General features: G+C 46.3%; 3 protein-coding genes and 2 long non-coding RNA genes across 10 annotated transcripts in view; 4 read left to right on the forward strand and 1 right to left on the reverse strand.

Moving 5' to 3' along the window:
• The window catches only part of LOC118212169 (erythrocyte band 7 integral membrane protein-like), an 18443-nt gene extending 10889 nt beyond the window's left edge, over window positions 1–7554 (forward strand). For both annotated transcript variants that reach the window (XM_035389814.1, XM_035389815.1), the window contains 4 exons: window positions 1377–1459; window positions 3033–3236; window positions 3672–3806; window positions 7155–7554. In XM_035389814.1, coding sequence (XP_035245705.1) covers window positions 1377–1459; window positions 3033–3236; window positions 3672–3806; window positions 7155–7343 — 611 coding nt within the window. In that variant the 3' untranslated portion in view covers window positions 7344–7554. The remainder of the gene's footprint in view (window positions 1–1376; window positions 1460–3032; window positions 3237–3671; window positions 3807–7154) is intronic.
• Window positions 7555–10823: 3269 nt separating this feature from the next.
• LOC118212168 (gelsolin-like) lies at window positions 10824–40800 on the reverse strand. Of its 2 annotated transcripts, XM_035389811.1 has the most exons (17): window positions 40527–40800; window positions 26963–27156; window positions 26390–26544; window positions 25983–26144; window positions 25332–25481; window positions 24185–24274; window positions 23786–23918; window positions 23264–23568; window positions 22597–22730; window positions 21944–22034; window positions 20360–20386; window positions 16098–16268; window positions 15415–15589; window positions 14278–14399; window positions 13063–13140; window positions 11739–11799; window positions 10824–11046 (listed from the first exon to the last, which is right to left on the reverse strand). In XM_035389811.1, the coding sequence occupies exons 2-17, from the start codon at window positions 27153–27155 to the stop codon at window positions 10877–10879; spliced, it is 2217 nt and encodes a 738-aa protein (XP_035245702.1). In that variant the 5' UTR covers window position 27156; window positions 40527–40800; the 3' UTR covers window positions 10824–10876. The 2 variants fall into 2 exon arrangements, with proteins under 2 accessions (XP_035245702.1, XP_035245703.1); XM_035389812.1 differs by lacking the exon at window positions 20360–20386 and having other exon boundaries at window positions 40527–40799.
• On the forward strand, window positions 11011–14271 carry LOC118212171. Its single transcript, XR_004762180.1, has 4 exons — window positions 11011–11127; window positions 11724–11931; window positions 12216–12311; window positions 14184–14271. It is a non-coding gene; the product is annotated as an uncharacterized LOC118212171 (long non-coding RNA).
• On the forward strand, window positions 27153–29143 carry LOC118212170. 2 transcript variants are annotated; one of them, XR_004762179.1, is made up of 3 exons: window positions 27153–27854; window positions 28557–28664; window positions 28777–29143. It is a non-coding gene; the product is annotated as an uncharacterized LOC118212170 (long non-coding RNA). The 2 variants fall into 2 exon arrangements; XR_004762178.1 differs by having other exon boundaries at window positions 28557–29143.
• A 1741-nt stretch (window positions 40801–42541) lies between the features above and the next one.
• On the forward strand, window positions 42542–57595 carry LOC118213003 (ras-related protein Rab-14-like). Of its 3 annotated transcripts, none has more exons than XM_035391587.1 (8): window positions 42542–42697; window positions 48500–48558; window positions 50028–50081; window positions 51203–51380; window positions 52990–53056; window positions 54044–54131; window positions 54668–54698; window positions 54837–57595. In XM_035391587.1, exons 2-8 carry the CDS (start codon window positions 48507–48509, stop codon window positions 55012–55014), a joined length of 648 nt encoding a protein of 215 aa, XP_035247478.1. In that variant the 5' UTR covers window positions 42542–42697; window positions 48500–48506; the 3' UTR covers window positions 55015–57595. The 3 variants fall into 3 exon arrangements, with proteins under 3 accessions (XP_035247478.1, XP_035247480.1, XP_035247479.1); XM_035391589.1 differs by lacking the exon at window positions 42542–42697 and adding an exon at window positions 42966–43120; XM_035391588.1 differs by lacking the exon at window positions 42542–42697 and adding an exon at window positions 43163–43250.
• The last annotated feature ends 2917 nt before the right edge of the window (window positions 57596–60512 follow it).

Consider the following 60512-nt stretch of genomic DNA (forward strand, 5'->3'; position numbering starts at 1 on the left):
AAGCTACGGTTGACCTTTTAATTTTGTGAACAAGTGATGTTTTGCTGAATCCAAAAGAACCATGAAAGCTTCTTCGGACAGCTGTCATGAAACAATATTTACGCCATTTGTTTTTTTTCCATTAAGACATTGCTGAACAGGCTTTGGATGAAACCGTACTCTTGTCTTGCCCTGTTCCTGCCAGCCTCCATTTCCCACAATGCACCACAAAGCCGTTAGCCTGTGTCCAACGTGCTCCTAAAATGGAAACAAACTGAAAACCGACCCCGTGAATCGCTAGCTGTCGCCGTCTACAAAGGGTGGCTTAATATAGCGCAGCTCTATATCGCTGTTATAAAACCAACGAAGTGTAAAGCAACCCTGTGCAGCTGTTGTGCAGGGAGTCTGCATTCCTGTGCTGGTATGGAGGTCTCAGTGAGGGCACCCATGGAATGAATCCCTGTGTAGTCCAGTCCCCTTGTTCACTGGGACAGTCAACGATGGCCTGCTTAAAGATGGTCAGGACAGAGAAAACTCAACATCGTTCCCAGAGCTCGCCTAAAATTTCACATCTGTAGGAATTTCACAATAGTTGTTTTTCATACACCCTTAAATGGACCTTGGGGTTTTTTTTAAATAGTATTTGGTTGAAAGAATAGGGTGCCATTTTGCCATTTCTGCGGTTGAGAATGTGCGGAACGTTCCGTGCTCTTGCTCGCCGAGGGAAAGCCGGCCTCTTGGCCGAGGTCCCAGAATGCCGGGTAAATTGGTCTTGGGGTGGGGGGGTGGGGGGGTGGGGGCGGCAGGGGGCTGCCTGGCTGCCTGCCTGCCAGGGAAAGTTTCTTTAAATGCAGGGCACTCGTTGTGGCCTATTGATCACCGTGATATCTGAAGCTGTTCGGATTTGCCGGGGAATCCTGTTGGTGAGAGCTTTCATACCAGCCGAGGTCTGGCTCAGAGCAGCAGGCGCAAAGGCTCCAGTCTGCTAGCCTGGGCATCAAAAGGAAGTGGTACCCGCTCCTCTCCTGGTATAAATCGGGCATCATGGGGATTAAATGCAGGTATTGGGCTAGGCCTCACTTGGGTGGTTTGTGTAGCTGTCATACCTGGACAGGCTCATAGGGAATACGCGTTTGACCTGATCTATTTCATATGGTTTGAATATTTTATATAAAATCCAAGATGGCCGCTGTGTCCTGTGACTTCATTGCACCACTGTTTCGACACATGACTATATGCACTACAGCTGTCTATTTCATGATTCTAACCAGTGTGATAATGTGTGTGTGCGTGTGTGTGCGTGCGTGTGTGTATGCATGCATGTGTGTGTGTGTGTGTGTGTGTGTGTGTGTGCGTGCGTGTGTGTGTGTGTGTGTGCATGTGTCCCTCTCTTACAGGTCTGTTCTTCATCCTTCCCTGCACTGACAGCTTCATCAATGTGGACATGCGCACCATCACCTTCGACATTCCTCCACAGGAAGTAAGTCCCACACAAGCGCCAACAACTCGCCTCTATGAGTGAAGCCTTTTACCCCAGTGGCTACAGAGTGAACTGCAACGCCTGGTTGCAAAAAGAACTTGAAACCCTGCCCACGTAATGTTAAGCCAATGGGGAAAGCCTGAAAAGTGGCCAATTTCAAGTCAATAAATTTTTTACACAAGAAATGATGGTTTAACTAGTTAATCCCATCCCTTGTAATGTCTCCCCTGGGTCTGATTTTTAAAAATAATTCCACCAAAATTCCCAAATCTGGGTTAATTTCAGTGTGTGCAATGTGGCTTGTTTTACTACCGTATGACCATATAAGGATTTCCCCATCCTCGCAGCCAGGCAGAGAGCTTCAGCGGCCGGTGTGATGCTGTGTCGTTTTATTCCGATTAGCTAGCTACATACGATCCCACCATTTTAAGTCCAAGGTCCAAAAATGCTGTGTGCTACGTTCAAATGTACTAATGAAATCAGATTTGTAAGCAGTTTTGAAGCTTCTTTAAGAAGACAAGCTAGGGGGATTTACTTAGCTAGGGGGAGCAAGCTTACTGTCTTGCTATCGATCTGTCTGTCTGTCTAGATAACTTGCTAGCTAGTTATCTCGTGATTTATTTTATCTATATTTCTATGTGAATATCTTAACACTAAACGTATCTTGCACAATTTACTTTTTTGAAATGTTATGACAGTATGGTTCTATGGTTGCAAGGCCACGCTTGTTGTCCAGACGTGGGCGTGTCTAATTACCATGTAAGGTAGTCGGGGTGGATTTTCCTGTAGTCGTGGACTGCAGTCTTTCGCTCCACTGCGCTTGCGTTGGTTGCAACGGGCAATGTGGCTGCGCCCTAGTTTGGGCTTCATGCGCCAGTGAGCACTAACCATAGCAGATCCGTGGGTGACGTCATGAAGCACTTTGTCCGTATTTTTATACGGTCTGTGGTCCCACATGAGTCATTTGCAGTCATTTCCCAGCATCCTGTGGGGCTCCGTGATGCAGAAACTTCCAGTCATCGCTCTGGCAATAATATTTTTTTGAGATTTGCACTGTTTTTTCACACGCTTTCAGTATTCTTAAAAGGATTTAACTGATTTCATGATTCATGAAAACGGGCGATAAAAAGGGACAACCTGAGTAAATAAGGGACAAGTTCTGAAAACAGCCAGCGATAATGTTTTTTATGTGACACACTCTGGCTGTGTCTTAGCACGTTTCAGTTCTGTGCCAAAGGCTCTGATTGGTGTGTTTCTCTGTATGCTGGCTCTGATTGGTGTGTTTCTCTGTATGCTGGCTCTGATTGGTGTGTTTCTCTGTATGCTGGCTCTGATTGGTGTGTTTCTCTGTACGGAGGCTCTAATTGGTGTGTTTCTCTGTACAGAGGCTCTGATTGGTGTGTTTCTCTGTATGCTGGCTCTGATTGGTGTGTTTCTCTGTACGGAGACTCTGATTGGTGTGTTTCTCTGTACGGAGGCTCTGATTGGTCTGTTCTTTTTGAACGATGGCTCTGATTGGTCTGTTTTCTCTGTACGGAAAGCTGCGCAGTCACGCTAACGCCGCCTCCCCCAGGTGCTGACCAAGGACTCGGTGACGGTGTGCGTGGACGGCGTGGTGTACTACCGCGTGCAGAACGCCACGCTGGCGGTGGCCAACATCACCAACGCCGACGCCGCCACGCGCCTGCTGGCCCAGACCACACTGCGCAACGTGCTGGGCACCAAGAACCTGGCCGAGATCCTGTCGGACCGCGAGGAGATCGCCCACAGCATGCAGGTGCGCTGCCATGGCGACGCCGTTTCCGCGGCGACCGTGCGCGTCGCGCTACGCTTTTAAGAGCAGCCCTTATCTGGAGCCGTTTACACAGCTCGCGTTCTTTTACATGCGATGCGTTTACTGAAGATTAAGTGCCTTTCTCAAGGGCACGAAGCAGTGGCCTGTCTGCGGCCTGGAGTTACCAGCCCGGTTCCCTAACCTCTACACTGCACTGTTACAAGCCCCTAACAGCTACACTACACTGTTATGAATCTGTCTATTTCTATTTATCGTCCTCTTTCTGTAGCTCTCTGTCGGTCTCTCCTCCTTGTTCTCCTCTCTCTGTTCTGGCTAAAACAGTTTTTGGCTGTTGTGCTGAGTGACCCACCTGTCGCTCAGCTGTCACAGTGCAGGACTGATGGACGGATGCCGTATTTCTCCTCCCCTTTTCTCTAGTCCACCCTGGATGACGCCACAGATGACTGGGGCATTAAGGTGGAGCGGGTGGAGATCAAGGATGTGAAGCTTCCTCTGCAGCTTCAGAGAGCCATGGCGGCTGAAGCAGAGGCGTCTCGCGAAGCTCGCGCTAAGGTACGTCCCCGCTCAAACCCCGCTCAAACCTTGGGCTTCAGCTCACAGGGCTAATGCATCGAGTGTCTCTGTTACTCAGAGATAATGTATCGAGTGTCTCTGTTACTCAGAGGTAATGCATCGAGTGTCTCTGTTACACAGAGATAATGTATCGAGTGTCTCTGTTACTCAGAGATAATGTATCGAGTGTCTGTTACTCAGAGATAATGCATCGAGTGTCTCTGTTACTCAGAGATAATGCATCGTGTGTCTCTGTTACTCAGAGATAATGCATCGAGTGTCTGTTACTCAGAGATAATGTATCGAGTGTCTCTGTTACTCAGAGATAATGTATCGAGTGTCTCTGTTACTCAGAGATAATGTATCGAGTGTCTCTGTTACTCAGAGATAATGTATGGAGTGTCTGTTACTCATAGATAATGTATCGAGTGTCTCTGTTACTCAGAGATAATGTATCGAGTGTCTCTGTTACTCAGAGATAATGTATCGAGTGTCTCTGTTACTCAGAGATAATGCATCGAGTGTCTCTGTTACTCAGAGATAATGTATCGAGTGTCTCTGTTACTCAGAGATAATGTATCGAGTGTCTCTGTTACTCAGAGATAATGTATTGAGTGTCTGTTACTCAGAGATAATGCATCGAGTGTCTCTATTACTCAGAGATAATGTATCGAGTGTCTGTTACTCAGAGATAATGCATCGAGTGTCTCTGTTACTCAGAGATAATGCATCGTGTGTCTCTGTTACTCAGAGATAATGCATCGAGTGTCTGTTACTCAGAGATAATGTATCGAGTGTCTCTGTTACTCAGAGATAATGTATCGAGTGTCTCTGTTACTCAGAGATAATGTATCGAGTGTCTCTGTTACTCAGAGATAATGTATGGAGTGTCTGTTACTCATAGATAATGTATCGAGTGTCTCTGTTACTCAGAGATAATGTATCGAGTGTCTCTGTTACTCAGAGATAATGTATCGAGTGTCTCTGTTACTCAGAGATAATGCATCGAGTGTCTCTGTTACTCAGAGATAATGCATCGAGTGTCTCTGTTACTCCGAGATAATGCATCGTGTGTCTCTGTTACTCAGAGATAATGTATCGAGTGTCTGTTACTCAGAGATAATGCATCGAGTGTCTGTTACTCAGAGATAATGCATCGAGTGTCTGTTACTCAGAGATAATGTATCATACCCTGTTGAAGCCACTGTAGCTAAGCAGGCGTGCACTTGGTCAGCACTCGGATGGGAGACCTCTGGGGAACTCCAAGTCGAGTTGCTGGATGAAGTTCAAGTTGCTGTGGAGTGAGAGGTTAACCCCAGGTCCTGAGTTACTGTGCACAGTATAGCTTCCGCGGTGCTATCTGAGAGAGCAGGGATGTAAACCCGGGAGTTCCTGCTCAAACTCCCATCAGACTGGCCAACTGGTCACCCTGTGGACCTGCGTCCTCTGAATTTCCTGTCTATTCTGACTCCCCCCGGTCCGCCCTGCAAAATAATTTTAGAAACGGTTCTCAGCTGACCTACGTGGTTAAATAAAGAATAGACGTAATTAAAGGGCTGTTTCAAATACAAACACTCATGTTTGACGCCGGTCTGCTTGTGACTCTTTAACTGGTATACACCCAGAGGGGTCAGAGGCAGCCCTGGGTCATAGGTCACTGGAGCTGGGGTCATAGTTCACTGCGGCACATGCTGGTTGGCAAGGGCGCAGCTGAGCGCACTTCCCTGCCCGCGCGTGTCTGTAACACAGCTCCCTTTCACTGCATCTCTGAGGAGCCTTTCTTTATCCAAGCGGCTCTCACACTCCATGTCCCGGATTTGGGAGGGCAGTTATCCAGCTAACCTGCAACAGGGCCCTGTACTGTGAGGACCAAGGTTTGTTCGAGAACCGGCCTAAAATTAGTTCATCGCTGTTAAAAGAACCGCTGTTCCGCGTTTCCGTAGCGATCGATGGCCATGGCCTTAAATGACCCATCCTGTTAGCGCGTTCATGGAGCAGGGCACAGAAGACCCATCTCTCTCAGGATTTAATTAGCGGCGATCACCCAGAATTCCAGCTGCTCCTCGCGCTCATTAGATACACAGTCATATTCATAAGCATTTTTCACCATGTTCTTCCAGCAGCTAGGCAAATATATTTAGTGTATTTGTTCCTAGCAGAAGCGATGAATGTGCAGTTTTGTAATCTGTTGTACAGAACATAATCAAGTCAGCAGTGTAACACACACATTATTTCATAATGTTTAGCAAAGGCAAACTGCTCAGCCAGCAGCCACATCACCATGCAAATCTGATGATGGCTGCAGCTAAGCAGGGCTGGGATTGGACATTACTGGAACTAAGCAGGGTTGGAACTGGATATTACTGGAACTAAGCAGGGCTAGGATTGGACATTACTGGAACTAAGCAGGGCTAGGATTGGATATTACTGGAACGAAGCAGGGCTGGGATTGGATATTACTGGAACTAAGCAGGGCTGGGATTGGACATTACTGGAACTAAGCAGGGTTGGGACTGGACATTACTGGAACTAAGCAGGGCTAGGATTGGATATTACTGGAACGAAGCAGGGCTGGGATTGGATATTACTGGAACTAAGCAGGGCTGGGATTGTATATTACTGGAACTAAGCAGGGCTGGGATTGGATGTTACTGGAACTAAGCAGGGCTGGGATTGGATATTACTGGAACTAAGCAGGGCTGGGATTGGACATTACTGGAACTAAGCAGGGCTGGGATTGGATATTACTGGAACTAAGCAGGGCTGGGATTGGATGTTACTGGAACTAAGCAGGGCTGGGATTGGATATTACTGGAACTAAGCAGGGCTAGGATTGGACATTACTGGAACTAAGCAGGGCTAGGATTGGATATTACTGGAACTAAGCAGGGCTGGGATTGGACATTACTGGAACTAAGCAGGGCTGGGATTGGACGTTACTGGAACTAAGCAGGGCTGGGATTGGATATTACTGGAACTAAGCAGGGCTGGGATTGGACTTTACTGGAACGACTGATAACTGATATTGGTACTAACCAATCCCAGGTGTCAACACCAATTGAATTTAATCAAATAAGAAATTGAGTTAATAATTACCAGGGGTCCCACGTGTCCTGGAAAACCAGTCATAGAAAATGTGAAAATTGCTGAAATGTCCTGGAAAACAATTAGTTGTAATGGAAAATATTTTAATGTGACTTTAATAGCTAACATCATTAACGGTGAAAGTCTGTAACCACCGAGGCAGTCAGAGGCTCATTCTCACTGTCCCCTCTTTCTCCTCTTTTCTTTTTTTACCCTCTCTCCGTCTGTGGGCTCCCTCCCTCTCCGCGCTGGCGCCCCCCGCAGGTGATCGCGGCGGAGGGCGAGATGAACGCCTCGCGGGCGCTGAAGGAGGCGTCCATGGTGATCGCGGAGTCGCCGTCCGCCCTGCAGCTGCGCTACCTGCAGACGCTCAACACCATCGCCGCCGAGAAGAACTCCACCATCATCTTCCCGCTGCCCATCGACATGATCCAGGGCTTCTTGAAGCAGTGAGCCGCGAAACCGCGAGCCGCGGGAGCACCACCTGCCCGCGGCCCGCGGCCCGGAGGCGGGGCTTCGCGGGGCCCCGGCCGTCGACGCGGGATCGGCGGGAGCGCGCCTCCTGTGTTTCGAAAGCATGCTCTGGGTAGTTACGGAAGCGTTTGTTTTTTCGGTTGGTTTGAGGTGTCTCGCTTACATTTTATTTGGAGGCTTTGAAAGCGCCGTTTGTTTCGTCATATGAATCTGCTGATCGGCACTGAGCGTGTGTGTGTGTGTGTGTGTGTGTGTGTGTGAGCTTGTGTGTGTGCGTGCGTGTGTGTGAGCATGAGTGTGTGTACGTGTGTGCGTGCGTGCGTGCCTGCGTGTGTGAGCATGAGTGTGTGTGCGAGCGTGCCTGCGTGTGTGAGTGCGTGTGTGAGCATGAGTGTGTGTGCGCCTGCGTGCGTGAGCGCGTGTGTGAGCATGAGTGTGTGTGCGCCTGCGTGCGTGAGCAAGGGTTTTCAAGTGTCTGGTAATGAACGGCTGGTGGCTTTGATCAGCCCTTTTGTTAAATTCAAACAGAGATGAGCGGATTGTGTGTAGAAGAGCAATCTAACAGTCGGATTGACCTGACAAAGCCTTAAGCCATTGCCATTCTGTTAACATTTGTTACATTTCATTTACAATTAATCATAAATTGGTATGCTATGCTTTTAAAGCTTTTCTGTGACGAGAACAGATTTTTTATGGTAATGTTTCATTTACAGTAGGTTCATGAACTTAATTATATGAAACCGGACTGCTCTATATTAACCCAGTTGGAGATTACTGGCAGGTGTGAACCCTGTTATCAAAACTTTAAACAAATGTATGACTACTATGCATTTTACTTATAAGCCTCAGCTATCAGCATCATCAGTCTATCATGGGTGCCATACCAAAGATTTCCATTTTTAAAAAAATGGATAAATTCATGTTATGGTTGGCTGTTGTCTTCAACTCATGAAATATTAACCATACTAAACTATACTGTCGTTACTAAACGCCTATTAACGTTGCTGTAAGCCATTATATACATAATGCATATCCATAGCTGTAATTTTCACCTTTTTCTGATGTTCTGAGTACTGTTAGACATGTTTGTAACTTTCCAAACTGAAAACTCAGCAATGTGCTACTTCTACTGTTTTTTTTCAGCTTCAGCAAATGTTCAATTTATTATCAATTAAAAAGTACGTGTGAGAGACATTTATGTGGTCTAGACCGTGCTTTGCTTGCAAACGCACCTTGAAAGCCTGTTTGTTACAGAATGAATGGAATCACGCCGCATTATCGACTGATGGCGTTTAGCACTTCTGGAATAAACAGCTACCAGCATTTCCCTGGTAATGTAGGAGATCCGTTTATTATTTGAAAGGAAACGATAACACAGAACTGTGGTGTTCCACGTTTTTTGTATTGGTTTATGAAGGAAGCTGTGACAAAACCACATTATCACTGGTAAGCAAAAGATACAGTCCCAATAAATACACAACAGCATTACACAGCTACACAAGCGCAGTGGACCGACCGTGGGCTACTTTAGCTGTCGGGCGAAATGGAGTGTCTGTATTAACATTTATCTGGTCTCATCAACGTGGCCAAAACGGAAACTTCACACAAATCACAAATATGGGACGATGCAAAATAGCCAGGCCCTTTATCATCCGTCCATCTGTTACCCACTTGAACTCGTGAGGGTCGCAGTGGGTGCTGAAGCATATCCAGAGCGTGCATCAGGTGATAGGCAGTCCCTTTATCGCTAGTGAGCAAAAAGCTGGTTTTGTATGGCAAGCCCTTTTAGCTTTAATTCATTTCTAGAGGATATCACAAATACAGTTATAACTAGTTAGAATGCAAATTCTTGATGTCAGAAATTCAATTGTAACTAGTTATAATTAAGGCGTTTTCCCCATGAATTTCAATAGGACCTTTCATTTTTGATATCAGTAATTGAATTTTAACTAGTTAAAATAGGAATTCTTGATATCAAGAATTGTATTTTAACTAGTTAAAATTGGATAGTCTAATTACAACTAGTTAAAATTCCATTATTGATATCAAGAATTCAAATTTTAACTAGTTAAAAATTGAATTTATGATATCAGAAATAGGTATTTTAACTAGTTGAAATTATATTGTTGATATCAGTAATTGATTTTCTGATATGAGAAATTGGAATTTTAACTAAGTCAAATTCCAACTTCCATTGAAATGAATTAGAAAAACGATTTAAATCTGACTAGTTTAAATAGAATTTCCGATATCAAGAATTGGCATTTTAACTTGTTAAAATTTAATTTCCGATATCAATAATATGCATTTTAACTAGTTAAAATTGAATTTCTGATATCAGAAATACACATTATAACTAGTTTCAATCGAATTTCTAATATCAACGATTCGCATTCTAACTAGTTAGAATTTGAATTTGCGACATCCCCTAGAAATGAATTAAAGCTAAAACAGCTTGCCATAGTTTTGCAGCGACTGCTTTGACTCTCCCAGTTCCAATGAAAAATACAAGCCCTGCAAACGTGACCGGAAATCCTGTTTTTAAAAAAGCCGGCACGTTTCCGTACACCAGAGCCAAATTCGGTCTTTGTCTTCAGTCAAGGCTGTATTTCCGTTAGAACATAAGAGCAAATTCTACCGAAAATGACGACCTTCGACTGAGCTGATAATTCTGTCAGCCATTCGAAACTACATTCTCAGCCGCGGCAGGCTTTATGTCGACTTTTGCACCTTAACAGAAACCACTAGACTACTTAACTCACGGACCTTCGCTGTCAACGCCGCAACTCAGTCAGTCGATTATACCGGTGAATAAATAATTGCTCGACATTGGACAACGATTCTTCTCGTTAAGTTCAGAAAATGCATTTTTATGACGCTAAATGCGGGAATACACCTATGAGTATCTATTTCATGATTTAATATTGATCACTTTTAAAACGGTGTTTGTGTATAAAAGGCTAAAATCCTGCTTAGCTAATGCACACGCGCAGGACGCATTTATGAGGATGAGCTTTACAAAGGAACAGTGTCTTTCATTCGCAATAAGACCTTCAGAATTGTCCTAACCACTGGTGTCAAAATCCAGTCCTGAGGGGCCGCAATGCTTGCTGGTTTTACGTGCGTCTCAGCTCCAGTGGTTCATTTAAGATGTTGATTGGCTAAATAATCCACACACCTCGTTCTCAAGGCCTAAGGACGCCACACATACCTGTAGAAACTGTGGCCCCCCCAGGACTGGAGTTTGACTGCCCTGACAGGCCTAGTCTACCAAGCCTCTTGAATAATGAATAATGCAATCTAAACTCGGCTTTTTTTTTCTTTTTTGTTTAAAGCTCAGCTTAAAAACAATAACAAAAAGCATTTTAAGCCCCTTGATATTTTGGAGAAGGGTGGGAGGGGGTGAAACGCTATCCCCTTTGAGTCTGTGACAGAAGCTCAGTGGGTGGGTGGGGGGGGGGGGGGGGGGGTGTGGCAGGGGGCGGGGCCAGGGTTTAGGGTGGGGTCAGAGTTCACATCTCCAGCTCGGCCATGGCGCGTTCCAGCGGGTCGCTGCTCCAGTACTCGTTGTCCCAGCCCAGGAACCAGCCGGTGAAGGTGGGTGGCTCGAACCTCTGCTTGATCTTCACGATGGGGGTCCTGCGGTCCCGATTGGCCGGGTCCGTCTCGATGTAGCGCACGGCTGGCGGGAGGGGCGGAAGACAGTCATCATCGCTCTGCTTTCCCCATTCAGCGGACTTTACCGTCGAGTACGCTCTGATTTGTAAGTACACAGCACCATCTACTGTGCTGGAGCGCAAATTACAAGCTATAGAGATCAGGGCTTGTCCAAATCAGCAGCCTTGCCTACTACTGAGTATGCAAGTTGCATACAACTTCTATACAACTGGTATACTCAATAGTAGACATGTGTGCTGATCTGCACACTGCCTAGTTCTTCCTTATTAGCTAACCCTGTGTGATGCAGAAATCAAACCCCTAATCATTTGTCTCCCAGTTACCCTGTTGAAAGGACGCTACCCATCCCAGCACCCTTCTGCGTCTATTACAAGCTGGATATTTATCTGGTGCCATAATTATTCTCCTTATATTTGTCCCCTGACCCCATCAGAATACAAATAGATTGTTAGTGTCAGTGTTACTGTCAACCTTGCCCTGTCATTTTTTGTGACTTGGTTTTTATATTTTTATTTATTTATTTTTTGGTGGGGGGAGATGAAAGTGTTTAAAGTGTTCAAGATGTACTATATACATCTCATAGCTCAATGCCTTTGGAAGTTGGTTCCAAACCCCGTGTCATGAAACGCTGGTCAATGGAGGAAAAGGAAACATCTTTTGCTGTTTTTTGTTTTTTTGGAGTTTGCTTCTGCTCACCTGATGTCATCGCCTCAGTCTTCTCCTCCTCCTGAGCCTCGTTTCCGATCCATACGAAGACCTGCAGGAAAGCCACCACTTCAGATCACCCCCAAAAACAGAAATCTCACCCCCTCCATCCCCAGCCACCGCTTCACTCTCAGATCACCCCCAAAAACAGAAACCTCACCCCCTCCATCCCCAGGATGGCCTCGTAAGTTTAAAATCTGCCTTTTAAAATGTGTGATTTCATTCAAATCTGTCCCTTGATTATTGTATATAAATATGCCACTTTCACTTTCATCTAAATGCTGGGTGATGGTAACCATGGAAATTTGCCCTCATTTAAACCCACCAATGAAATACCACGACAGAGTCAAATCAATATTCTACTTTTTCTTCTCTCTTTCATGATTTCACTTCCTCCGTCATATTAGCTACTTCCTGTTATCCATGCTAGTGCAAATGGTATAAAACTGTCTACTGCGTTATCTACAGCTAGGGAAAGATAAACAGAAAGGAGCGTGAGAGGTTCTGGGGGTTCAGTGGAGACCTGGGCGTGGTTTGGGTGCGCTCAAACCTACAGAACGCAAGGTCAGTGTCAATCATTTTTGGATATTCGGGATGGACACCTACGATGGAATTCTTCACTTCCATCATCTGGATGTGAGCTGACTGACTTTTCTTGAGAGGATAGTTCAGTGGTAACACTTTACAATAAGTGTCTATTCACTAACATTATTTAATACCTTAGTTATCACGAATAAGCCATTAAATACTGCATGAACAGAGCATGATTAACATTAAATAATCATTAACTGTATTTATTAATACATTTTCCTCTGTCCATGCTGAACACTAACAGTATAAAAACTGACTTTAACAAACCTTAACTAATCAATAGGAGCTATTATAGACAGTCATTGATTAGTTAAGGTTTGTCAGTGTTTTTGTACCCTAAATGTTCAGCACGGACAGACAGGAAAAAAGCATCAATAAATGGAGTTAATGATTATTTAGTCAACGTTAATCGTGCTCTGTTCATGCTGAAGTTAATGGCTTATTCATGATAATTAAGCACTGAATAATGCTAGTACTTAGACACTTATTGTAAAGCATAACCGTGTTTCTCATACGGAAATACACTGGTAGATTCCCTGCCATGCTGTACACAGAAAGCAGTGACCCCACATCCGATTAAGTGACCTTACATTGGTGTCTCCATTTTTATTGTTCATCACCCCATGTCTTTTGCTAAATAAAAAGTATACCCCCCTTTATGAATTTAATATAATTTAGAGGTGTTTTATTATTTAAGGCGGATGAAATGTGTCCTGTAATTCACCTGGTCCCAGGTGTCCAGGATCATGACATCATCAGTGGCCAGGTCCTCCTGGGTCATCTCCCCTGGAACCTCTTCAATCTGCCGCAGAGAGAGAATGCCCAACATGAGGTCATGTTTCTGACACTAAAATCTGCCACGGGGGTCCTACAACAACTTGGGGCCCTCAACCTGGGGCCCTCTAACTGGGGCCCTCAACCTGGGGTCCTCAACCTGGGGCCCCCAACCTGAGGTGCTCGACCTGGGGTCTTCAACCTTGGGCCTCCAACCTGGGGTTCCCAACCTAGGGTCCCCAACCTGAGGTCCTCAACCTGGGGTCCCCAACCTGGGGGTCCTCAACCTGGGACCCTCAACCTGGGGTCCTGATACCCCCACTGTGAGGAGACCCCCTGGAGAGAAATAATAGTCTACGGTTAAAATTTTGTTTAACTTTACATGATAGTGTATGCTTGTTTCTTTCATATACAATATACCCGTTTCTCAAAAAGTGTTGTTTACACAGCCATGTTAATACACTGTGTGACCAAAAGTATTTGGACATCTTAGTCTGGGGCTGTTGTCCATGGTTTGGGCTAGGCCCCTTAGTTCCAGTGAAGTCAAATCTTAACGCTACAGCATACAATCACATTCCAGATGATTCTGTGCTTCCCCAACAGTTTGGGGGAAGGCACTTTCCTGTTTCAGCATGACAATGCCTCTGGGTACACAGCGAGGTCCCCGTAGAAATGGCTTTGTGTGGAAGAACCTGACTGGCCTTCACAGAGTCCTGACCTCAACCCCATTCAACACGAGGCCTAATCACCCGATCAGTGCTCGACCTCACTAATGCTCTTCTGGCTGAATGGAAGCAAATCCCTGCAGCAATGCTCCAGCATCTAGTATAAAGCCTTCCCAGAAGAGTAGATGTTATTATAGCACCAAAGGGTGGACCAACTCCAAATGAATACCCATAATTTTGGATGATATGTTTGATGTCAGGTGTCCGCATACTTATGGCCATATAGTGTAATTATGATGATCTTATTTTCTCATATGTTGTATTTTGTTTTAAATACATGTCTGCTATAGATTCTCAGTATGTGCTGGCACATTTTAGACAGGTCATGTGCTACTGTGTTAAGCAGCCTCTCCACTGCATCCTGGACTGCTCATTGGGCAGAGAGCATCATCACAGCCGGCTCTTTGATTTGATTGGTCGGCAGACAGAGGGGGACTCACGATGAAGCGGCCAGTCTTGTTGGAGCAGGCAAACAGCCTGGGCGGGTGGGCCTCCATTCTGTCCTTCAGCCTGCTGGAGGTACGGTACTCAGCCTTCCCTCCGAGAGCCTCCCAAAACTCATCTTCAAAAACACACACACGCACAAGCATGCACGCACACACACAGTGTTCATTGCACAGATCCAGCACTGACTGTGTTGCACAGTCCTAGTCTGTTAGCAGCTAACAGAGGTGGACAGTCCAGGGGGTCAGAAAGTAAAAGTCCTGCCATGTGTTTCTTCCACCCATGAACTCAGCCCAGCTGATTTCACTAATTAGTTCTACCTCCCGGCTGAAGAATTGTGCTAATCAGCAGATCCAGGTGATTGAAACAAAATGCTGGGGAGGACTTTTACATTCTGAACCTGGAATTTCCACCTCTGGTGGCTTACACATTTTCCATCCATCAGTTAACACAGATTCCCTCTAACACAGGCTCCCAGACTCTCTCTAACACAGGCTCCCTCTAACACAGACTCCCTCTAATACAGATTCCCTCTAGCACAGGCTCCCTCTAACACAGGCAAACACAGATTCCCTCTAACACAGGCTCCCCCGAACACAGACAAACACAGATTCCCTCTAACACAGACTCTCTCTAACACAGGCTCCCTCTATCACAGACTCTCTCTAACACAGGCTCCCTCTAACACAGGCAAACACATATTCCCTCTAACACAGGCATTACATTTACATTACATTACAGGCATTTAGCAGACGCTCTTATCCAGAGCGACTTACACAACGTTTACATAGCATTTTACACTGTATCCATTTATACAGCTGGATATATACTGAAGCAATTTCGGTTAAGTACCTTGCTCAAGGGTACAACGGAAGTGTCCTACCCGGGAATCGAACCTACGACCTTTCGGTTACAAGCCCAGTTCCTTACCCACTGTGCTACACTCCGTCCGGCAAACACAGACTCTCTCTAACACAGGCTCCCTCTATCACAGACTCTCTCTAACACAGATTCCCTCTAACACAGGCAAACACAGATTCCCTCTAACACAGGCTCCCTCTAACACAGGCTCCCTCTGTCACAGATTCCCTCTAACACAGGCGAAGGAGTCAGCTCGGAGCGAGGGCCCTTACCTGCCTCTCCGCCCTCCCCCAGGGGGGAGGCCGACACCCCCAGGATTCCGCAGAGCTGCTGCGCCCCCTGCTTCTCCGTGTTGCTGGCCCCCTGCCCCACCCACAGGAAGCAGCCTCCGGGCGTCAACAGGACGAACGCGTCGTTGGAGTTCAGGTTCGAGGCGACGGCGTCAACCTGAGGAGGAGGAAGGCAGGAGACGCGCTCAAATGAGAAGGCAGTTTATGAGAAAAAATTTGAAAATGTGTGTTGTCAGCTTCCCAGAATTAGATTAAAGGGAGAAAATGTTGATCATTTTGGGAGAGGGAGACACAGCACCACTGCCACCAGAGCGGGTGACATCATGACCAGGGGTGTCCGGTCCTATCCGAAAAGAGCCGGCGTGGGTGCAGGATTCTGTTTCAGCCCAGCATTAGGACACCTTATTCTGTTTATCAAGGTCTTGATTGAAGACCATGATTAGATAATTAGCAGAATCAGGTGGTGTAGCGCTGGGCTAAAACAAAAAACCTGCATCCACACCCCTGCTATACACCATTCAAAGACATAAGAGGTTATATTAGATGACATCGTTTTTTATGATTTACTGGGGCTGCTAACGTTTTATATAGACTTATTTTATATATACTTGTCCCCCCTGCCCAGACCCATCACCCGTCCCGTCCCGTCCCGTCCCGGTACTCACCTCCACGGCCCGCGTGCACCCCGTCGAGTTGGAGCGCACCTGGAAGAGGCGCGTTTCGGCGGGGGCGGACTGGCCCCCGTCCCTGGAGGTTCCGCCCTGGTACACCACCATGGGCTGCCCACCGAACAGGCTCATGAGGTGGGCCGGCTCCTTCCCCTGGACCACCCTCACCTGGACGAGTCACACACACACACACACACCTGCTCACACACGGCACGGCATCTCCTGGCTGTTCTGCTTACGTGCAATCAAACACACTCAACACTGTACCCATCATCGATGCCATTTTCCACCGTCCGCAAAAAACACAGTCAGAAGCAGTTCTGTATCATAACCTTCTCGTTTTGCTTTAACTGATAACTAAAATGTTGTGAAAATGGAAAAAAAAAAAAAAACCCTCGGAAACTTGAGTGTGCGGTTATTGTGCGGTTGTGATTTCAAGTCAAGTTTAAATCGTGTTTAAACTTGCGCCAAAGGCAAAACTGCTATTCCAACTTTTCTCCACTGGGTGGCAGAAGCGTGCGGGGCTACGAGCTGGAATGCGGCGTTGGAGCCAAGTGTTCCGTATTCCAGTATCCCAGAATCCTCCCCGTCTGGCTGACTGACAGCGGGACGTCCTGTTGCTGGATGTAGGAGCTCCTCATCAGCAGCTCGAACAAAAGGGCCCTTTTTATTTCCACCCCCTTCCCCAAATCTGAGAGGGGACAGAACAGCCTTTCTTGCTTCTGGCTTGAAGTGAATGTTCTGTTGTCGCCATCGCTACGGGACCTGAACTGCGTCAGTGTGTAGCGATGGGGAGAGATAAGGCACACTTTATCTGATCAGCAGAACTGATATAGCCCGTTAACACTGGACTGTTTTGTGTCTTTATCACAACAGCATTTTTGTGCATATTTTTGTTTTGTGCCGGCTTGCAAAGTTCCATCTTTTGGAGGGATTGCCACAAGTGCTCTAAATAGCAACCAGATTCTTAACACTTAATGTTCTGTCTCTGCCTTTGCTGAGGCTCAAATGTAGTTTTATTAAGTTGTTTATGAATATGTATTTTTTTTAAATTTACTCTGATTGGCCGGTTCATTAGAAGTATTCGTGAAGGGACATTGGCTGAGGACAGAGTATTCATATATAAACCTGCAATGGAGACATCACTACATGCAGCATCTTACAAACTGAAACTGCCTAGTTTAAAACAGAAGGAACGGGAGGGCCTTTTAAAGCGCAGTTCTACCGTATGGATGAGCCCTGGGGTCTGGTATCAGATATAGTAGGGTTTCAGTCGGCCAGGATGACGATGTCCCGTTGAGCACCGGCGACCCCTGCTGGTCGATCGGGCACCCGCGAGTCGAACCCGATAAGCTGACATCATATGCGTCAGAGGAGATCGATAGCGGAAGTTACAGCAACGAGCTCTGGTAAAAATAATAAATACGACTGGGGGAGAACTTCCAAAACGGAGAAATAAAGGAGGTAAAAGCAAAAAGAAAGGGAGGGAGGTGAGAGTGGGTTAGCTTGTTAGCATATGGAACACCTATGGCACAGAACAATGCATGCTGGGAGCACGTCCACAGACGATGGAAGGAAAGATATGAGGGGCGACGTGTGAATGTGAATGGAGCCGAGAGGCTCTTCCCTGACTCACCACTGCCCCCTGGAGCACGGTGATATTAATGCAGTGTGGCTCACTGCAGGGCTGGTGCAGTCACACACTCAGTGTGTGGGCGTGGTCAAGCAGAGATGGTCCCAATAACCCAAGAGTCTTTACATATAACCAGAGCACACAGCCACACACAGGACGGTCCGGTGCGGCTCAAACCACACCCTGTTACTACAGTGTGCTCACACTTTCCAAACGGCATGTGCTAAGGAGCAGGTGTGCGGGGCTTGTTGGGGTGGCTGAGATTTCAAGCATGGAGCATGGGGGGGGGTTGTGATTGCAAAGGGTAGCAGTGGTTTAAAAAAAACAGTCTGTAGCCGAAAGGGACCATTTGCTGTATCGGGGCAGGGGGTATGTTTCAGGATATGCTGGTGTGTGTCTGTGTGGTGTTTAGGGGAACTGGGGGGTGTAATTGTAAGACTGGCAGCTCTGAACTCACGGTGGGACAGAGATATGTGGCACCCGTGAGTAACACACTTTCTGCAGGGCTTATCACAGACTGTGTCAGGACCCACAGACAGTGTGAGGACCCACAGGCAGTGTGAGGACCCACAGACCGTGTGAGGACCCACAGGCAGTGTGAGGACCCACAGGCAGTGTGAGGACCCAACTCAGCCTGGCTCTGTCAATCTGGCAACCCAATCCTGCCCCAGTCTGATTGGTCAGACAGACCTCCCCTCTCCAGATCAGCTGACGTGTGATGAGTGATCTGGCACAAAATGATTCATTTATACTGTTGTAGCAGTGCCAACCCATTTGAGTGGGAGTCAGATCGAGGAACAGCCTGACCATGTTGCGGTGTGAGCGTTTTATTTGGTGCTAGATAGTTTCAGAGACAGGTAAGTTTTTTCCTCCGAGTTTTAAAACCCATTCAGGAAGTGCACGTCCATCTATGTTCTTTGTTTATATTTTTACATTTAATAAAAAACTGAATGAATATGGGACAAATTGAGGAAAACTCAACTGAAAAACCGGGAAATGGCCAGAAGACTGGGCTGGTGTGGGCCAGAGGAAAGCTTCCTTTGGGGTGAGGTCACCTGTTTCCTAGTTTGGAGGCTGGAAGTTGTTAATTGCTGTTGGGACTCATATAAATAACCTTTGGCTTTTGCAAGTGTTTTGATACTGATCCGGGTGGATCACGTAACTCTTACTACATTGGCTGTTTACATGCACACCAATTCCCCGATTATTGGGAGTAATCAGTTCGTGCTAGTATTTAATACGTAATGAGATCACTGCAATAGCCGCATTTACATGATTCTTTCCATAATCGGCATATGCTCAACGGACGTGGCAGCCATACTTGTTTTCATCTGGGATATTCAACTTCCGCCTGACATGCGCAGTTTCAAAAAGCAGAAAGAAACGAAGTAAGATGTCTACGTGCACCAAAAAAATCAAAAGATTGGTAAAAAATATGCCAATTATGACCCTACACCGATAAAGATAATCAGTTTACATGACCGTTTCAATAATCAGAGTATTGCTTGCCACTATCAAAGTATCAGTGCGCATGTAAACGCACCCATTGTTAGTGTTGACTTGGCTAATGACACTGGCTTGCTAGTTAGCTTTTGCAAGAACATAGTGTCTCCTTAGACTTGGTGTGTGTTTTTAGCCTTGATTGGTGATAACGGATTAGCCTAACGCATTAATATTGTGGGAAGTTGCTTTATGTCGCGTTATTACATTTGCATGTCCTAGTTTTCATCTGGGCATCGTGTTCAATTGTGGTGAAGTGGACGATTGTGTATTGTTTGGGATCTGAGCTGTAAATCCGTTGTGATTTGGACTACAGTGCATGACTGTGTAGTTTGCTGGTCGCTTGAACAGTCTACATTATTTAATTGAGAATTAACCACACGGTAGCTACAGTGGCAATAAGATTTTAAGAGTATGGACTTTGTATTAATCGTTTTCGTTCTTAATAAGATTGTATGTTTGTAGGACGCATGTGGATTAATAGGAGACCATAATGGCACAGGTAAATTAGGTCTTTAAACATGGAAAACTTTCTCTTAAAAAAGTTTAATTCACGCCTGCATAACTCACTATATAAACTGTCAGCAAGAAAGTAAAAACAAAACTGCTGTTAGGGCCAACGCCGTACTTCCGGGGGACAAATTAGGGAAAAGCGGACGGAACCCTATCATAAACAGTTTTTGTGGAATGTCCTGTTTGTCTAACAGCCACCGCTCAGCCAGTCAGGAGCATGTGAGTATCTCCGATCCTGTGCCTTATGGTCGTCTTATCGGACCGACGGACGCCATCGCCGGACAGTCTCTCACACTCAAAACACCCAGCTAACACAAAACGTTCTCCCAATGTTGCTGCCATGTTGTGGCAGTGTTACAGCACTGACAAACCATTCCAGCAACATTGCCAGAACATTTTGCGTTAGCTGGGATGTATCCATCAATCTCTGACGCCGTATCTATCTCTCCTGATCTTTTGGGGAGGTGGGCAGATAACCCAAAGCCAGGAAGAGTTACGTACCCCTTCGTACAGCACACTGCCCCTAGTGGTTGGGAGGTGAAAACTACAGGATGTGCACACATGCCACAGCTGTGTTCAAACACATGCAGGTCTGGAGCACAGAGAGAGGTACCTGTGTGGTGATCGGACTACCCACAACCTGCAGGGACAGAGAAGCAGATGAAGAGGGGGCAGGACAGAGCGGGGGGTATTAAAACAGTCCTGGGGGGGACAGAGCGGGGGTATTAAAACAGTCCTGGGGGGGACAGAGCGGGGGTATTAAAACAGTCCTGGGGGGGACAGAGCGGGGGTATTAAAACAGTCCTGGGGGGACAGAGCGGGGGTATTAAAACAGTCCTGGGGGGGACAGAGCGGTGGTATTAAAACAATACTGGAGGGGGGAAGGGGGCAGAGCAGGGTTATTAAAATAGTTTTGGGGGACAGACTGTGACAAATCCACTTATTGGCACCCCGCCAGAACTTATCTAAACCTGGATTGACCCTTTAATTCATTATCCACGATCCACTGCAGTGGTTTACCATGTTAATTAAAATCTAAAATAATAAGGCTAGTTATTGCTGTTATTATATTCAATCTTAAAATCTTACAGTTAACAGAGTATTACCACCAATGTGCTGACCGCACATCTAACATATATAATTGGTAAATTATGGGAACATTTAAATGAAAAAATCCGAAAGAAAATGATTCTCTGGTACTCCCTTTGTCAGGGTGATGAAGGCCTACATACAGCAGTAACACATGCAGGCGCTCATTTTCCGCCATTTTGACAGCCATGTCAAATAAAGAGCTTATGGCTTTCAAAATAAGAGCGCCCAGTATTTCTTTCTGGCATTTTGAAAGAGCCCATTATAACTCCAATACAAAGCAGCACTCCAGTGCTTCCTTCACTATTAACAAAACCCTTTAACAAAAACCTTTACAACATATTGTTACATTTGTGGTGGAACTCATTCACAGAGCCACATTGGGTCACTGGATCCCAGTCTGGGAACTCCTGATCTAATAAGTCTCTAAACAAATAGGACTGCTTAGTTCTGGCGGGTGGATATGTCACAGCCCGCCTTAACTTTGGTTTCAGAACCCGGGGGCAGAACAGAAAGTCAGGAGAGCCATGGATGGCGGCAGGGTGGGTGGATGAAGAGACGCGATGGCCGGCGTCCCAGCAGAGGAGAGGTTACCAGCCAGCAAAAAAAAACATTAAACAGAGCTGCTACCTGGCTGCTTTAACCCTTCGAAGAGCGGGTTTTTTGGAAAGTTTTTCTTCAAATTCAAAGCCAGTGTTCTAGAACTCCACTGCTCTCAGTCACCAGCAGTGATTGTGACATCAGCGTTAGTTAGAATGTTCAGTTAAGAACATTCTAATCACATGTTTGTGATCTCATATATTAAAGGGTTAAAACCAGAAAGCGGTGAGGTAATGGTGTATTTGCTGCCCTTGGACGGATTGGTTCACAGCAGTTTAACGCTAATAAAGCTGATTCAAAAATAGATAGATAAAACTAAGGCTCAAATACAATGGCATTCGTGCGTGACAGTGACAACTGCAGGAGGGCTTGTAACGTTTTAGTACAGTGAGCTTTTGTCCATGAGATCACGCTGCAGAGATGGATCAAAAATAACACGTGATAAAGGAAGGAACAGAGATGTGGTCCTTTTGTACCCTTGGCCCACCCCCCACATTCGTAACATTACCTGCACTGGCCCCCCGCCGAGCTCCTCGTCCAGCTGAGCAGCCAGAATCGCACACGCCCCGATCTCATCCTGGCTCGAGTTCGCGCCTTGCCTGCGAGGGGTAAGAAAGTTTAGGGGGGGTGACATTTTCCTAATCAGAAGCAGTAGGGCCATAGACTGTAGAAAAACATGGACAAAGTCACTGTGACGTCCCCCGTTGACTCTGCATGGGCTTCTTGAAAAGGGTTTTGAAGCCTGGGAAGTGTAGTTTGTGAGCGCCGCCATGTCGTTCAAATTGGAGTCAGAGGCTGTGCAGAAGTGACATGAAGTCCAGTCCTCCACTAAGCACGTGAGATACTGTGACTCGGTAGTGATGCAAACTGTCCCTGATTCATCCCACAAAATATTACCAGCTTGTCCAAATAGCACAATAACTGAACAAATCGGCACATGGGAAGACACTAGATGAAGAAGAAACACATATTGTGACTACTTTTTCTGGTGGAAACGCACTGGCGCTAGTGAGCAACGTCTCTCAACAAGACCAGGAAGTGAGCTTCAAAAACGCAGCCCGGTTTTGGCTGCGTGAGTAGGGCGTGTGTCAGAACCTAAAACGGACACAGCCTTTGAGCCCTGACTGACCCCCGGATGCAGGCCCGGGCGTCGCCCCTTACCACATGTAGATGACGTGTCCCTGGCGGCCGCCGTGACGGTAGCTGTAGAGGATGATGTAGCTGTCGCCGCCGTAGAACTGCCCGTAGGTGGAGGGGTCCACGGGCACCTTGTCCGCCCCCTCGATGCGCCATATCTGCGGGGGACAGGCACGCACGCGCTGGTGAGCGTCCAAACTGAGAGAGGGACTCCGTGTCCTTCCGCTGTCGGCCGGGGGAAACCTTTCCTCCCGGGCTTTCCCCATGATGGCAGACTTCCTCTTTCGTTCACACAGCGATTACATCACCGGCTTTACCTTATATGGTCATATAAGGTGAATAGCCTCTATACGGCATCATATAAGGTGAATAGCCTCGATACGGCATCATATAAGGTGAATAGCCTTGATATGGCATCCAGAAAGAAAGGAAAAGAACCGGATTCATCACAGGAAGATTTAGGGCTGGTTTCACAGACTCAGATTAAGTTTGGTCCTGGACTGAACTGAGGTTTATATGGAGAATCTCCATTCAAACTAGAATGTAGTCTGGTCTAGGACTAGATTTAACCCGTGTCTGTGAAACTGGCCCATAGAGTGCAGCTGTTTTATTTATCCTGGAGACTGAATAGGAGTCTGGGAGGACAGAGCGCCCCCTGGTGGCCCCAGCACGTTCCCCCCCCCTCCCTCACCTGCTTCTTGCCGTTCCCGTCGTCCACCATCCCGTGCTGGGCGGCCATGGCGGGCGAGTCGTGAAGGGTGGCGGCGTCGAACGGCACCTTCTCGATCTTGGCGATGCTGTTGGACACGTAGGCCACGCCCAGGCCCTCCGTCTGGTCCATGTCCCGCCAGTTCTTGAAGAACTGCTTGAAGAGCGGGGTCTCGCCCATCTCGGGCAGGACCTGCACCAGCGTGTGTTTGGGATAGCCCATCTTCTTTATGAAGTCCTCGCCCGCCTTCAACGCCGCCTTCCTCTCCTCCATGTTGGCCTCCTTGCCTGCCAGGAAACGGGAAACAGGAAGTAGGAAGTAGTCATCTTAAGAGATTATGCGAAATGGGAGAACAACAGGAAATGTCGCCTAAAACGTGCTCACTGGGTAGCCCCTGACAGACAGGATGTGTATGGTTCAGTTTTTATGCATGGGCACAAGTGACAAAGATTTTATTCTTTTTGTTGAATTTTTAACCGTTTTTTTGTTTGTTCTCCTGCTGACCTTTCCAGACGAAGATCTTGCCATCGGAGCCGTGGTCCAGGATGAAGCAGTCGCTGGACTCCAGTGCACTCTGGGAGAAAGGGTTCTCCGCTGCCACCAGGGCGATGGCCATCTCTCCACTGGCGTTGGACACCTGAGGAGGAGGAGGAGGAAGAGGAGGAAAGTCAGGAGCAGAGAACACAGGAACTCAGGTACATTCACACAGATGGAAACCCAGAGACCCTAATAGATATCGAATGAATAAACCTCACAGGCTCTAAAATGGACTAAAATTATTGAACAAGGGAAAGCTTAGAAAAGTTTAAAGATAAAGTCTCTGTTTCGCTGTCCTTTGTACTATGCCTGTGTGATGGAATCCACCCTGGGCTCTTGGTTCACCTCTGACCTCTGACATCATACCTTGTATAGTTTAGCCATCTTCCTGTTGGAGGCATCGGCTTTGATGTCGTCGGATGCCCCCTCGGGCAGATCGGGCTTTGGTCCCAGCAGCTGAGGGGGGAGCGGAGCGGATGTTCAGACGCTAACGAGGACAGAACGCGCTAATAAACGGGCGCTAACGAGCGTGAGTAACTTTACACATCCGGCTCTGGCCTCAACACTGATAGATTACTGCAAATGGAAAACAGTGCTATCGTTCAATATTTACATATTCCAAAATATATGCAAAAATATGCAAATTAGTTGGGGGAGATCCAGCCGTTGGCACTGGCTCCAAAATCTGATTTTGACTCTCAGTGTTGACTGGGGCTGGCGCTCCTGTGCAACAACAAAGACTTGGCCAGGCTGTTGCCAGGAGACCGTTGTAGACCACAGGGCCCCGGCTCATTATACTACAGGGGCTCCGCCTCCACGGTCCAGTGCCTGCAGTCTGCCTGCGCATGGCCGAGCGCTCCAGCGCAGTCTGCCTGCGTCTGCCTGCGCATGGCCGAGCGCTCCAGCGCAGTGACCGCAGCCGCGACTGCACCTCACTGCATGCGCCTCTGGGGGGTACACGTGCGCCTCTGGGGGGGTCATTAATTGCTCCGTGGAGCTGTTTGGAGAGGCGTTTTACGAGCTCCCGGAGGATCTGACCTCCAGCATCTTCTCTCTCTCCACCCCCTCATCGCACACGTACACGCAGAGGAACTGACCTCCAGCATCTTCTCTCTCTCCACCCCCTCATCACACACATACAGAACTGACCTCCAGCATCTTCTCTCTCTCCACCCCTTCATCGCACACATACAGAACTGACCTCCAGCATCTTCTCTCTCTCCACCCCCTCATCCCACACATACAGAACTGACCTCCAGCATCTTCTCTCTCTCCACCCCCTCATCGCACACATACAGAACTGACCTCCAGCATCTTCTCTCTCTCCACCCCTTCATCGCACACATACAGAACTGACCTCCAGCATCTTCTCTCTCTCCACCCCCTCATCCCACACATACAGAACTGACCTCCAGCATCTTCTCTCTCTCCACCCCTTCATCGCACACATACAGAACTGACCTCCAGCATCTTCTCTCTCTCCACCCCCTCATCCCACACATACAGAACTGACCTCCAGCATCTTCTCTCTCTCCACCCCCTCATCGCACACGTACACGCGGGCCCGTCCGCTGCGCTCGTTGTCACGGATACCCTTGGCGACCTGCGTGGCTTTCAGCTTCTCGAAGCGGTTGCTCTTGGAGCCGCACCACTGGTAGATCTCCTGTGGGGGGCGGGGCAGACAACAGAGAGGTCAGTCAGACAACAGAAAAGTATGTTTGTGATGTGGGATCGGTGGATGGATTCCTGCAGTAGTACTAGCTTAAATAATACAGAATTCTTTTGATGTACAAGCTTCCTGTTTTTCATTGACAGTTTTAATTAAAAATTGGTGAGTCTCTGCTTAAGAGGCCATGATATGAGGACTTGCATTGGTATGTAAACTATTTATGTGGGAGCTGTCAGGTGTCATCAAAGAACCAATCACACGGTGTTACTGTGAGCAAGAAGCCTTTTGTTTGGCTCAAAAACAAGCTTGCGATTGACAGGACATGGTACATCCCCCAATTATGACTTAAAGGCTCAAAATCCCATATTGTAAGGAGGACAGCATATATACAACAATGGCATCACCGATTTCCCCTAAACCCAAAGCAATGCCTCTGCACCTCCAATCAACCGAATCCCTAGCTGACCAATCAGGAGCCTGCGTCATGTGACTCACATTTCCGAGGTCCAGGATGAAGCAGTCTCCCTGATTGAAGCTGTCCCAAGTGACCGGCACCTCCGTCGCCCTGACGACACGGCGACCTTTCACCTGCAGCACGCGCTGCATGACGACCTCGTTGGTGACCACGTGCTTGAATCCTGAAGCCACACCCCCTTGCTGCAAACAAAGGGTAAGAAAACTTTTTTTTTTTTTTAAAGCACATAAGCACATGACATCCCTCACCCCACCCACCTGTCAGGCACCAACCACTGCCAAATCACTACTTTTCACTCAATAGCCCCACCAACCCCATTGGCTACCGTTCTGCCATGGATTCTGTCGTGACCGTATAATATCACACACTTAAGTTAGGAAAACAGTCGGAGTGTACCAGCCGATCACGGTCCAGACTTCCAACCCACCATGTACTTGATCCCAGACTTGAAGTAGCCCAGGAAGGATTTGGACTCGTGTCCCTGGACCTCGCGGTACTGGATGGGTTTGCCGCCCAGGTAGTCGTCCATCTGGACAGTGAAGATGGCCGCCGCCCCGCTCTCGTCCTGCGTACAGAAATCACCTGCAGAACAGAAGAACGGAAGCGGTCACATGGTTAATCCAGGCGTACAAAAAGGGTTCTAAACACTGACGGTTTAACCTTTCATTGTAAACTCAGTGAAAGAGCTTCAGTTCTTTCTGTTGAGCAGAAAGGTCTGTACAAAAATGCCAAAAAGTAGAGTGTAAACAGCAGAATAAGGGCTGCACTTTTGAGGTCGATCAGGACTGTACCTCACGTTTAACATTTGACATCTTCCTGACTCCTTCCTCATTAAAATTTGATGTTTGCTGGATATAGTCAAGCTTTTAGATTTTTATTTTTCCTTTTGATTTTCTTAGAACTGGTTAAATTTTCCCATTGGCTGGGGAAAGCATGCAGGGCTGAAAGACAGAGGTAGGCCTGCCCCCCCCGCCCCCCCCCCCCCCTGCTGGTTCCTTACCCAGCCAGAAGTGCAGGTCATACTGCAGGTTTCCGGAGCGCTGCTTGATGGTGTTGAGGATGAGGTAGGCGTCGCCTGTGTAGAACCCCCCGTACAGGTTGGTCGGCACGGCGACCAGGTCCATCTTCTCGATCCTCCACACCTGGAGGCCCGGCTGCTGCCCCGCCCTCTCGAACTCCGGGTGGTACACCATGCTGCGCGGAAATGGGGCGACACAGCGGGTCAAACCAGGACACCGTCCCGTGCCAGGCATCCCCCTCTGAGAGACCCGTTGTGACAAATCTACTGTAAACTGGCACCTGAGTTTACGGTAAAATGGTTTAAAAAAACGAAATATTGATCTGCATTGAAAAGTATCCTGCATCAGTTCCTACACAGATTCATTCTTGTCTGTTGTTAGTGGTTAAACGGGAGTTCTCCTACCCACAGGAATGTGTCGGCCAGAAGCCCTGAGATGTGAGTTATTTGTGCTCTTCCTTCTGAATCCCTGAGATGTGAGTTATTTGTGCTCTTCCTTTTGAATCCCTGAGATGTGTGTTATTTGTGCTCTTCCTTTTGAATCCCTGAGATGTGAGTTATTTGTGCTCTCCGTTCTGAATCCCTGAGATGTGAGTTATTTGCTCCATTCTGAATCCCTGAGATGTGAGTTATTTGCTCCATTCTGAATCCCTGAGATTTCAGTTATTTGCGCTCTCTGTTCCAAAGGTCCCGGCCCAGCCGGTCCGGGGTTTCCGCCCCTGCACACAGGGGCACCGTCCTGAAACAGGAATGGGACGGCTGCAGCTGCCGCCCCCCCCACAGCTGCACTGAGCCGAGGCTGTTTTTCGGGTGGAGTGGGACTCCAACGGACCCATGGCACAGTTGTTCCCCTCTATGGAGTGTTTTTTGCCAAGTACACACACACACACACACACATATACTCACACTCACCCACACACGCAAACACACACACACACACACACACACACACACACACACACAAACATACACACACATACACACACACACACGGACTCACACACGCACACACACTCTTCAGACCACAGGACTCTGAGGCGCTGCATTAAGTGCATCTGAAGAGGCAGCCGTGCGGTACTCAGATTATCAGCCACTTCAGGACGTATGTGGCATTTCTAAGATGTGAGTAACGGGCTGTGTCCGAGCACAGCTTGCCTCACACATGTACGTACACACTCACACACACACATGCACGTACGTACACACACACACACACATGCACACACACACTCACACACACACATGCACGTACACGCACAGGCACACACACACACACATGCACGTACACGCACAGGCACACACACACACACACACGCACGCATACACAGACACAGAACTCTTTGCTGTGTAGGCTTAAAAAACTGTAAAATAAATGAGGAAGTTGAAACAAGAGAATTCATTCTTAATTCCCTCTCTTCAACTGTCTGTCCTGGTGTCAGGTTATGCTAAACGCACCGACGCTGCATCGTGCGGACTGCGCGTGTCAAAGGGAAAGTCCCTGAGTTAAACTTGTGCTCTGCTTTTTTGGCTGCGGCTGAACTGAAGATGTAACCCGCACTTAATTTCCGTTTTGCAGGAGCGGTTTCTGACACGTTCAGTGCGCGGAGCTTCCTGTACCAAACGAAACACGAACAAACAAACAACAGACAAACACAACCCCCTGCATCTGCGAGAGAAACATCTGGTAAGAAACGAGTACTTTTCCCCACGCTATTTTTTTTTTTTTTTGTCTTTCAAATCCTTACACAATTAGTGTGACGGTCCAGCGTCCAGATTGCTACACTGATGCGTTCCAGGATGAAGCCAGGTCCAAGTTCCGGACGCTGAACACCATTCCAAATTGGAGTGAAAGAGCATTCCGGAACAGGCCGATGTTCCGCGTGCACGTTTCCCCCAGGCAGAATGAGGTTAGGACTCCGTTACTGTTTCTAAAGTGAATCTTTCACTTCAGCATCTGGCGTCGTATGTTTTTGTTGTTGTTGTTCTTGTTAATGGACACCCATCACAGAACAGGATCCCCTTGTGATCCCAGTCCTCGGGGGGAGGTGGTTTTTTACAAAGCAAGCAGTCCCAAGTTTCTTTTATTTTTTTTCTCAGCCACTGTCTCCAGTGTTGGCACAAGGCCGCTGTGCCTTTTAAAACATATATTCCGAATACAACTCTCCAAAATGGTTTTTATTTTGCTTTGTGATTTCTCCAACGCCTACGCCATTGTTTTGGTCGCAAAACAATGCACACCAAGAAGACATAAAACACACACAGTTAATGAGTAGCTAACAAATGAGTCGTGTCTTAAACTACATTGTGCATGCTCAATTTATTCTGCTTCCAATTCCCTAGTTATACTGACCTCATGGTACAGATGCCTGAAATCGTGTTTCACCCCTTCTTGGGGGGAATTTGGAGTGTCCGATGGTGGTTCTTGGCCTCTCCAAACATTCAGGGGAGTACAGACATGTAAACTCTCCTCTGAAAGGCCACAAACAAGAAACTGTACCGACGTAGATATCACCAGGCTATACTTTAGTAATGTTATCTTGTTATCTTTTCCTACTGTGTTCAAAACGGATATGTCAAATGTAAGTTCCCCTATGAATACCGTAGCAAGAAATGAACGGCTCGCCTATACGTTATCTTTGCCAGTCTTCGTGTATCAGATCACTGAGGGCAAAAGTTATACATCCGCTTGCCCTATCTGCATTTCAGTAAAAGTGCAATCCTACTTTCTATAACGATCTTTCTGCTCTGCATTGGTTTATCACAGTATCATAATCAGGCTGCACCCTTCCCCATCCCTCCCTACCCCCCTGTAATCTCTAAATTGACTGTAAGTTTAGGGTTGTACCTAGGTAGCTGTTGACTTAGTTAATGCACTCGTCTTAACTTCTGCTTGTATTTTTGCATAGACTGCATTGTTGCTGTTCTTGTTTGTGTTAGTGTTAATCAGTTTAACCTACAGGGTCCAAGTTGAACTATGCGGTTGTTCCCTGCACTTGGAACGGTACTTCTCTCTAGGGTTTTTCGACACTGTTCCTGGTTATGGGTATACACTTTGTTGTACGTCGCTCTGGATAAGAGCGTCTGCCAAATGCCTGTAATGTAATGTAATAATGACCCACTCGCAATAATATCTGAGTCATATTAGTATTGAGTGATAATGGCTTAAAACAAACTTTTCGTTTGGTGCCCCGCTGATGTTGTAGATTAATTGAAAATGTCATCCACAAAAAGTAGCCTAATCTAATAGTCATGTGAACTTTTTATAATTTAATATCTCTTTTTTTTTTACCGGCCAAACAAGAACTAAAGATTCAGTAGCACTCGACTCATGCTCTCTGCTTAGTAACAAAGCAAGAATGTTGAAATTTTTTAATAAAAATAAAATGTATTACATTTTCCCGTTTGAACTGAATGCCTGTGCTGATCTACTTTTTCCATGAATGTGGAACCTTCGTTGCAGTTTGCATTTGTCGCTATAATGTGAAAGATGGTATCAGCATGAGCCAAAATGGCTGACCAAATAATGGTCCTGATATTGGCTCAGAAGTTTCCATATCTTTCACCCTGGGTTTGTATATTTGTGTTTTCTCACTGGTGACCTTTATGTTTGTACGATAACATATACAACAGTGCTAATGCTTATGATGGACTGATCTGATCCTACGCAGAAATTTTGGCTTTCATAACTATCATTTTGTTTTATCACTTCTACCCACACTGCCCCCCCCCTCCTTAATACATAAATCCTGTATGTGCTACAGCACTCAAACAGACTGGCTTAAACATTAACCTTCTGAAACAGGATTTAACGTGTGATTTATGACTGGAAATGCGTAGGCCCACACCCGTGTGATGTCACCATAAGCAACAAACTAAAGTCCAAACGCAGAGTGCACCTATCCAGTCCCTAATCACAGACGGTGCAGTGAGTAAGGTAAGGTCAGTGGTGCAGCAGTCCTCAGTAATGACACGTCTCCCGCCCACACACGGGCACGTCCTGTGGCAACGGCACACCCGGGCACAGAGAGAGAGAGAGAGAGAGAGAGAAGAAGAACAGCGGCTGTCACTCAAGTCCAGGTGACTGACCTTAACATGGATTTGCAGACCAATTATGGGACCACCCCAAATCGCCACCCCCCCCCCCCCCAACCCCCACTTCATATGCATATCCGAAATCCCCCCCCCCCCCCCCCCCCCCCCCCCCCCCCCCCCCCCGCACTCCCGCGTACCCTGATAGAGAAGACGCTGTTCCTCCCCAGAACTGCACACTTAAAAACACCAGCCAGAGGCGCCTACATGACAAATATCATCACCGTAGCAACAGGAAACCGCTGTGGCTCTTCTAGCTGTCAGATATTTCACAACAACCCGACACGGTTAGCTGCGTAGCGGTGAAAGGACGGGTAGCAGAGACGCCCAGCGCACCTCCATACACCGCCAACGTGGAGCACGGAACTACACCTGTCCACACGCAGCCCATGTTGTGCCCAATCTAAGCCCTGTGTAAAACAACGGGGCTCCAACAGGCAAAACAGGAACAGGAAGTGGTTCTCCACTGGATGTCTGTGCAGGCGGTCCAGTCCTACATCGTATTGCAAAATATCCACGCAGTTCGTGCTTTTGAAGAAGTTTCGCAATGATGAAATATGACAATATCAAAGATTTATTTTTATGTATTTATTATTTTAGGAAAGCTTTGTTTCATGTGCGCTGAGTATGTTGCACTTTTGATCATTCGTTGCATTAAAACTGAATTCAACTGAATTCAAATTGAACTTCAGCCTAATTACATACTGTACATACTTTTTTGTTTTTTTTAAATGACTGAAATCACTGACGATGACGAATGAGGACATTTATAGACTTCCTGTAGGGAAGATGTGAGAACAGCAGGGATGCGTTTCTATGGAAACATGAACCAGCAGAATAATCTTGCCTTTTTTATTTCAGATGTCCATATTTAAGGTTATTTTGTGTGTTTTTTTAAAGAAACTGTAAACAGACCCTCAGCACTGAATGCAGGCTGCTTGCCCTGTAGACAGCAGGCAGGGGTATAAATAGTCTACAGGTCACATGACTTCAGCAAATCGTCTCATTGGCAGACTGGAAAATATGGTACTGTTTCATAATCCCTGTGATTGGCCCAGATCACGCCACCCCCTCCTCCAGCCCCTAGCCAGCCCCCCCCCCACCCACCACAAGAGTGACTCAATTTCACCAGGATGTTCCACAGAGACCCCCCCACCCCCCATACTGAACCCCAGCTGCGCTCACTCAGTCTGGGACAGGCTCACCCGACCCCCCCCCCCCCCCAGCCCGAGTCATTGGATATGTGGGGGGCACAGAACCAATTGATTTGTGGAAAAATGCTTTCCCAGATGTTGCATTACTATAAACTACACGGACCAGGAATCAGACTAGCACATGCAACCAGTACACACACACACACACACAGACACATATATAAACACACACGCACACAAACAGCCACGTCCTGCAGGAATTCAGACCAGTCTAGCCTCCAGCGCTGTTTTATCGGAGGAGTTGTCACCTGAAATGCATGCTGGGAGTTCAGAGCTGGAACTGCTTCCCTATCTTCGGGGCTTCAGTAAGACCTCGGACGCTGCTGGGATAATCCCAACAGAACCAAGTACTCAGAACCAAGCGCTCGGACCCTGCCGAAATAACCACAACAGAATCAAGTACTCAAAACCAAGTGCTCTGACCCAGCTGGGGATAACCCCAACAGAACCAAGTGCTCTGACCCTGCCGGGAATAAGCCCAACAGAACTAAGCACTCGGACCCTGCCGGGAATAAGCCCAACAGAACCAAGCGCTCAGACTCTGCCGGGATAACCCCAACAGAACCAAGCGCTCGGATCCAAAAATCACAGGGGCTCCTCAGCCAGCACGGGACAGGCAGCGTGTAAAAACAGCCCCATGATTTATGCAGCGTCAATTAAACTCCTAACAGAGAATAGATTAATCTGACAGGTAAAAAAATCACACGGCTGGGGTGCAGCTAACAGACGGTGCGTGATTGTATTTAACGCAAAGGAGCCGTTTCCAAAAATAAGACTGCAGCTGTTTACATAAATGCCCACGCCCCCTGCGCACCCAGTCTGCAGTAATTGCTGTTTGCGAAGCCAGTCGCCTGAATAACAGGCTTGTCTCTCCGTGACCTGGGCATTCACCGTGCTTAACACGCCAGCTCTGCCCCGGTGACGCAATGCCCCGAAGGGGGCAAGATTTGGGCCAATTCAGCCACAGCGGACAGAGGTTGCTCTCTGAGACACACAGAGAAGTTTCTCATCTAAAAGTTGCGCATGCGAAAGGAAACCACGCTGGGCAGATCTGTGATGGCGTTGGGGGGCTTTACCGGCGGATACGGAAACGCAGAACATCGCCAGTCGCCCCCGCGCCTCGTTTTTAGCGTCTGAGCCCCGCAGCTGCAGACCGGCGCGAGCTTACCACACCTTCACCCAGAGCAGCTTAACACCATCACACCTTAACACACACACACCTTCACCCAGAGCAGCTTACCGCCACCACCGCCTTAACACACACACCTTCACCCAGAGCAGCTTAACACCATCACACCTTAACACACACACCTTCACCCAGAGCAGTTTAACACCATCACACCTTAACACACACACCTTCACCCAGAGCAGCTTAAAACCATCACACCTTAACACACACACCTTCACCCAGAGCAGCTTACCGCCACCACCGCCTTAACACACACACCTTCACCCAGAGAAGCTTAACACCATCACACCTTAACACACACACACCTTCACCCAGAGCAGCTTACCGCCACCACCGCCTTAACACACACACCTTCACCCAGAGCAGCTTAACACCATCATACCTTCACCCAGAGCAGCTTAACACCATCACACCTTAACACACACACCTTCACACAGAGCAGCTTAACACCATCACACCTTAACACACACACCTTCACCCAGAGCAGTTTAACACCATCACACCTTAACACACACACCTTCACCCAGAGCAGCTTAACACCATCACACCTTAACACACACACACCTTCACCCAGAGCAGCTTAACACCATCACACCTTAACACACACACCTTCACACAGAGCAGCTTAACACCATCACACCTTAACACACACACCTTCACCCAGAGCAGCTTAACACCATCAGACCTTAACACACACACCTTCACACAGAGCAGCTTAACACCATCACACCTTAACACACACACCTTCACCCAGAGCATCTTAAAACCATCACACCTTAACACACACACCTTCACACAGAGCAGCTTAACACCATCACACCTTAACACACACACCTTCACCCAGAGCAGTTTAACACCATCACACCTTAACACACACACCTTCACCCAGAGCAGCTTAAAACCATCACACCTTAACACACACACCTTCACCCAGAGCAGCTTAACACCATCACACCTTAACACACACACCTTCACCCAGAGCAGCTTAACACCATCACACCTTAACACACACACCTTCACCCAGAGCAGCTTAAAACCATCAGACCTTAACACACACACCTTCACCCAGAGCAGCTTAACACCATCACACCTTAACACACACACCTTCACCCAGAGGATCTTAAAACCATCAGACCTTAACACACACACCTTCACCCAGAGCAGCTTAACACCATCAGACCTTAACACACACACCTTCACCCAGAGCAGCTTAAAACCATCACACCTTAACACACACACCTTCACCCAGAGCAGCTTAAAACCATCACACCTTAACACACACACCTTCACCCAGAGCAGCTTAAAACCATCACACCTTAACACACACACCTTCACCCAGAGCAGCTTAAAACCATCACACCTTAACACACACACCTTCACCCAGAGCAGCTTAAAACCATCACACCTTAACACACACACCTTCACCCAGAGCAGCTTAAAACCATCACACCTTAACACACACACCTTCACCCAGAGCAGTTTAACACCATCACACCTTAACACACACACCTTCACCCAGAGCAGCTTAACAGACACCGTCTGCTACAAAGCCCTTTATTTAGCGGGGTAATTCAGCTTAAGTGCTTTGACGTGCATAAGGGTGCATTGGGAGTGGCCCCGACTGAGAATCAAACCTGCAACCTCTGGGACACAGCAGGTCTCTGCGCAGTTGCTCCTGTAGCAACAAGGTTTTTCCCACACCCCGTCTCCTTTAGTCTGAATTTTGCATAATTCTGCATGTATGCTTTGTCTTATCTTAACGATTCAGTGTACCAAATGGTTAAAAACAAACTGTGTAACATCTGGACGTAAAATATGTATTTAACCCATGTCTGATCTGGATGTGACATGTTTGCGAGATCGCTTTCTTAGTATGGCGTGATATGAAAACCCAGCAAACTTCCCCAGGAGGGGTCATTACGGTTTATTTATTAATTAAGTCCCAGACAGGTCTGGCCTTGTTAAGCCTCCCAGCAGGCATTGCAGCGAGGCGTGATGCTGGTGGACGCTACACCACCGTGGGACACCAGGGGGCAGCTGGGCGGGGCGGGGGTGGGGGGGGAATGACTCGTATTTTTCCACAGCTAAGCATCCCATCCCAAAAAAGAAGTTCCTCTTTGTCTTTGGAGGAACTCATCATCGCTGTCTTTTTCTGATTGTACCTCATGAGCAGCCATTTTAACCCCCCCCCCCTCTCCAATTTCAGCCCTGCATGCTTCTCCCAATCCTGCTCTGGGCTCAAACAAACCAAAGGAACACATTTAACAGGAAGCATTTGGCAGATTATTGTGTTGTAAAAAGAGGAGAGAGCGAATAGGCTTGGTTGTTTGGCCCATGGCTTAGGAAGAATTAAGGTTCAAAGTCCATGCTGAGCTAGTTCCCCGGGAGGAGGGTAAAGGCCTGAAATGTCCTCTGATAAAGACCTCAGTCACTTTTTTTATTCATGAACATGTAAAATCTTGACTTTTGACTTCAACACACTTAGTAGATCACTTGGCACACAAATGAGGAGCACAAATTAAGTTGGGAGCTGTTGGTTGTGTGTATCGGTGCATAACCTTCTACAAGTATATGCACAGAAGAGACAGCCACACAGGCATTGCTCCTCAGTCAATTAACAAATTAATATCCCAGCATGCACAGGGTCATGTATTAAAACGGCAGATATGCCTGCCTGCCTACAGGTACTGGCTGGAATGGGGGTAACTGTTGGAGCATATCTGGTGGCAGCTTCTGTGACTAAGTCACCTTGCTGATGCTTCATGAGGAACGGCATCTAAGGTGGGATTTCTTTACGGAATATTCCACACAGAGCCCAATGCTAAACACAAAGCCCAGCACTACACACAGAGCCCAGCGCTACACACAGAGCCAAGCGCTGCACACAGAGCCCAGCACTAAACACAGAGCCCAGCGCTACACACAGAGCCCAGTGCTACACACAGAGCCCAGCGCTACACATACAGAGCCCAGCGCTAAACACAGAGCCCAGCGCTCCACACAGAGCCCAGCGCTAAACACAGAGCCCAGCGCTACACAGAGAGCACTACACACAGAGCCCAGCGCTACACACAGAGCCCAGCGCTACACAGAGAGCACTACACACAGAGCCCAGCGCTACACACAGAGCCCAGCTCTAAATACAGAGCCCAGCGCTCCACACAGAGCCCAGTGCTACACACAGAGCCCAGCGCTACGCACACAGAGCCCAGCACTAAACACAGAGCCCAGCGCTACACGCAGAGTCCAGCGCTACACACAGAGCCCAGTGCTACACAGAGCCCAGCACTACACACAGAGCCCAGCGCTACACACAGAGCCCAGCGTAAAACACAGAGCCCAGCGCTACACACAGAGCCCAGCGCTAAACACAGAACGCTACACACGAAGCCCAGCGTTTGACACAGTGCTGGACACAGTTCTCAGTACTCAGTGCTTAACACAGCCCCAAGCACTCAAAGCAGTACTTAAAGCTGCTCAGTCCCGACATCCTTTTACTGAAAAATAGACTGATATTTTCTCCAATATTTTGAAAACCTTTCCTCTTCGCTGCAAAGGTTGTGGCAAGGATTCTTACCCATGAAACCATGCCCAAAGCACAAGAACGGTGTTTTAAAATGTATTATTTATTGTATTATGTTACTGTACATGATCTTTGCTTTCTTTTAATACTGTGACCTACCTACCACCCAGGGACAACAGATGGAGCTTAGCTTTTAGCTGAATCTGGTGCAATATATTTATTGTGTGCTGTCCCTCTCAAATAAAATAAAAGCACCACCCAAATACATTTTGATTCCTGTATACATAAGAATACAAAATAAAGTACATAATTTATCCTCACCAGGGAAATATATTTTTGAATATTACTTTAAATAACGAATACAGAAGCGTCGTACAGAATGACATCAGAGACAGCACTCTGGCCAATCAGGTGAAGCCGGCCTTACATTTCCTCTGCTAGCACGGATGTGTCAGTTGCATTGACTGGCATTCCACTAATCTAATCTGTCTGACAGCTTGGCAGTGAAGCTGCTGCTTAAATTTTCAGTTTGTACTGAAAAAAACAGCTAGACGGACAAGGGCAAATGTACATCTTCATTTATACCCCAAAGTGCTGACGCTTCTTACATTTGGACAAAATAGCCATCGAGGTTCAATTCTGAAAACAACTGTCAGTAAGTGTCTAAAAATTAGCCTAAGGGACAAAATGCAGAGTAACAGTAATGGCTCCCACGGAATGGTGAGATAAACGCTTAAAGCGCGCAGACAAGATTGCAGACGATGTCAAACGCGCCCTGACTCGCCCGGTCCAATAAAAGAGCCCTCGGTTTCGATTTCAGAGGTAGGGAGGGACATTAGACCTTTTAAACTGGCTAAATTTCCAAACTGGCCAATTATACCTGGCCACCTAATCATCCCCCTTAAAGGTGATTGGACATGCCTGCCTTTTAAAAATCCCTCCCAGTTTATCCCTGGTTCACCACAGCCGAAGATAACTGGAATTGCTTGTTACTATTTCTGATTACTGTAAATAAGGGTTTGGGGGAAATGAACAACAATGATCATAATCATAGCCAGAATCACACTCAGAACTTTTGAACTATCGTTTTTGCTAAAGAACTACAGTTGTGGCACTCCACTCACAAATATACTAAAAAACACAATTATCAGCGTGTAGCTACATATAGCAGTAATACGGTGTAGAGTACTTGTTGCTGGACAATTAAAAACATTTAAATTATTTTTTCTATTCCAAAGCCTCATTTTTTCGAAACCTTTGACAGGATGGCACAAAGTTAGTCAGAGCAGCAAATGTGTTTATTGGGCGTTGTAGTCTAGGCCCATTTTAAGGGGGTTTGTGGGATCAGTCCCTTCTAACAAATCCATCCCTTCTATATGACCCTGATACTTTTCTGTTTTTTATCTGCAAGTGTGCAAATGGGATGTAGTTTATTATTTGTATTTTTACATTTTCAATTTTCATATTTTAGGTATTTAGTCAACACTCAAGTCCTCTGTGGAGCAAGTCCACAGAGGGCGTGTTAGCAAACATGCAGGGATTCTGGTCACCCTATAAACTGCAATTCACTATTTTAGCCTTTTCATTACAGCACTACAAGGACTGAAAAAAATGTTAAATATTTAGTTTTGCATTCCTTTCCAAGGAAACTAAGTTTGAATTTAATTACACCCACCATTTGCTTCTTCTCTGGATGATACAAAAATGTGGGTCTAATCAGGATATCTCTTAAATTGCGTTTTTAAGTATTGTCCCGCAAACATACTACAAAGGATTCTTATGGCGGTTAAAGTGAGCGACGAACTGTGGATCTATAACAACCAAGTGGGCGGGCATTTTTTCCCTGGCTCACCGCGTGCATTGTTTAGCCTGCAGCAACACTTCTGCATTTGGTTTGACACACGTATAATGAGTTGAATGCCTCTTAACGGCAACCCGTCAACATCACGCGTGCTCTTCCTCAAACGCTGTCTGGAGATGGGCCTATATTTAGAAAATCAGCCCGTTTAGAGTTGTGTGTGTTTCCATGGTGATTATTATGTCAATATTAGTCGGGGAATGCCCAGCAATTACATTGGGAATGCTCAGTTACTCCACGGGGAATATGTTCACGCCACACCCAGTTTGCGTGAAAACTTAATAGGCCTGCCGATGTCCACACTGTTATTTAATGCAAATAGGTTGGTTTGTGTTGTTTCAAAATTTAATCTCAGAGGGGATGCCATAATCAATGCAAATAGATTTGGTGTTGCCCTCGCAGTCAGTTTAATTAACTGTAAATGTTTTATTTTTAGTCTTGTGTCGACTTGCTTGTGGCACGAGTCGCGTTTACCCTGCCCTTAAGTAAAACTTGTACGTGCTCAAAACGATGCTACAGTTACAGTATTTGCAGTTGCAGTAGCCCACTTAATAACTGAAATAGAAGCTTTGAACAGGACTACTTATTTACGTTTTCATATTATTCTACTTCATATTAAGCACAAGGCTTTAAAATACGCGTTAATAAACTCATTTATTCAATAATTATTATTTCTGATCCATGCTTAAGTGGCGTATAGATATGATTTGTGAATATTTAATTAAAATGAGCAATGCATTTTATCTGCACTGGAATTACTTGTGGTTCTTCAGCGTTGCTCTAAAGTGCAGGCTTCAACTTCCCAATGATGTGTCATTTCGGTGAAGCTTGGTGCTGGTTGACTTGGTAAATTATTCCGGATTGTCTGTTCCCTACGCGTTACGTCATAATATGCATTAAATATAAACTGGCATGAACAGACATTAAAGTCATTATGGTTTGTAAGTTTTGCGAACCACTAATCCTTTATGAAGTGGAAATGGCTACGTGGAAATGTTTCACATTTAGGCCCAATAAAAGTGTGTCCCCTTAACTGCTTATTCCCTTCCGTTTCGATTCTTTCCAGTCCTTGTAAGGCAACATTCTCGTATTCGCTTTCTTATCCAGGAACCACTTTTATGAAAGAACGTTATAGGCTGAACGGTAAATCAGTTCAGACGGCTGCACCACCGCTGCATGGGATCTATCGATAAGCCGCACGGACTGGCTGGATAACCACAGACCTCATACTGATGTACGGCTGAAGTAAAGAATATTTTGCTGGAAACAACAAATGTTAAAGCGAGCGTCGGGGTGTAGAAAACTGTTCGAAAAGTCAGAAACCAGCCTATCGTCCAATAGGCTGCAGGAGAAAACTTATAAAAGTGTGAAGTCGGACTCAAACTCGCTAATCTGTGTTAGCTAGAAGGAGGCTATGAATTCAAATACAATTTTCAATAAATATCCTTGCTAAATAGGAAAACAGCAGACAATACGATGAAGACGTGTATAAAGACATAAGGGATGTAACGGGTCGAGAAACCAATTACACTGGCACCTTTGATTGCTATCTTTACATTGGCACTGGCTGATTCTCCGAAATGAAAAGATAAAGAAACGTCGCAATAAACTGCACTGATACGATGCGTAAATACATTCGTATAGCGGACCTTTTTTCCAGACGCCACCCTTACCTGATGCTGAACGATTATAATATTTCGGGACCGATCCGCTGAAAATCTGTTCCTCCCGGAGTGATCTTTGTTGGGTGGTGTGTGTCGCTTCGGTAGGACGTTTTTATGCGCGTGGGCAGGGACAACTCCCTTCTGAGTCACAGACAGACAGACAGACTAACTGCGCTGCCCGGAGTGCGCTCGAGCCGCGGAGAGAGCAGGGGTAATGATGGATCCCTCCCTCTATGCGCGGCCGGTCTCGTGTCCCCCCTGCAGCCGGAGTGCCGGTATAGCAAGGTGCTCCACTTAGCACACCCTTCCGAAATGCAGACAGGGTCTGATGAATACACTACAAAATATGTTAGCTTTGTCTCCCGTTTGAATACTCACATTACCTTTTTTGTGCATTTATTATCTTATAGCCTATTTAAATTGTTAATCCGTGCGCAAAACGTTATTTAAAAAATGTTTGTAGGCTACAGTTAAAAATAGGCCTTACATACAGCTTTTGTCGTTAGTTGTTTGTTCACTCAATAATCTTCCATTCGTTTGATGAAAATGTAGGCTACTTGTGTGTTGTCTCTGACGCATAAGCAAAGTTCCCCTCATTCATCCTGGCGCAAAGTGGTTGTACATGACTGTTGTGCGACTTCGCAAGGGTGCCAGCGAGGTGTTGCCTCAGTAGCCTACATGAAAACAAAAGTTTGATTTAACTTATGTCCATTAAAACTAGGTTTCTGAAATAGTTAGTTGTTTTTTTTTTACTACATTTTACTAACGTGTTATGTCTAGACTATGTTATTCTAAAATACGATTTGAAAGAACCTTGTTCAGCATAAGAGTCAGTGACTGGAGCCCGCTTACAAATAGCATTTACATTCCATGTAGCTTTATTTTTATTGCATTGCCAACATATTTTGCACTTGAAACAATGTGTTCTTCATTAACATTATGCAAAACATCACTATAAGAAACCTAACTTGTCCTCAACTTAAATATTATGGTCTTAGGAAAGTTAAATTGTTAAAAAGAGCTTGGTTCTCTGTTTAAAAAAATACACTGTATTGTGTTTCTGTCCATGTGACTGGCTCATTATATTCTCTGAAACGACAGCCCACACGCAATGTCAAAATAACAGTGTTTCAAAGTAACAGTGCTTCACCATTGTCAGAATATTACATCACCAACCAAATAGGCCAACAAGCTGCACTACTACCATACGTCATAGTGAGAACGGTAATGCTTCCAAAACCACCAACAAACTTTGCTGTGACAACAGTGAGTTTGTTATCATAAGCCTATTTTAGGCTATTTTTTCCGTAATTTTTAAGGTTTAAAACTTAAGGCATTGCAAATAGTGTTATTGAAGTTATTGTTATCACAGTTATGGACTGAATATGAAAACACAAATAACTCGACAGTCATTTCGATAGTCGCGGATTGTCTACAGGTCTAGACTGCCGTTTGCTTTTCCAGTAGCATTTACTTACTTTATAGCGCCCTCTAGTGCCAATTACATTCCATCGCCATATAGATTCAGTTTATGAAACAGGATTAAGGATGTTTTTGAATTATTGGCTACATTTTTATACCGCACTCAAGGTTGTTTTTTTAAATCACACATTTATACCATATTTGACCTCTTTTCCGATGGGGCCATGTCTGAAAAGAAAAAAAATGACGATAGCCTACTACTGTGCTACTATTACCACAGTTATCATCGTCAGTAGTAATAGTACCAGTAGCAGTAGGCTAGTAGTATTAGTAATATTATTCTTGCCTGTTATTATGCAAACCAAACTAGTGTAGGCTACAAAACTGATTTACTGCTATTTCACAGCAGGTAGCCCAACGTGTATTTATTGTAAATGGAAATAAATCTCTGCTTTTCATAAGCAGATCAAATGTAGGCTATGTTTTGTAAGAGCGCAGTTTGATCACAGATTAATACATCGATGTGTCCCGGCTCTGCCCATCCTGTGCCCGCATTGTGCCCGAATAGGGCTGAATTTGCGGCATATTCTGCGTGTATTTGCCCTTTGTCCCATAAGCCCATTGCATACGACAGAGGAAACCCTGTGTATTGCCGGCCACCATCTTGGATAGGCAGTCCCTTCAACCCAGGATAACCTGCAGATCTCATCAGAGTCGGGATAGCACGTATAAAATCTACAAATACTCTGAAAACAACGGTAAGCAATGAGAAAATACATATAACCGTGCTGAGCTGTTTACGGTCGAGGATAACTTCCCGCGCAGAGATGGCCAACGGGGCAGCTGACTCTCAGTTATGTGGCTAGTTAGCTCGCTAGCTAGCCAGCTAAAGCTAACTTATTAGCTAACAATATGTGGCTATCGCTACCTTAGACTGCTGTTTCTGAAAATGCGCTAGCTAACGTTAGCTTTCTATCCATTGTCATTGTCAAGAAATTTAGAAATGAGAGGATGACACCACCCAAATCATTGATTGTCTTCATAATCTCAATTGACTGATTGGGTAAAATGTCTAGCAAATTATATGTGGGTGCAACTACTGGGATCAAACGGGAGATTATTCGCTTGCTTGCTAGTTGGTCGTTGGTTGCTTAGACAGCAGAATATCAAGGGGTTCTTCGGTAAGTTAACGTTCACTGCCGGGATGGACGGATAGCCAAACACCCGGAAGAGCTAGCCATTTAGCTAGCTACTTGTGATTTTTTGTTTGTAACACGAGCTAGTGAACGACAGGGCAAGATAACGTTACCTGTGAGTGGTAGTACTACTAGCTAGTTAACGGCTGTTCAACTAGTTGTTTATATCGTTGGCTGTTATTCTTGTGTATACTAGTACGTCGCTAATTAGCATTAGCACGTTGTATCTCCAGTGTCGGCTTGGCAAGTGCCTCTTCGTCGGCATTTGCAGGCGTTCACGCCGGATAGCTAGCCGAGTGTTACTAGCTTGCACTATATTTGTCGGTGTAAAGGCGTTACCTAACTAGCCTGTTTTAGGGCGATGCTGGGGAGCCCTAGGCATCAGGCCATACTGGTAGGTGCTTAAAAGATTATAGCACTAGCCTATGCCGTTTTTCCTGGTGGGTATCGGGGTCGCAGTCCACTGCCTAGCTAATCTGTCACACCTAGGCATAGCTAACTGAACGCCCCTGCTAGGGTGAGTTTTGCTCCGACACACGACCCGCTGAATACACTGCTAGCTGGCCGTTGTGCAATCAGTGTCACTTTGGTCCGCTTGTTAGCAAGCTGAACGTATGTTGTATAAGTAGTGGGTAGTTATTATTCATCGGGCTTAAGCGTTGGCTCTTTATATGTACCTTATTGACCCGATCATTTTGACTTCTCTTTAAATATAGCGAGCATGCTAGTCTTGTTCACTCGCCAAATTAAGTGGGATATGTCTACATCATTGGAAACGGCTAGCCTCGCAAACCGTTGCTGGCTAGCTTGTTGTTTACGTCTCTTTTCATTAGCTTGATGGACCCCCTCCCTTCCAGCCGCTTTCGTACCGGGACGGCCTATCTAGACAGCCAGCTAATACGGTAACGCCGGGTAGCCTTGTTTTAGTTGATCATTATGGCACATGACACAGCAGCCAGACCTCGGCAAGCCCATCTTGGTTTTTTTTATCAAGAAAGCGGAGCTGTTGTTTATTGGTTTGCTACGTTCTGTAATGTTAGCTAACAAACCTTCAAACCTTGATTACCTCGCTGTGTTACTTGTGTTTTTTGAAGGTTGCACCTAAAAAATAAAATTAAAAAACTAAATTATATCCCGTCCAGCGATAAGCCAAACAAATGTTCAATCAGCTCCGTGACTGCTATTTGTATGAGTAGTTTGACATTCATTGAGCTTTTCATATGCACATCGGTTGAGGTTTAAGTTGAACTGATTAAGTGGGTTAAACCACCCAGCCCGAGGCGACAGTTTATTATTATTTACTGATATCTATGTACACTCGTCTTTGTAAAGAAAATGTCAATGACCGAAATAATCTGTCTATCTGTCTATCTATCTATCTATCTATCTATCAAAAAGTAAATCTGTGCAGAATTGATTTTTGCAAGCAACCCCTTACAGCCCCGTGGTTAACCAAAATAGTATATTCCCTCAAAACATGGTTATCGTTCTTTACAGCTGACTTTGTTGAATTTAGGGTTTGTTCCCAAAGAAAATATCACTTCAGTACAACGGAACTGAGGAACATTGGAGGTTATCGCTATCAGAATCCCTTACAAAATAGATTTAGGCTGGCTAATGTGTTCTGTGTATAAAGTATGTTATGGTAAATGGTAAATGGACTGCATTTATATAGCGCTTTTATCCAAAGCGCTTTACAATTGATGCAGGACATTGGTTATGGGCGCGGTAAAATTGTAATAGGTATTGTAAAATGCATTATATTTTGAATATGGGAAAATAATGATGCATGGGAAACGGATTGCTCTCTGTGTGCTCTGTTTGTTTCATGAATCAAGCAGCGTAATTTAACGGAAATTGAATTTCAGCTTGGCTAAAAATGGATCTGGATTGCGTCTTTTCTTGGACCTGAACCATCAAATGCTAGAGCTGTATGTAGGCACCTTTCCGCTGTGTTTGTTCTGCAGCAGGTATAGTGTTGTGAATCTGAGAGAGAGAGAGGAAGAAGAAGAATCCAGGAAACAGCTGGAAGGTCACATGCTGGCTTTAGCAAGTGTGTAGCCCGGCCCCCCACAAGAAGATGACTCAACCCCCCCCCCCTTTTTTTTTGTTTTTTTTTTTTTGTTTTTTTGGGGTGTCACAATTAAGATTTTCAGAGGTTGCTTGACAGGATGGATCGCTCACACTGTACAACTGTATTGCCCATAGTGGACATCGACATGGAGGCAATCGAACAGCCGATGGACTTGTGAAGCAGGTTCCCTCAGGGTCGAGTTTACACAATTTGGTCCTTTAGCAGATGTTCTCAGGCAAAGCAACTCACATTTCGCATTCAGACGCTGAAAGAGCTAGCGGTTGGTTATAAGTGCCGCCATCAAGGTTAAGACACCGTTGTTCAAGAGTGAAATGGGGTTCAGACACACTGGCGCGTCACCCCAGTTGGTGCTGTAACGTAAATAGCCCGCTCCGTTTATTTTGCGCGGTTTCTTTACTCTTCGCTAGGCGCAGATAAGTGGACGCGTCTCAAGCCGATTTTAGGAACTCAGTGCAAAAATGTGGAAGGGGCCCTCTAACGAACAGATCACGGCTGGCTTCCTGTTCGTGGTGTGGCTTCAGAGAGTCCTTGTTTTGAGGAAAGCTGAGGTTGACTGAATGTTTTGCTTGCATGTACGGAAGCTGTCAAGTTTGTTCATTAAAAAAAGACTTTACTGACTGATTTACTACCTAAACTTCTGAAGAGATGTTGGTTGGTGTTGGTGCACAATAGACACCGTTAATTACTGCAGGGACTGAGAGAGGGAGAAGTGGTTATTGGAAGAGATTCAGGAAGCGTTTGACTACAGGACATGTTACAGGAAGTGTTTCATTACAGGGAGAGACCGCAGGGGGTGTTTGGCTACAGGCCGTGTTTCAGGAGGTGTTTGATGGCTTTCAAGTGTTTGAAGAACAAAGATGGTTGAGATATAAAGGAAGAATAGTATTTTGTTAAGGGATGCTGTTGTTAGCAGACATCTTGGTTGCATTATTCTGCATTTTTGCATGGAAAGGTTAGCGGTCTGTTGATGGAGCACTAGTTCTTCCGCCCTTGCTCTGAATTATTCCTAGTTGTAAATATTTCAGTTCAGCTCTTGGTGTTTATTTAGACTGTGTGTGCATCAGATGGTGCGATAGCCACTGCTTGTTTGACCAGCTCTTCAGTGCACATCTTACTGGCTCTTTCCAGGTGTAGTTGTGGTAATCATCTGCCTGCCAGACCGGTTATGCTACACTGTGCCGCTTATGCACAGATACAGCTTTCATGATGCTGCCGTCTTCTGTAATTGTGTGAGTGTGTGTGCGTGCGCGTGTGCGTCTGTGTGTGTGAGTGTGTGTGCATGCGCGTGTGTGTGTGGGTGAGAGAGTGTGTGTGTGTGTGTGTGTGTGTGTGAGAGCGAGTGTGTGTGTGCGTGCGTATGTGTTGGATGTGTACTGGTGAAAGGCTTCACTCGAAGTTACAGAGTAGCTTCGCAACTGTCACCAGCACATGTAACTGCCTGAAGTATCGGAGTCAGTTTATCGCCTCCGAATATTCCCTGAAACCGTGTGCATTCTAGTGAATAAAATGTAGCCTGATGCACAAGTAGGAACCCACTAGTGATCCAAAAGTACCGCAATGCCTGTTTTCTTTGGTTGGGCCAAAAATAAAGCCTGCTTTGTTTTTGTGTGGGTGTGCAGTAGGGCTGGGTATGGTCAGATGACTCACGCTGAAATATAACGATATGGGGGTCACAATGCAATACATAAAAAGCATTTTGTAAAATGAAATCAGATATTATTGAGGGAAAATGTCACTGAGTGCAACAGTTTGTTGTGAATGGCTAAAGCAACTTAAAGAATCCATATAATGGCAAAAACAATTAAAAATGCACAGAGATTCAGTGAGTGCCCACACAGTAGGGCTACTTTGTAAACAAAGGGAAGGGTTACGCATACTTAGCTTAGTTTTAGCTTTCATACTGAAGTGATTTTACTTGAAACAGCTCCTCGTCTGTAAATCAAATGCGTGGAAGTAAAACCATTGAGCGAAAAGATTTATGACCGATGCAGAATGCTGTCCCATTCGTGCCCAAAATAAACTTGCCAACTGAAGAATCCGAAATGGTCCAGAATATTCTCTGAAAGACTTTCTCAACGTAAAAATAGTTAACGCATCAAAACACATGCTTTTGACTGATCATGGATCGAACATGGCCAAAGTCATTTTAGTTTGTTTATTGGTTTATCTCCTTTTTTACCCCCACACATCACTGGCGTGATTCCTTTTGTGTAGATTAATAAATAATATTAATAATATAAAAATAAACGCAAGCTCACTGTATTGTTCTTTGCATAATATCTTTGTTTTATGTTTGTTCATAAGCACAGCTGTGGTTGTGTTGTTGTCCGTTTGGAGATTTTGTAATCATTCATATTTTCTTTTTCCTGTCTGGAAGTGTGGGTGAATGCAAATTTATCATTTACAGCCATCCATTTGCAAAGAAAAACAAAGAGGGTTCACAAAGTGTGTTAGTGGACTGTGCTTCCCTAGCAACCAGCTTTGTCTATAACTCACGCACTGCTGTAGCTGATTTAATTGATAGACTGCGTGCATTAGATTATGTGATCAGGTTTCCACTGAGTTAATTTCCCCCCTGGGCGGTTGTGAGGACACCGGTTGAAATCCTCTCTGTGGCTGTGTGATTGACACCCGAGGCACTGTTCAGCAGAGGGTTCTGGGAGTTGTAGTGTTATGGCCTCGATGGCGGAGCGGTGAGCGGTAATTAGCTGTTTGCTGTCAGGGCTTTCGTATGTCTGTCCTCATCCGATCTCTCTGGCTTCGTGGCTCCTCTCTGCTTTCGTATGGGGGTCTCCATCAGTCTTCATAGAGGCTCCGTCTGTGAAGCTGGGTGTGGTAGTTACGTACCCCGTGTTTGGAGTGAAGCTGGGTGTGGCAGTTACATACCCTGTGTTTGGAGTGAAGCTGGGTGTGGTAGTTACATACCCCGGGTTTGGAGTGAAGCTGGGTGTGGCAGTTATGTACCCCGTGTTTGGAGTGAAGCTGGGTGTGGCAATTTCATGCCCTGTGTTCGGAGAGAAATCGAATAACAGCGGGGTCTGAGTTTGACTAACGATACTGTGAGAGAGATGCTGAGGGAGTCATTTCCAGGGGACCAGTTCGATACGAGCCCCTGACCTAAATTCTCTCTTCCTGCAGGTTTGGCCTGTTTAACTCGTCCAGTGCAAAGCCTGCCTCCAAAATATGGTCCCCCTGAAACAAGCAGTCAAGGTTTCAGTTTCACTGCAGATACATTGCATCTAATGACTCTCTTTCTCTCTGTGTTTCAGAGCCACAATGGCCACCGCTCCCTACAACTACTCCTACATCTTCAAATACATCATCATTGGTAAGTGTGATGGAGAGGAGAGTCAGACTGTCAGCCCGCGGCTGTGTCCGTGGTTTTGAGTCCCGTTGAAGCATGTGCAGATGACACTGACATGTTGAAGCACCGTGTCATCCAGCTATGACTGTGCAGAAGGGCCCATCCTGCCTGTGCTTCACTGCTGCAGAGCATTCAGAGCTCCTGCAGATTCTACATTATGCCCTGGTGGGCAGTTGGCCTCACTGTATGAATGGGCTCCTCTCTGTCCGGCTCTGGCTCTCTCCTGTAGTTCTGTGTGGCCTGCAGAATGTCAAATTATCACAGGCGTACGGGCCAGTATATCTAGAGAGTGCACACGCTAGAATTGGAGTGCGTGTGCTCTGAGGGGAGAGTGCACGCTCTCAGGAAAAGGTGTGAGGGTGTTGGTGACGTTGGCTGAGAAGGTGGGGGTGGGGGGGAGGACAGAACTGCTGATAAAGAAAGAGAGAAACACTCACATGAGTGTCAACTGTAGAGCTTCTCACCAGGAAAACAGTCAGTCTCTTCCCCTGAGGATATCTGAATCATTCTCACAAATGACACTGTTTACACAAGCTCACGAACGCATTAAAAACAGCCTACACGTTGCAACCTACGCCTCAGTTTGCGCACCGTGTAGGTTTTTAATGCATTAAAGTGCCAGTCTAAATAAAGGTTTTTTTTAAAAATAATAAAACGTGCAAGTTCCTGGGTGAGGATTTTTATAGAACTTTTTTGAGGATGTGAATTCTCTTCTTTGGGTGTATTATGACTACCCTAATCCCAAAAGCAGTAGTGATTGTTTTGGAGTACCTGAAGTGCTTCCCATGCATGCCTTTCTCATAAATTAATCGTTTAAGGTAAGTGCATTGTGAAGCGTAATTGGAGCAGTGTAGTCAATTCTGATGACATCACAGTTGTAGCTCTTGATGAAGTGTAGATTAGGGCTGTGTGCTGGGTTCTAGAACAGAATGCCCTCGTGGCAGTGTTCTGGAGTGACTGTGATGTCACAGCTCCGGCTCACTCTTACCCAGGTGAAGTTTTTATGCACCCGCTGCTCTTGGCACTGTTGCCAGGGTTTGCAGGGTGAATCCAAAGATGCTGAGAATTCCTCCAGAATTGGGGGATGTGTTGGTTTCGCGGTTTCGACTCCAGAAAGGCCTACTCCTCCAGGTTTCCGGTTCCGCCTGTGTTTTCTGTGGCGGTGGACAGACCCCTGTGTGCACTGAACACCGAATGTGTCTACATTTCATTTTATTCCCCCTGACAGAAATTCAGAAGCGTCACGTTTACAAAGCTCCTAATGGAGGAGCGTGCTTCCAGAGAACTCCGCCTGAATTAGGGGTTCATTCCAGTTCCTCCTCTCCGGATGAATCCTTTGTATTACCTAATTAAAAAACAATAAGCAAAAAGTCTTGTCTGTTAATTTATTGTTGTTTACTGTGCTAATAATGGCCATTTTCTTTACTGTGCAGGGGATATGGGTGTAGGAAAATCATGTTTGCTCCATCAGTTCACAGAAAAGAAGTGTAAGTACCTGTTTATTTCCCTAATGACTGAATTCAAGCAACACTGTTATTCATTTGGAAAAAAAAAAAAGTAATGTAAAATACATTTTTTTAAATGCTTTTCAAATAACTTGGACTCACTCATAGAAGTAAGCTGGTCACTGATTGTATTTCCTGTTTGCTCACAGTAGTAAGGTGGTCTCTGATTGTATTTCCTGTTTGCTCACAGTAGTAAGGTGGTCTCTGATTGTATTTCCTGTTTGTGCACAGAAGTAAGGTGGTCTCTGATTGTATTTCCTGTTTGCTCACAGTGAGGTAGTAAAAGGGAATTTGCTTCACTTGTATGTCCGCTCAGCAGGTTAAGCAAAAAAATAATACACATTCACAGCTACACCGCAAGCTATGAATAAATGAAAGATAAGCATGGTCCAGAGGTGAATCATGAAATACATTCTAAAAACAAGCTTGTCCAGTATGTGATATATAAACTGTATTAAGGGAAGCTCAAAGAAAGCTTAAAAGATTTATTTGACTGGTTAATGAGCTGAATGAGCCTTGTTCGAGGCATTTGGTTTCAGGTGCTTGGAGACAGGGTTACAGACTCAATGTGTGGAGAGGGATCAACAGTACTGTGTGAGGGAGACCCTTGAACTAATGTGCACACAGTCACTGGGGTAGATGAGTCTGTCTTTGGTTACTGTAGGCTGCTCAAGCACAGATCCAGGCCCTGAATGTGTGTGTGAGTGCAGTAGTGTAGATGGATGTGTGTGTGTGTGTGTGAGTGCAGTAGTGTAGATGGATGTGTGTGTGTGTGCGTGTGCGGTAGTGTAGATGGATGTTTCTGTCTCTCTCAATTCAGTTCAATTCAATTTGCTTTATTGGCATGGAATACATACAGTAAATGTTGCCAAAGCATTAGATAAAAAACACACACAAATCTCTGTCTTTCTGCTTCATGCTCTTTCCCCAGAGCACACTGCCGAAACCCTGAAACAGACACACGGGGCGCTTTGTGGCTCTGAATTTAAGGTTGAGAGTGTTGTTCCGTCCCGTGTTGCGTTCGCGTTCCCGCACGAGCGGACAAACGGCAGCTGGCCTGTCTCACCTCACCTCTCCCCCCCCCCCCCCCCCCCCCCCCCCAGTCATGGCGGACTGCCCCCACACGATCGGCGTGGAGTTCGGCACGCGGATCATCGAGGTGAGCGGCCAGAAGATCAAGCTGCAGATCTGGGACACGGCGGGGCAGGAGCGCTTCCGCGCCGTCACGCGCAGCTACTACCGCGGCGCCGCCGGCGCCCTCATGGTCTACGACATCACCAGGTAGGCCCCGCCCCTCGCCTCCCTTCCGCCGGAGCCCATTGGCTGCCCACCGCAGCGTGGAAGTGTGGCCTGAAGGTCTTTAACAAAGGTCCATCAACAACAAAGGTGTTTCAAAGGTCCATCCTGGTGAAGCCATGTTTTTAACTGAAAACATACTTTACAATGCGTATGTGTGTGTGTGGGCACGTGTGTGTGTGTGCGCGCGTTTGTGTGTGTATGTGTGTGTGTGTGTGTGTGCACGCGTTTGTGTGTGTGCGTGTGTGTTTGTGTGTGTAGGTGTGTGTGCGTGTGTGTGTATGTATGTGTGTGTGTGTGTGTGTGCATGTGTGTATGTATGTATGCGTGTGTGTGTGTGCACGCGTGTTTGTGTGTGTATGTGAGTGTGTGTGTTCATTTTGGAAGGTCAGCAGAGTACAGGTATGAACTCCAGTGTGAATACGTGTGACCTGGGATCGTCCAGCCGGGCTCTTTTGGGATCTGCATGGGCTGGTTAAAGTCACTGCATCTGACCGAGACCCAATACAAGTGCCACTCATCCATATTCTTCTTTTACAGTCACGTTATAGACTCAGGCTCAGTGCTCATCCTTAGCAGGTTAGCCAGGGCTGACAATGGTTTGTTTGGGGTGGTTGATTAGTTACACAGTGGATTGTCCTCAATATGAATATTAGTAATATATTTGAGAGGAAGTGCTTAAGCTAAAACAGCGGATCTTGTGTGCAGTTTAACAAGGAGTAGTTTCAACCCCTTTCTCTCTCTCACTCTCTCTCTCTCTCTCTGTCTGCATGTGGAAAGGGAAGTTACTGTTTGTGAAATGGGTTTCCTGCTGTCTGATTGGTTCTAGCTACAGTATTCCCTGAGTGACTGTCTCATTGGCGGAGTCTGTATTTAACTGCTGGCTTCCCTCACAGTTCTTCTGCTGAAAGGTGTGATGTGTAAGATGGCTGTATTTTTCCCCTAAGAGAGCAGGCATTCTCTCCTCCGTTTTTACTTTATCCTGAGAGAGGGTTACAGGTGGAGGTGGGAAGTGTCACAGCCGGGAATCGAACCCGCAGCCGCGCTGAAGGGGGCTCGTTCGCAGGGCTGGGAGTCGGCTGCATCACCGACTGCGCCGCGGTCTCGCGTGACGTTTCGACGTTTGTGGCACTGTTGTGTAACGCTTCTGTTCCTGCGACCGGCGCCATGGTAGAGAACGGAGACGGATATGACCCCCCCCGTCCCGGCTGATTCCTGGGCCGACTGAGGCTGGCAGGTTTTTGGGGATACCCTTACTCTCCTGGGTCGCCCCTGTCCCCATCGCCGGAGGTGTCTCACACCGAACAGAAGACGTAGGCCTGGTTGAAGGACCTGCATTTGTCCTGCTGGTCACATAGTCTGCAGTATTGTTCATGAATTAATAAAATTGCACTGTGAATTAAAGGGGTCCATTTTGGATGTCTTACAAGCACTTGATTTGCTTTTGTTGGAAATTGGTCAGTGGTGCAGTAGCACTGTTCTCGCTTCTCTATAACACCCGAACCACCTTCAGTGTCGTCCACCATGACCTCAGCGCCGTTTGCCCCACCCTGTTGTCGTGGTAACGAGCGTCCCGCCTCTGTGTGATCCACAGGAGAAGCACATACAACCACCTGAGCAGCTGGCTGACCGACGCCCGGAACCTGACCAACCCCAACACGGTGAGTGCCCCACACACACCTGCACCGCACACCAACCTGCACCGCCCACAGGCCTTTCATTCATTTATTACACCCACCCCAACACTGAGTGCCCCACACCAACCTGCGCCACACACCTCCCACTGTTTGACTTTTCATTTCATATTTTTGTTGTGCGGAATGCCTGAGCACAACCTTCTATGTAGGACATACCCCAGCCGTATTAAACGTATCGTTTTATTATGTTTTTTTTTTTTTTTTTTGGAAAGCACTTGACCAGTAGCTCGAGATGTACTGTGGAAATAAAGCTTATTATCACGAGAGAGTGCGTGCGTGAGTGAGTGAGAGTGTGTGTGTGCATGTGCCTGTTTGCATGTGCACTGGGTTAGCAGCAGTACACTTGTTTTTTTAGTGGCAGTGTGCTGGGTTATTGTTTAAGCAGCAGTGTGCTGGGTTGTTTTGGCAGCTGTGTGCTGGGTTGCTTTGGCAGCTGTGTGCTGGGTTCTTTTGGCAGCAGTGCATTGGGTTGTTGCTTTAGCAACAGTGCTGGGTTGTTTTAGCAAAATTATGCTGGGTTGTTGTTTTAGCAAGTGTGCTGGGTTGTCGTTTGAGCAGCAGTGAGCTGGGTTGTTTTGGCAGCAGTGCACTGGGTTGTTTTGACAGCAGTACGTTGGGTTTTGGCAGCAGCATGCTGTGTTGTTTGTTTTGGCAGCAGTGTGCTGGGTTGGTTTGGCAGCTGTTTGCTTGGTTGTTTTAACAACACTGGGTTGTTTTGGCAGCAGTTTGCTGGGTTGTTTTTGCAGCAGTTTGCTGGGTTGTTTTGGCAGCAGTGCGCTGGGTTGTTTTAGCAGTTTGCTGGGTTGTTTTGGCAGCAGTGCACTGGGTTGTTTTTGCAGTTTGCTGGGTTGTTTTTGCAGCGGTTTGCTGGGTTGTTGTTTTAGCAGCAGTGCGCTGGGCAGTTGCTTTAACCTCAGTCCGCTGTACCCTGACGGCTGGCCCTCTCTGCAGGTGATCATCCTCATAGGGAACAAGGCCGACCTGGAGGCCCAGCGAGACGTCACGTACGAGGAGGCCAAGCAGTTCGCCGAAGAGAACGGTGAGAAAGTCCCCCGCCCATTGGGTGAAGCCAGATCTCCCCCCCCACCGTGGGTGACGCCCAATCTGCCCCCCCACCGTGGGTGACGCTAGCTCACCTGCTGATCCGTCTCCCCAGGCAGAGGCGCTGGTTCTCTGCCCTGGTTCTCTATGCTGGCTCATCCCATGTTCTGAATGTGATCACTGCCTTTCATGTGTCAACAGGGAAGTTAAATATTTGTCCGGCTAGCTGAGCATGCTAGCAGCCTGTTTTTCCAGTTATTTCCTCTTAAGATGGTTAATCCTGATCCTTGTGTGCGGTTGTTGCTCCTGTTTGAACGCACTTGGATTCTTTGTGTAAGCATGTCTGTATTAGGTGCTGAGCTAAATGAATGTGTAACGATGATGATGATGATGGTCAGTGCCCACCAAAAGCTGTTCAGAGGGGGCCCCAGTGACACCCCCAGAGCACATGTCCACTTGAGTAGAGGTGACGGGGGGGGGGCACTTTAAAAACCACCTGACCGCCATCTTGCGCTTCTTCCTTTTGTTTTCCAGGCCTGTTGTTCCTTGAAGCCAGCGCGAAAACGTAAGTCCTTCTAGAAGGTTCTCTGAACCTCCCGCCCGTCCTATCCCGTCCTAAGCCTGGTGTCTGAAAGGGAGTGGTTTTGTGGCGGTCGCTGACCCCGCCCTGCGCCTCTCTGCTCTGTCCCGTCCTGTCCCGCAGGGGCGAGAACGTGGAGGACGCCTTCCTGGAGGCGGCCAAGAAGATCTACCAGAACATCCAGGACGGGAGCCTGGACCTGAACGCGGCTGAGTCGGGCGTGCAGCACAAGCCCTCCGCCCCGCAGGGGGGCCGACTAACCAGCGAACCACAGCCCCAGAGGGAAGGCTGCAGCTGCTAATGTCCGCCCGCCCCCCCTCGCCTCTGACCTTTGACCCCCGCCCCCTCCCCCCCCCCCCCCCTTGGCATCCACTACCATCATCTCCCTCAGCCCAGGAGCTCCAGCCCTGCCGGGCGGAGTTAGGGTGGGGCACGGGGGGTGGGATGGGGGGGGCTTGGCATGCTCAACCTCTCTCTCCCCCCCCCCTTCGTCTCTGTTCCTCCATCCTCCCCATCCGTGTGTCGTCCTCTCCTCCTGTCCTACTTCCTCCCCATCCTGCTCGAATCCCCCCCCCCCCCATCACTCCCTCCCCTGCACTAGTCATCTCTGTAGGGTCTGGGTTCCAAACAAGCGTAACCAAGCAACTGAATAACAGATGACGGTGGCATTTGAGGAAAAAAAAAATAAACAAAAGGCTTTTTTTTTTATTTTTCTTTTATAGCTGTTATATAAACATATATATCTATGTCCATTTCATCCACCGATTTTGAAAAGCAACCCGATGAAGTAGGTTAACGACACTCGGTTCAGTTCCAAACTCTTCTGTATCTTTCTGTCACACTTGCATGGTGTAATTTAGGGTTATTTTAACTTAAATTAAAAATGAAATGTAAATGATTCTACTTTGCTATACTGTATGATCTAGAGGGAATTCGGAGAGAGCAGGAAATAATGTCCTTTAAAATGCCGCCACGCCCCCTCTCCCTGTGTCAGGTGTGTATGTGTGTGTGTGTGTATGATTGTGTGTGTGTGTGTGTGTACGTGTGTGTGTGCACGTGCATGCTGTCCAGCATTGTGTCGTCCACCTTACATCTGAGACTGATGAACCAAACGCACCTGCTCTGCCCATAATTCAGAGGAACCTTTTTCAATTAAATATCTTTCTGCACTGCAGGATTTGGCCACAGTGTGGCGCCACAGGTGTAGCAGGGGGAGATCAGTAAACCCCCCCCCTCCCCATGCCCTCCCTGAAAAATCACAGTAGTTTATTTTGACCTCCTACAGAATGGGGGGGGGGGGGGTAGCATGTCCTATAATGCATTCACCCATTTCCCTTTGAACGTGTGTGGTCCTGGGGTGGGTGGGGTTGTAGGAGACCCTTGACCCTTGACCTTTGAAGGTTATAAGAAGCTGCATGTCCTCCACAGGCCATCTATAATGCACTGTCCTCCCCCTGCCCACCTAGAAACCAGCCCCCGACCATATCAACATTATTGTCCTTTGCAGCTATTTTTTGGTTGTTTGTTGCCTTACTGTTGTTATTAATATTATTTCTATAATTATTTAATCTTTCTTCACAGCTTGCTCTACTTACTGATGTTGGACAGGTTTCTGTTAAATAAACTTTGTTTTACATTCTTCCTGTACATTTTCTTTGACGGACCTGGCTTGGCTTCCATGTTGAAAAGGGTAGAAAAAAGTTTGTGTGTGTGTGTGTGTGTGTGTGTGGGTAATGTTTAAAAGAGAGTTTGTAAGGCATTTGAAGCTGTAAATCGCCAGTCTGTACTCTTGCAAGCTTGTATATTAATGCCATAAAATGCATCCCACCGAACAATCCACCAATGTGAGGTTTGTTACGGTGATAACTGTACATGTTCCATTAAAAAAATAATAGAGACCTCACTGGCTTGTCAACATGTATGTAGTGACGATGGGTATTTTACACAGTGCTGGACCTTTAGAAGTCTGTGCAGGTGTTGATGTGTTGGGAAATGTATGTGAGCTGGGTTTCAATCAACATTTGCCCTCAAGTTTCACTAAATTTAAAGAGTTGTATTTTCCTTCACAAACTCAGTTCTGGCAAGTTACTTTTAATGATTTGCTGAATCAAAGCTGCTTAAAAAAAAAAAAAATTATATTAATAAAATTCCTACCTTTTGTTTGTCAGTAAATGCTTAACATTGAAGTTAAGGACTAACTGAATTCCAGCCCTAGTGTCTGAACACGTCCCATCTCTTACCTCTCAGTGGCGACACCCGGTGGCCATTCAGTTGTTTAACAATTCTGGCTTTTAATTGTTTACTTGTAAATCAAAGTTAAGGACAAATGTTGATTGAGTCCCTGCTGTAGCCAATGAACAAATGGGACAGGTCTTGTATCTTTCCCCCCTCAGTTGTGACACCTCGTGGCCATATGGTGTATTGCCCCCCCTTTAATTTTAAGGATGGGGGGGGGGGAAAAGTAGGTAGGTAGGGCTCCTCTTTCCCTTTTTACTTGTGAAGACCCCGTGCTCTTATTTTGCAAGGTTTCCCACCAAACTCCTTTGAACGGAGGATAGTGCTTTTGGTTATTATCACTGTATCCATTGGAGGAGGGGGGAGGGGCATGTTTTCCTGTCCTGTCTTAATTTGAGAGGGGTGGGATCAGGGTGCGAGGGGATTGGGGGGGGATGTCAGATGGGGTCTCCCCAAAAGCCGTGCTCTTACTTTCTTGCTCCCTGGGTGACCTCTTCTGGCTCCGCGCGTTAAAAGAAAAAGTAAATATGTATAAATTTTGAAGGAACTGTGCTAACATTAAAATGCGTTCTGCGTGTATATGATTTTAAAATGTCGACATTTGATTTTAATAATGATGATAATAAAATGCTCTAGAAAGAAAAACAGTGGCGTATAAATGTCTTGTGGTGTGGCTTCTTAATGGCATCATGTTTCCCTCTTAAAAGAGTCGATTCCTTGCATGAGGGGGGTGGGAGCCCCGCCTCCACCCCCACGCCATTTGATTTGAGTTTGTAAAAGTTGCTCCGTAGGTCCCTCCCTCCCTCATGGGGAACACATTTTCCTGAAGGACCCATAACTTCCACCATATTGCATTTTCTGCCGATTTAACTTTTCTGAAAAACATTTGTTCTCCTACAAAAAAAACAGCTTGTTTGCATGAAGTGTGATTTGGTGCATTTGTCTGTGGTTTTGTCAAAGGAGTTGAGCTCCACTGCAAAGCCAGTGACCGTGCATGTGGTTGTGTGCTCATCAGAAAAATCCCTTAAATGTAATCCTGAGCAAGCCTTCCACACTACACATATCCCCTTTGTTTGCCCAAATAAGGTCTGGACAGGAACAGGCCTGTAACACTCCCCCCACCACCAAGAGACCCCCCCACTCCTCCAGGAAGAGAGAAACTGCTTAGTATACTGCCCCATAATCTAGCGATAGTAATAAGATAGCATGTGATCTTGTGATTATACCAACAATTTCTCTGGATCCTGTTCTATGGAGGTTCCTCTGTGATCCAGACACTTACGTAGGCAAGCATATCTATATATAAATATCAGTTACGTTCTCCTCCATACGTAACCTCCTTTTATGGACATAACCTTCTTTTATCATCTCATAACACCTCAGTGTGCCTGTCTATGCATCACCTATCTCCTGCATTTCAGATATTATTCACAGTCCAGCACATTTATCATACCATCCCCAGTTATTTACATGCACACACGTATAATGCTTTCTCCCGGCCCATAAAGTGGGTGTAGGGTCAGCCGGGTTCCTGTGTGGCTCAGGGGTGCAGTGGGCGTCCTGGTCGTCTGTCGATTCTTGTTCCTGCCGGCCGCGAGTGTTGGTGGGTCAAAAAGGTCACAGGACTGCCCCACAGTTGGCAGGAGATTGCTGTGGCTCGGTTATATTGTCTTTCCAGCTGCCGGTTACAACCTGTGATATTTACAACTCAACCGTTGTCTGGGCAACGGAATTATTAAAGTACAGAGTGAAGAGGAGAAAGGTACAATTTGGTTAGAGCAGTCAAAAGTGCACCTTACAGGCGTACGATGTGGATGGTTGTATTGATAAGGACATCATACCTCTGGTGAAATGTGGTGGATCTTATGAGCGTTTCTGGCATCTGTGGATTCTGGAGCTTTTGTTAAGCTCAATGGAATGGAACAAATTCCGGCAAGGGCCAACACATTTCGGCCAAAAACCTCGTGTCCACCCACAGGAAGCTAAAACCTGGCTGGAAATGTAAAATATACGTTCCCTTAAAATACAGCAGAGACCCTTGAGCTTTGACTTGGCTTAGCAGAGTTTAAACAGGATTCAAACCAGGAAAGCAAGCTGGGGTATTTAATGTAGACAGATATGAAACACAGGCTTTTACTCGACACATCCTATTAGTTATCCGTTTCAGTTCCTCAGAAAACTGAAATCTCTGACAAAAGGTCTCTAACCCCAGAAAAGAAAATGTGTGTGAATACACATGGGGTGAAGTTTCAGGGAAGTGCTGCAACGCACAGCGTAGCTAAACGGTTAGTGAGAAGTCAATGTCACGATGAGGCTGCAGGTTCTTTTCCCAGGTAGTGCACTGCCGTCATGCTGCTGAGCTAGATACAGAACTCCTTGTGACCCCAACGGCCATTTTCAGATGCTGGTGCCTTAACAAATAACATCAGTCTTAAATTACTGCTTTTATCTGTCACTGATTCAAGTTGCAGCGCTATAACCCCACATACTGTTGTAAAGCTTAGACTCTTTGCACTTTCGATTCAAAAAACCTCGATTGGTAAAACCACAAGAGAAAACGAATGAAATAAGGCAGGCGCCTCCCCCAAACGAGGAGTGAAACTGCCAGCCTAGGTTGACAATTATGATATTTTATGATCCAATAACTGTCCACAAGACAAACAGCTGCTAATAATAACTGTAAGGGCTTTGACGTGACCAAATTCCCCTCTTAGCCATAAGCTATGAATCCACTCTTTGGACATAGGCTCTGAAAAGTCAAAGCATTATTTCCATTGAGCTGCAAGTGTTCTCAGGAGCTCTTGAAATTAAGCATTTCTGTGTACGTAAATAGAATTTCAAATATGAAGTGTCCCATTTTTCAGCAAGGTAAAACCAGGTGGTTTGATTGCTTCCAAGTGAATCTGGTGTGAGATAAGTAACACTTATGTACACATTTTGTACACAGAAGCTATGCAAAAGGATACCTTTTGACCGAAAAACAAGGCTTAGCCAAGAAGAGAGAATGGATAAATAAAGAATACTTATTTTGTAGGGTTCCTGAGGGTACCACCACGGATAGAATTAGCTTTTGGAAGAGGAATATAGCTGGAAAACAAAAATAATAAATATGCACAATGAGGTTTGGTGCCATTCGGTTTTGGGGACACTCGGGCCCACCTTAGGAAAAACGCATCAAATTTTACTGCTTTTTTTCGATCAATTTGTTTCTTGTGTTGTAGACACCCCAAAGTACATGTGACCATGACTGCATTGTATATAGTTTTGGAGATAATTGGGTTTATTTAAGACAGGGGGGATTCTTAGAAAAAGCCCTGAGTTTTAATGAACAACTTCAGCCAATGTTCTGTCATATGAATGTGGTAAATCTATAAAAACACGTGTGTGGTATTCACACTTAGGACACCCATGAGAGTGGAACTGTTCAACTGATCAATTTAGTGCTGTGAGAGAACTATGTGGCTGTTTGGGACCCCTGCCATTCACCGGTCTAGCCAATAAACACAACTCTGGTGAATCCGGTGGACCGCCACGTCCCTGGTATGGAAGCACTATACCAGCACC

The sequence above is a fragment of the Anguilla anguilla genome, chromosome 14, assembly GCF_013347855.1.
Source record: "Anguilla anguilla isolate fAngAng1 chromosome 14, fAngAng1.pri, whole genome shotgun sequence".
Classification (NCBI taxonomy): domain Eukaryota; kingdom Metazoa; phylum Chordata; class Actinopteri; order Anguilliformes; family Anguillidae; genus Anguilla; species Anguilla anguilla.

What these genes read in the sequence shown, in the direction of transcription:
- LOC118212168 (XM_035389811.1), bottom strand. Translation starts at nt 27,155, where the DNA reads ATGGTGTACCACCCGGAGTTCGAGAGGGCGGGGCAGCAGCCGGGCCTC. An exon ending in ACGGGAACGGCAAGAAGCAG is followed by an intron (nt 22,731 to 23,263) that starts GTGAGGGAGGGG and finishes TGTCCCCCGCAG; the next exon opens with ATATGGCGCATCGAGGGGGC. An exon ending in GTAGTCCGATCACCACACAG is followed by an intron (nt 16,269 to 20,359) that starts GTACCTCTCTCT and finishes TGACTCGTCCAG; the next exon opens with GTGAGGGTGGTCCAGGGGAA.
- LOC118213003 (XM_035391587.1), top strand. Translation starts at nt 48,507, where the DNA reads ATGGCCACCGCTCCCTACAACTACTCCTACATCTTCAAATACATCATC. An exon ending in ATGGTCTACGACATCACCAG is followed by an intron (nt 51,381 to 52,989) that starts GTAGGCCCCGCC and finishes TGTGATCCACAG; the next exon opens with GAGAAGCACATACAACCACC. An exon ending in CTTGAAGCCAGCGCGAAAAC is followed by an intron (nt 54,699 to 54,836) that starts GTAAGTCCTTCT and finishes CCTGTCCCGCAG; the next exon opens with GGGCGAGAACGTGGAGGACG.